We start from the raw sequence: 72,089 nt of genomic DNA on the forward strand, positions 1-72,089 counted from the left end.
GGCTATTTCACTAATGCTGCAGTGCACATTTGCCTGCCTCTGTCTTTCCGATTCTGGTGGTCTTAGGTTACAGGCCCAAAAGGTGCCCTGCCGCGTCATATGGTAGCTCAATTTTTACCTTTTAAAGCAGCTCCATTCAGTTTTCGTTAGTGCTCTTACCACTTTACATCCCACCAGCAGCTACAAGCTACACAGTTCTCTAAAATCCCTTCAGCATTTACGGTTTGTAGACTTTTTGCTGATGGTCATTTGACTGGTGTGAGCTGAAACCTTTTTGGAGGTTGGATTTGCATGTGGCTAATAATTCCTTATACTGAGCTTTAGGCATGTCCTTTTTATTCTTTTCCTTTTTTTTTAAAGAGTGAGTACAACTTCCCTCTTCATATTGACTTCTTCAAAAACTTGTCATGTGTTGAATTTTCTTGCCTATTCCCTACCCCAGGGCATTTTTTGAGGGCAGGTGTCATTTACAGCCCTGCAGTCCTTGTGACTATTAAGCAACCATTAGCACTGGGTTTAAAGCTGCTGTTGTGGGAAACAGCCACAAGGCGGCAGCATTATTACGTTCTCACCTCTTGTTACTAGGGCAACAGAGTCTTCCTGGAGGTAGTGTTCCGAGGTTTTAAATTAGAGGGGAATGTGCTGGGAAAAGCCCCCAGAAGTTTATGTCTCCTTACTTATGTTTGTTTTTTAAATTTAATTTCTCTTTCTTATCGGAGTAAATTCGATTAGAGTGTTGTGATTGTCTGGCTGTACAGAATGTGCTCAATGATTCATACATATGTCTGTTCATCTTCGGATCCTGTTACCATGTAATTTTTTACAGAATGTTGAGTAGACCTCCCTTGGAATTTGGCAGGTGTTTCGTGATTATATATTTTATATGTATTGGTGATTATATAATTCATAGAGTTTATATGTTATATGTTTATATACATTTAACATACATTAGTATATGTATGTTATCCCCATAGTCCTAATTTATCCATCCTCCCACCTTTCATTTTGGCGAACCATTCGTTTGTTTTATAAGTCTGTGAGAGTCTTTTTCTGTGGAAATATGTTCATTGGTAGAAATCTTAGGATAACATGTATAAATGATATCATCGGATATTTGTTATTCCCTTTTGAATAACTTAACCTAATATGATTATTTCTAGGCTCATCTGTAGTCCTGCAAACGGCACTGTTCATTTTTTTCCTGAGTCTAGTATTCCATTCGGTACGTATACCACTTCTTCTTTGTCCATTTATCTGATGATGGACATTTTGTTTGTATCCATGTCTTAGCTATTGTTCATACTGCTGCAATACACGATTTTCCATCCCGTGTCTTTTTGATTCTGGCTTTCACAGGTGACAGGCCCAATAGTGGGCCTTCCGGATCATATGGTGACTCAATTTTTACCTTTAAACGCACTGCCATTCTGTTCCTATTATTGGCTGTTACCAGTTTACATCCCACTTAGACCGAGAGGTTACACTATTGTCCACAACTTCTTCAACATCTATCGTTTGTTGACTTTTTGCTGATGGTCATTGTGACTGGTGTTAGGTGATACCTTTGTGTAGATTGGATTTGCATGCGTCTAATAATTCCTGATGTTTTGCATTTCTCAGTGTCTTTTTCATTTTTTTTAAGATTGAGCTAAACTTACAACTTCAAATTGCCTTCTTGAAAAATTTACCGCGTTTGGATTTTTATGGCCATTCCCAACCCCAGGACATGTTTTGAGGGCATGAGTCATTTACAGCCCTGCCGTCCTTGTGAATATTAGTGACCATTAGCAGTAGATTTAAAGCTGCTCTTTGAGGAAACGGCCTTAGGGTGGCAGCATTTCTAAGTTGCCAACTCTGCTTGCTAGGGAAACAGAACCTTGCTGCAAGTTGTGCTTTGAGGTTGCAGATTAGAGTGGAATGTGCCAGGACAAACCCCCATAAGTTTTAGCCTCCTTAATTCTTGTTTGTGTCTTTAAGTTGTAGTTTTTATCAGAGCAAATTTGATTGAAAAATGTCTTTTGTTCTAGGTGTACAGAATCTTGTTCATTTACACATATACATATATCTATTGATCTTTGGGTCCTTTTCCATGTCGGTTATTACAGAGTGTTGAGTAGACCACTCTTGGTATTCCATAGGTCTTTGGGGATTATATTTTTTATATGTATTAGTATATGTGTGTTAACCCCAATATCCTAATTTATCCATTCCTCACACCATTTCTTTGGCTTAACCATAAGTTTGTCTTCTCATTCTGAGATTGTCTTTCTCTATGGAAATATGTTCATTTTTATGAATTTTCAGATAACATAAGGGATATCATAGGACATTTGTCTTTCGCATTCTGACTTACTTCACGTTGTGTGATTATCTCTAGGCTCATCTGTGGTGCTGCATATGCCATTCTTTTATATTTTTTCGTGACTGATATTCCATTCTGTCCATATACCACTTCTTCTCTGTCCATTCATCTGTTTATGGACCTTCTTTTGGCTTCCATGTCGTGGCTATTTCAATATTGCTGCAGTGCACATTTGCCTGCCTCTGTCTTTCCGATTCTGGTGGTCTTAGGTCATAGGCCCAAAAGGTGCCCTGCCGCATCATATGGTAGCTCAATTTTTACCTTTTAAAGCAGCTCCATTCAGTTTTCGTTAGTGCTGTTACCAATTACATCCCACCAGCAGCTAGAAGGTACACAGTTCTCTAAAACCCCTTCAGCATTTATAGTGTGTAGACTCTTTGCTGATGGTCATTTGACTGGTGTGAGCTGAAACCTTTTTGGAGGTTGGATTTGTATGTGGCTAATAATTCCTTGTACTGAGCTTTAGGCATGTCCATTTTGTTCTTTTCCTTTTTTTTTTTAAGTGTGAGTACAACTTCCCTCTTCATGTTGACTTCTTGAAAGATTTGTCGTGTGTTGAATTTTCTTGCCTATTCCCTACCCCAGGGCATTTTTTGAGGGCAGATGCTATTTACAGCCCTGAGTCCTTGTGACTATTAAGCAACCATTAGCACTGGGTTTAAAGCTGCTGTTGTGGGAAACACCCACTAAGCGGCAGCATCATTACGTTCTCAACTCTTGTTATTAGGGCACCAGAGTCTTCCTGGACGTAGTGCTCCAACGTTGTAAATTAGAGGGGAATGTGCTGGGACAAGCCCCCAGAAGTTTATGTCTCCTTACTTATGTTTGTTTTATGAATTTAATTTCTCTTTCTTATCGGAGTAAATTTGATTAGAGTGTTGTGATTGTCTGGCTGTACAGAATCTGCTCAATGATTCATACATATGTCTGTTCATGTTCTGATTCTGTTACCATATGTCTTATTACAGAATTTTGAGTAGACCTCGCATGGTATTTGGTAGGTGTTTTGTCATTATATATTTTATATGTATTGGTGATTATATAATTCATAGAGTTTATATGTTATATGTTTATATACATTTAACATACATTAGTATATGTATGTTAGCCCCATAATCCTAATTTATCCATCCTCCCACCTTTCATTTTGGTTAACCATTAGTTTGTTTTATAAGTCTGTGAGTGTCTTTTTCTGTGGAAATATGTCCATTTGTAGCAATCTTAGGATAACAGGTATAAATGATATCATAGGATATTTGTCATTCCCTTTTGACTTACTTAACCCCATATGATTATTTCTAGGCTCATCTGTAGTCCTGAAAACGGCATTTTTCATTTTTTTCCCGAGGCTACTATTCCATTTAGTCCGTATACCACTTCTTCTTTGTCCATTCATCTGTTTATGGACCTTTTTTTTGCTTCCACGTCTTGGCTATTTCACTAATGCTGCAGTGCACATTTGCCTGCCTCTGTCTTTCCGATTCTGGTGGTCTTAGGTTACAGGCCCAAAAGGTGCCCTGCCGCGTCATATGGTAGCTCAATTTTTACCTTTTAAAGCAGCTCCATTCAGTTTTCGTTAGTGCTCTTACCACTTTACATCCCACCAGCAGCTACAAGCTACACAGTTCTCTAAAATCCCTTCAGCATTTACGGTTTGTAGACTTTTTGCTGATGGTCATTTGACTGGTGTGAGCTGAAACCTTTTTGGAGGTTGGATTTGCATGTGGCTAATAATTCCTTATACTGAGCTTTAGGCATGTCCTTTTTATTCTTTTCCTTTTTTTTTAAAGAGTGAGTACAACTTCCCTCTTCATATTGACTTCTTCAAAAACTTGTCATGTGTTGAATTTTCTTGCCTATTCCCTACCCCAGGGCATTTTTTGAGGGCAGGTGTCATTTACAGCCCTGCAGTCCTTGTGACTATTAAGCAACCATTAGCACTGGGTTTAAAGCTGCTGTTGTGGGAAACAGCCACAAGGCGGCAGCATTATTACGTTCTCACCTCTTGTTACTAGGGCAACAGAGTCTTCCTGGAGGTAGTGTTCCGAGGTTGTAAATTAGAGGGGAATGTGCTGGGAAAAGCCCCCAGAAGTTTATGTCTCCTTACTTATGTTTGTTTTTTAAATTTAATTTCTCTTTCTTATCGGAGTAAATTCGATTAGAGTGTTGTGATTGTCTGGCTGTACAGAATGTGCTCAATGATTCATACATATGTCTGTTCATCTTCGGATCCTGTTACCATGTAATTTTTTACAGAATGTTGAGTAGACCTCCCTTGGTATTTGGCAGGTGTTTCGTGATTATATATTTTATATGTATTGGTGATTATATAATTCATAGAGTTTATATGTTATATGTTTATATACATTTAACATACATTAGTATATGTATGTTATCCCCATAGTCCTAATTTATCCATCCTCCCACCTTTCATTTTGGCGAACCATTCGTTTGTTTTATAAGTCTGTGAGTGTCTTTTTCTGTGGAAATATGTTCATTGGTAGAAATCTTAGGATAACATGTATAAATGATATCATCGGATATTTGTTATTCCCTTTTGAATAACTTAACCTAATATGATTATTTCTAGGCTCATCTGTAGTCCTGAAAACGGCACTGTTCATTTTTTTCTGAGGCTACTATTCCATTCGGTACGTATACCACTTCTTCTTTGTCCATTTATCTGATGATGGACATTTTGTTTGTATCCATGTCTTAGCTATTGTTCATACTGCTGCAATACACGATTTTCCATCCCGTGTCTTTTTGATTCTGGCTTTCACAGGTGACAGGCCCAATAGTGGGCCTTCCGGATCATATGGTGACTCAATTTTTACCTTTAAACGCACTGCCATTCTGTTCCTATTATTGGCTGTTACCAGTTTACATCCCACTTAGACCGAGAGGTTACACTATTGTCCACAACTTCTTCAACATCTATCGTTTGTTGACTTTTTGCTGATGGTCATTGTGACTGGTGTTAGGTGATACCTTTGTGTAGATTGGATTTGCATGCGTCTAATAATTCCTGATGTTTTGCATTTCTCAGTGTCTTTTTCATTTTTTTTAAGATTGAGCTAAACTTACAACTTCAAATTGCCTTCTTGAAAAATTTACCGCGTTTGGATTTTTATGGCCATTCCCAACTCCAGGACATTTTTTGAGGGCATGAGTCATTTACAGCCCTGCCGTCCTTGTGAATATTAGTGACCATTAGCAGTAGATTTAAAGCTGCTCTTTGAGGAAACGGCCTTAGGGTGGCAGCATTTCTAAGTTGCCAACTCTGCTTGCTAGGGAAACAGAACCTTGCTGCAAGTTGTGCTTTGAGGTTGCAGATTAGAGTGGAATGTGCCAGGACAAACCCCCATAAGTTTTAGCCTTCTTAATTCTTGTTTGTGTCTTTAAGTTGTACTTTTTATCAGAGCAAATTTGATAGAAAAATGTCTTTTGTTCTAGGTGTACAGAATCTTGTTCATTTACACATATACATATATCTATTGATCTTTGGGTCCTTTTCCATGTCGGTTATTACAGAGTGTTGAGTAGACCACTCTTGGTATTCCATAGGTCTTTGGGGATTATATTTTTTATATGTATTAGTATATGTGTGTTAACCCCAATATCCTAATTTATCCATTCCTCACACCATTTCTTTGGCTTAACCATAAGTTTGTCTTCTCATTCTGAGATTGTCTTTCTCTATGGAAATATGTTCATTTTTATGAATTTTCAGATAACATAAGGGATATCATAGGACATTTGTCTTTCGCATTCTGACTTACTTCACGTTGTGTGATTATCTCTAGGCTCATCTGTGGTGCTGCATATGCCATTCTTTTATATTTTTTCGTGACTGATATTCCATTCTGTCCATATACCACTTCTTCTCTGTCCATTCATCTGTTTATGGACCTTCTTTTGGCTTCCATGTCGTGGCTATTTCAATATTGCTGCAGTGCACATTTGCCTGCCTCTGTCTTTCCGATTCTGGTGTTCTTAGGTCATAGGCCCAAAAGGTGCCCTGCCGCATCATATGGTAGCTCAATTTTTACCTTTTAAAGCAGCTCCATTCAGTTTTCGTTAGTGCTGTTACCAATTACATCCCACCAGCAGCTAGAAGGTACACAGTTCTCTAAAACCCCTTCAGCATTTATAGTGTGTAGACGCTTTGCTGATGGTCATTTGACTGGTGTGAGCTGAAACCTTTTTGGAGGTTGGATTTGTATGTGGCTAATAATTCCTTGTACTGAGCTTTAGGCATGTCCATTTTGTTCTTTTCCTTTTTTTTTTTAAGTGTGAGTACAACTTCCCTCTTCATGTTGACTTCTTGAAAGATTTGTCGTGTGTTGAATTTTCTTGCCTATTCCCTACCCCAGGGCATTTTTTGAGGGCAGATGCTATTTACAGCCCTGAGTCCTTGTGACTATTAAGCAACCATTAGCACTGGGTTTAAAGCTGCTGTTGTGGGAAACACCCACTAAGCGGCAGCATCATTACGTTCTCAACTCTTGTTATTAGGGCACCAGAGTCTTCCTGGACGTAGTGCTCCAACGTTGTAAATTAGAGGGGAATGTGCTGGGACAAGCCCCCAGAAGTTTATGTCTCCTTACTTATGTTTGTTTTATGAATTTAATTTCTCTTTCTTATCGGAGTAAATTTGATTAGAGTGTTGTGATTGTCTGGCTGTACAGAATCTGCTCAATGATTCATACATATGTCTGTTCATGTTCTGATTCTGTTACCATATGTCTTATTACAGAATTTTGAGTAGACCTCGCATGGTATTTGGTAGGTGTTTTGTCATTCTATATTTTATATGTATTGGTGATTATATAATTCATAGAGTTTATATGTTATATGTTTATATACATTTAACATACATTAGTATATGTATGTTAGCCCCATAATCCTAATTTATCCATCCTCCCACCTTTCATTTTGGTTAACCATTAGTTTGTTTTATAAGTCTGTGAGTGTCTTTTTCTGTGGAAATATGTCCATTTGTAGCAATCTTAGGATAACAGGTATAAATGATATCATAGGATATTTGTCATTCCCTTTTGACTTACTTAACCCCATATGATTATTTCTAGGCTCATCTGTAGTCCTGAAAACGGCATTTTTCATTTTTTTCCCGAGGCTACTATTCCATTTAGTCCGTATACCACTTCTTCTTTGTCCATTCATCTGTTTATGGACCTTTTTTTTGCTTCCACGTCTTGGCTATTTCACTAATGCTGCAGTGCACATTTGCCTGCCTCTGTCTTTCCGATTCTGGTGGTCTTAGGTTACAGGCCCAAAAGGTGCCCTGCCGCGTCATATGGTAGCTCAATTTTTACCTTTTAAAGCAGCTCCATTCAGTTTTCGTTAGTGCTCTTACCACTTTACATCCCACCAGCAGCTACAAGCTACACAGTTCTCTAAAATCCCTTCAGCATTTACGGTTTGTAGACTTTTTGCTGATGGTCATTTGACTGGTGTGAGCTGAAACCTTTTTGGAGGTTGGATTTGCATGTGGCTAATAATTCCTTATACTGAGCTTTAGGCATGTCCTTTTTATTCTTTTCCTTTTTTTTTAAAGAGTGAGTACAACTTCCCTCTTCATATTGACTTCTTCAAAAACTTGTCATGTGTTGAATTTTCTTGCCTATTCCCTACCCCAGGGCATTTTTTGAGGGCAGGTGTCATTTACAGCCCTGCAGTCCTTGTGACTATTAAGCAACCATTAGCACTGGGTTTAAAGCTGCTGTTGTGCGAAACAGCCACAAGGCGGCAGCATTATTACGTTCTCACCTCTTGTTACTAGGGCAACAGAGTCTTCCTGGAGGTAGTGTTCCGAGGTTGTAAATTAGAGGGGAATGTGCTGGGAAAAGCCCCCAGAAGTTTATGTCTCCTTACTTATGTTTGTTTTTTAAATTTAATTTCTCTTTCTTATCGGAGTAAATTCGATTAGAGTGTTGTGATTGTCTGGCTGTACAGAATGTGCTCAATGATTCATACATATGTCTGTTCATCTTCGGATCCTGTTACCATGTAATTTTTTACAGAATGTTGAGTAGACCTCCCTTGGTATTTGGCAGGTGTTTCGTGATTATATATTTTATATGTATTGGTGATTATATAATTCATAGAGTTTATATGTTATATGTTTATATACATTTAACATACATTAGTATATGTATGTTATCCCCATAGTCCTAATTTATCCATCCTCCCACCTTTCATTTTGGCGAACCATTCGTTTGTTTTATAAGTCTGTGAGTGTCTTTTTCTGTGGAAATATGTTCATTGGTAGAAATCTTAGGATAACATGTATAAATGATATCATCGGATATTTGTTATTCCCTTTTGAATAACTTAACCTAATATGATTATTTCTAGGCTCATCTGTAGTCCTGAAAACGGCACTGTTCATTTTTTTCTGAGGCTACTATTCCATTCGGTACGTATACCACTTCTTCTTTGTCCATTTATCTGATGATGGACATTTTGTTTGTATCCATGTCTTAGCTATTGTTCATACTGCTGCAATACACGATTTTCCATCCCGTGTCTTTTTGATTCTGGCTTTCACAGGTGACAGGCCCAATAGTGGGCCTTCCGGATCATATGGTGACTCAATTTTTACCTTTAAACGCACTGCCATTCTGTTCCTATTATTGGCTGTTACCAGTTTACATCCCACTTAGACCGAGAGGTTACACTATTGTCCACAACTTCTTCAACATCTATCGTTTGTTGACTTTTTGCTGATGGTCATTGTGACTGGTGTTAGGTGATACCTTTGTGTAGATTGGATTTGCATGCGTCTAATAATTCCTGATGTTTTGCATTTCTCAGTGTCTTTTTCATTTTTTTTAAGATTGAGCTAAACTTACAACTTCAAATTGCCTTCTTGAAAAATTTACCGCGTTTGGATTTTTATGGCCATTCCCAACTCCAGGACATTTTTTGAGGGCATGAGTCATTTACAGCCCTGCCGTCCTTGTGAATATTAGTGACCATTAGCAGTAGATTTAAAGCTGCTCTTTGAGGAAACGGCCTTAGGGTGGCAGCATTTCTAAGTTGCCAACTCTGCTTGCTAGGGAAACAGAACCTTGCTGCAAGTTGTGCTTTGAGGTTGCAGATTAGAGTGGAATGTGCCAGGACAAACCCCCATAAGTTTTAGCCTTCTTAATTCTTGTTTGTGTCTTTAAGTTGTACTTTTTATCAGAGCAAATTTGATAGAAAAATGTCTTTTGTTCTAGGTGTACAGAATCTTGTTCATTTACACATATACATATATCTATTGATCTTTGGGTCCTTTTCCATGTCGGTTATTACAGAGTGTTGAGTAGACCACTCTTGGTATTCCATAGGTCTTTGGGGATTATATTTTTTATATGTATTAGTATATGTGTGTTAACCCCAATATCCTAATTTATCCATTCCTCACACCATTTCTTTGGCTTAACCATAAGTTTGTCTTCTCCTTCTGAGATTGTCTTTCTCTATGGAAATATGTTCATTTTTATGAATTTTCAGATAACATAAGGGATATCATAGGACATTTGTCTTTCGCATTCTGACTTACTTCACGTTGTGTGATTATCTCTAGGCTCATCTGTGGTGCTGCATATGCCATTCTTTTATATTTTTTCGTGACTGATATTCCATTCTGTCCATATACCACTTCTTCTCTGTCCATTCATCTGTTTATGGACCTTCTTTTGGCTTCCATGTCGTGGCTATTTCAATATTGCTGCAGTGCACATTTGCCTGCCTCTGTCTTTCCGATTCTGGTGTTCTTAGGTCATAGGCCCAAAAGGTGCCCTGCCGCATCATATGGTAGCTCAATTTTTACCTTTTAAAGCAGCTCCATTCAGTTTTCGTTAGTGCTGTTACCAATTACATCCCACCAGCAGCTAGAAGGTACACAGTTCTCTAAAACCCCTTCAGCATTTATAGTGTGTAGACGCTTTGCTGATGGTCATTTGACTGGTGTGAGCTGAAACCTTTTTGGAGGTTGGATTTGTATGTGGCTAATAATTCCTTGTACTGAGCTTTAGGCATGTCCATTTTGTTCTTTTCCTTTTTTTTTTAAAGTGTGAGTACAACTTCCCTCTTCATGTTGACTTCTTGAAAGATTTGTCGTGTGTTGAATTTTCTTGCCTATTCCCTACCCCAGGGCATTTTTTGAGGGCAGATGCCATTTACAGCCCTGAGTCCTTGTGACTATTAAGCAACCATTAGCACTGGGTTTAAAGCTGCTGTTGTGGGAAACACCCACTAAGCGGCAGCATCATTACGTTCTCAACTCTTGTTATTAGGGCACCAGAGTCTTCCTGGACGTAGTGCTCCAACGTTGTAAATTAGAGGGGAATGTGCTGGGACAAGCCCCCAGAAGTTTATGTCTCCTTACTTATGTTTGTTTTATGAATTTAATTTCTCTTTCTTATCGGAGTAAATTTGATTAGAGTGTTGTGATTGTCTGGCTGTACAGAATCTGCTCAATGATTCATACATATGTCTGTTCATGTTCTGATTCTGTTACCATATGTCTTATTACAGAATTTTGAGTAGACCTCGCATGGTATTTGGTAGGTGTTTTGTCATTATATATTTTATATGTATTGGTGATTATATAATTCATAGAGTTTATATGTTATATGTTTATATACATTTAACATACATTAGTATATGTATGTTAGCCCCATAATCCTAATTTATCCATCCTCCCACCTTTCATTTTGGTTAACCATTAGTTTGTTTTATAAGTCTGTGAGTGTCTTTTTCTGTGGAAATATGTCCATTTGTAGCAATCTTAGGATAACAGGTATAAATGATATCATAGGATATTTGTCATTCCCTTTTGACTTACTTAACCCCATATGATTATTTCTAGGCTCATCTGTAGTCCTGAAAACGGCATTTTTCATTTTTTTCCCGAGGCTACTATTCCATTTAGTCCGTATACCACTTCTTCTTTGTCCATTCATCTGTTTATGGACCTTTTTTTTTGCTTCCACGTCTTGGCTATTTCACTAATGCTGCAGTGCACATTTGCCTGCCTCTATCTTTCCGATTCTGGTGGTCTTAGGTTACAGGGCCAAAAGGTGCCCTGCCGCGTCATATCGTAGCTCAATTTTTACCTTTTAAAGCAGCTCCATTCAGTTTTCGTTAGTGCTCTTACCACTTTACATCCCACCAGCAGCTACAAGCTACACAGTTCTCTAAAATCCCTTCAGCATTTACGGTTTGTAGACTTTTTGCTGATGGTCATTTGACTGGTGTGAGCTGAAACCTTTTTGGAGGTTGGATTTGCATGTGGCTAATAATTCCTTATACTGAGCTTTAGGCATGTCCTTTTTATTCTTTTCCTTTTTTTTTAAAGAGTGAGTACAACTTCCCTCTTCATATTGACTTCTTCAAAAACTTGTCATGTGTTGAATTTTCTTGCCTATTCCCTACCCCAGGGCATTTTTTGAGGGCAGGTGTCATTTACAGCCCTGCAGTCCTTGTGACTATTAAGCAACCATTAGCACTGGGTTTAAAGCTGCTGTTGTGGGAAACAGCCACAAGGCGGCAGCATTATTACGTTCTCACCTCTTGTTACTAGGGCAACAGAGTCTTCCTGGAGGTAGTGTTCCGAGGTTGTAAATTAGAGAGGAGTGTGCTGGGATAAGCCCCCAGAAGTTTATGTCTCCTTACTTATGTTTGTTTTTTAAATTTAATTTCTCTTTCTTATCGGAGTAAATTCGATTAGAGTGTTGTGATTGTCTGGCTGTACAGAATGTGCTCAATGATTCATACATATGTCTGTTCATCTTCGGATCCTGTTACCATGTAATTTTTTACAGAATGTTGAGTAGACCTCCCTTGGAATTTGGCAGGTGTTTCGTGATTATTTATTTTATATGTATTGGTGATTATATAATTCATAGAGTTTATATGTTATATGTTTATATACATTTAACATACATTAGTATATGTATGTTATCCCCATAGTCCTAATTTATCCATCCTCCCACCTTTCATTTTGGCGAACCATTCGTTTGTTTTATAAGTCTGTGAGTGTCTTTTTCTGTGGAAATATGTTCATTGGTAGAAATCTTAGGATAACATGTATAAATGATATCATCGGATATTTGTTATTCCCTTTTGAATAACTTAACCTAATATGATTATTTCTAGGCTCATCTGTAGTCCTGAAAACGGCACTGTTCATTTTTTTCTGAGGCTACTATTCCATTCGGTACGTATACCACTTCTTCTTTGTCCATTTATCTGATGATGGACATTTTGTTTGTATCCATGTCTTAGCTATTGTTCATACTGCTGCAATACACGATTTTCCATCCCGTGTCTTTTTGATTCTGGCTTTCACAGGTGACAGGCCCAATAGTGGGCCTTCCGGATCATATGGTGACTCAATTTTTACCTTTAAACGCACTGCCATTCTGTTCCTATTATTGGCTGTTACCAGTTTACATCCCACTTAGACCGAGAGGTTACACTATTGTCCACAACTTCTTCAACATCTATCGTTTGTTGACTTTTTGCTGATGGTCATTGTGACTGGTGTTAGGTGATACCTTTGTGTAGATTGGATTTGCATGCGTCTAATAATTCCTGATGTTTTGCATTTCTCAGTGTCTTTTTCATTTTTTTTAAGATTGAGCTAAACTTACAACTTCAAATTGCCTTCTTGAAAAATTTACCGCGTTTGGATTTTTATGGCCATTCCCAACCCCAGGACATTTTTTGAGGGCATGAGTCATTTACAGCCCTGCCGTCCTTGTGAATATTAGTGACCATTAGCAGTAGATTTAAAGCTGCTCTTTGAGGAAACGGCCTTAGGGTGGCAGCATTTCTAAGTTGCCAACTCTGCTTGCTAGGGAAACAGAACCTTGCTGCAAGTTGTGCTTTGAGGTTGCAGATTAGAGTGGAATGTGCCAGGACAAACCCCCATAAGTTTTAGCCTCCTTAATTCTTGTTTGTGTCTTTAAGTTGTACTTTTTATCAGAGCAAATTTGATTGAAAAAATGTCTTTTGTTCTAGGTGTACAGAATCTTGTTCATTTACACATATACATATATCTATTGATCTTTGGGTCCTTTTCCATGTCGGTTATTACAGAGTGTTGAGTAGACCACTCTTGGTATTCCATAGGTCTTTGGGGATTATATTTTTTATATGTATTAGTATATGTGTGTTAACCCCAATATCCTAATTTATCCATTCCTGACACCATTTCTTTGGCTTAACCATAAGTTTGTCTTCTCATTCTGAGATTGTCTTTCTCTATGGAAATATGTTCATTTTTATGAATTTTCAGATAACATAATGGATATCATAGGACATTTGTCTTTCGCATTCTGACTTACTTCACGTTGTGTGATTATCTCTAGGCTCATCTGTGGTGCTGCATATGCCATTCTTTTATATTTTTTCGTGACTGATATTCCATTCTGTCCATATACCACTTCTTCTCTGTCCATTCATCTGTTTATGGACCTTCTTTTGGCTTCCATGTCGTGGCTATTTCAATATTGCTGCAGTGCACATTTGCCTGCCTCTGTCTTTCCGATTCTGGTGGTCTTAAGTTATAGGCCCAAAAGGTGCCCTGCCGCATCATATGGTAGCTCAATTTTTACCTTTTAAAGCAGCTCCATTCAGTTTTCGTTAGTGCTGTTACCAATTACATCCCACCAGCAGCTAGAAGGTACACAGTTCTCTAAAACCCCTTCAGCATTTATAGTGTGTAGACGCTTTGCTGATGGTCATTTGACTGGTGTGAGCTGAAACCTTTTTGGAGGTTGGATTTGTATGTGGCTAATAATTCCTTGTACTGAGCTTTAGGCATGTCCATTTTGTTCTTTTCCTTTTTTTTTTTTAAGTGTGAGTACAACTTCCCTCTTCATGTTGACTTCTTGAAAGATTTGTCGTGTGTTGAATTTTCTTGCCTATTCCCTACCCCAGGGCATTTTTTGAGGGCAGATGCCATTTACAGCCCTGAGTCCTTGTGACTATTAAGCAACCATTAGCACTGGGTTTAAAGCTGCTGTTGTGGGAAACACCCACTAAGCGGCAGCATCATTACGTTCTCAACTCTTGTTATTAGGGCACCAGAGTCTTCCTGGACGTAGTGCTCCAACGTTGTAAATTAGAGGGGAATGTGCTGGGACAAGCCCCCAGAAGTTTATGTCTCCTTACTTATGTTTGTTTTATGAATTTAATTTCTCTTTCTTATCGGAGTAAATTTGATTAGAGTGTTGTGATTGTCTGGCTGTACAGAATGTGCTCAATGATTCATACATATGTCTGTTCATGTTCTGATTCTGTTACCATATGTCTTATTACAGAATTTTGAGTAGACCTCGCATGGTATTTGGTAGGTGTTTTGTCATTATATATTTTATATGTATTGGTGATTATATAATTCATAGAGTTTATATGTTATATGTTTATATACATTTAACATACATTAGTATATGTATGTTATCCCCATAGTCCTAATTTATCCATCCTCCCACCTTTCATTTTGGCGAACCATTCGTTTGTTTTATAAGTCTGTGAGTGTCTTTTTCTGTGGAAATATGTTCATTGGTAGAAATCTTAGGATAACATGTATAAATGATATCATCGGATATTTGTTATTCCCTTTTGAATAACTTAACCTAATATGATTATTTCTAGGCTCATCTGTAGTCCTGAAAACGGCACTGTTCATTTTTTTCTGAGGCTACTATTCCATTCGGTACGTATACCACTTCTTCTTTGTCCATTTATCTGATGATGGACATTTTGTTTGTATCCATGTCTTAGCTATTGTTCATACTGCTGCAATACACGATTTTCCATCCCGTGTCTTTTTGATTCTGGCTTTCACAGGTGACAGGCCCAATAGTGGGCCTTCCGGATCATATGGTGACTCAATTTTTACCTTTAAACGCACTGCCATTCTGTTCCTATTATTGGCTGTTACCAGTTTACATCCCACTTAGACCGAGAGGTTACACTATTGTCCACAACTTCTTCAACATCTATCGTTTGTTGACTTTTTGCTGATGGTCATTGTGACTGGTGTTAGGTGATACCTTTGTGTAGATTGGATTTGCATGCGTCTAATAATTCCTGATGTTTTGCATTTCTCAGTGTCTTTTTCATTTTTTTTAAGATTGAGCTAAACTTACAACTTCAAATTGCCTTCTTGAAAAATTTACCGCGTTTGGATTTTTATGGCCATTCCCAACTCCAGGACATTTTTTGAGGGCATGAGTCATTTACAGCCCTGCCGTCCCTGTGAATATTAATGACCATTAGCAGTAGATTTAAAGCTGCTCTTTGAGGAAACGGCCTTAGGGTGGCAGCATTTCTAAGTTGCCAACTCTGCTTGCTAGGGAAACAGAACCTTGCTGCAAGTTGTGCTTTGAGGTTGCAGATTAGAGTGGAATGTGCCAGGACAAACCCCCATAAGTTTTAGCCTCCTTAATTCTTGTTTGTGTCTTTAAGTTGTACTTTTTATCAGAGCAAATTTGATTGAAAAAATGTCTTTTGTTCTAGGTGTACAGAATCTTGTTCATTTACACATATACATATATCTATTGATCTTTGGGTCCTTTTCCATGTCGGTTATTACAGAGTGTTGAGTAGACCACTCTTGGTATTCCATAGGTCTTTGGGGATTATATTTTTTATATGTATTAGTATATGTGTGTTAACCCCAATATCCTAATTTATCCATTCCTCACACCATTTCTTTGGCTTAACCATAAGTTTGTCTTCTCATTCTGAGATTGTCTTTCTCTATGGAAATATGTTCATTTTTATGAATTTTCAGATAACATAATGGATATCATAGGACATTTGTCTTTCGCATTCTGACTTACTTCACGTTGTGTGATTATCTCTAGGCTCATCTGTGGTGCTGCATATGCCATTCTTTTATATTTTTTCGTGACTGATATTCCATTCTGTCCATATACCACTTCTTCTCTGTCCATTCATCTGTTTATGGACCTTCTTTTGGCTTCCATGTCGTGGCTATTTCAATATTGCTGCAGTGCACATTTGCCTGCCTCTGTCTTTCCGATTCTGGTGGTCTTAGGTTATAGGCCCAAAAGGTGCCCTGCCGCATCATATGGTAGCTCAATTTTTACCTTTTAAAGCAGCTCCATTCAGTTTTCGTTAGTGCTGTTACCAATTACATCCCACCAGCAGCTAGAAGGTACACAGTTCTCTAAAACCCCTTCAGCATTTATAGTGTGTAGACGCTTTGCTGATGGTCATTTGACTGGTGTGAGCTGAAACCTTTTTGGAGGTTGGATTTGTATGTGGCTAATAATTCCTTGTACTGAGCTTTAGGCATGTCCATTTTGTTCTTTTCCTTTTTTTTTTTAAGTGTGAGTACAACTTCCCTCTTCATGTTGACTTCTTGAAAGATTTGTCGTGTGTTGAATTTTCTTGCCTATTCCCTACCCCAGGGCATTTTTTGAGGGCAGATGCCATTTACAGCCCTGAGTCCTTGTGACTATTAAGCAACCATTAGCACTGGGTTTAAAGCTGCTGTTGTGGGAAACACCCACTAAGCGGCAGCATCATTACGTTCTCAACTCTTTTTATTAGGGCACCAGAGTCTTCCTGGACGTAGTGCTCCAACGTTGTAAATTAGAGGGGAATGTGCTGGGACAAGCCCCCAGAAGTTTATGTCTCCTTACTTATGTTTGTTTTATGAATTTAATTTCTCTTTCTTATCGGAGTAAATTTGATTAGAGTGTTGTGATTGTCTGGCTGTACAGAATGTGCTCAATGATTCATACATATGTCTGTTCATGTTCTGATTCTGTTACCATATGTCTTATTACAGAATTTTGAGTAGACCTCGCATGGTATTTGGTAGGTGTTTTGTCATTATATATTTTATATGTATTGGTGATTATATAATTCATAGAGTTTATATGTTATATGTTTATATACATTTAACATACATTAGTATATGTATGTTATCCCCATAGTCCTAATTTATCCATCCTCCCACCTTTCATTTTGGCGAACCATTCATTTGTTTTATAAGTCTGTGAGTGTCTTTTTCTGTGGAAATATGTTCATTGGTAGAAATCTTAGGATAACATGTATAAATGATATCATCGGATATTTGTTATTCCCTTTTGAATAACTTAACCTAATATGATTATTTCTAGGCTCATCTGTAGTCCTGAAAACGGCACTGTTCATTTTTTTCTGAGGCTACTATTCCATTCGGTACGTATACCACTTCTTCTTTGTCCATTTATCTGATGATGGACATTTTGTTTGTATCCATGTCTTAGCTATTGTTCATACTGCTGCAATACACGATTTTCCATCCCGTGTCTTTTTGATTCTGGCTTTCACAGGTGACAGGCCCAATAGTGGGCCTTCCGGATCATATGGTGACTCAATTTTTACCTTTAAACGCACTGCCATTCTGTTCCTATTATTGGCTGTTACCAGTTTACATCCCACTTAGACCGAGAGGTTACACTATTGTCCACAACTTCTTCAACATCTATCGTTTGTTGACTTTTTGCTGATGGTCATTGTGACTGGTGTTAGGTGATACCTTTGTGTAGATTGGATTTGCATGCGTCTAATAATTCCTGATGTTTTGCATTTCTCAGTGTCTTTTTCATTTTTTTTAAGATTGAGCTAAACTTACAACTTCAAATTGCCTTCTTGAAAAATTTACCGCGTTTGGATTTTTATGGCCATTCCCAACTCCAGGACATTTTTTGAGGGCATGAGTCATTTACAGCCCTGCCGTCCCTGTGAATATTAATGACCATTAGCAGTAGATTTAAAGCTGCTCTTTGAGGAAACGGCCTTAGGGTGGCAGCATTTCTAAGTTGCCAACTCTGCTTGCTAGGGAAACAGAACCTTGCTGCAAGTTGTGCTTTGAGGTTGCAGATTAGAGTGGAATGTGCCAGGACAAACCCCCATAAGTTTTAGCCTCCTTAATTCTTGTTTGTGTCTTTAAGTTGTACTTTTTATCAGAGCAAATTTGATTGAAAAAATGTCTTTTGTTCTAGGTGTACAGAATCTTGTTCATTTACACATATACATATATCTATTGATCTTTGGGTCCTTTTCCATGTCGGTTATTACAGAGTGTTGAGTAGACCACTCTTGGTATTCCATAGGTCTTTGGGGATTATATTTTTTATATGTATTAGTATATGTGTGTTAACCCCAATATCCTAATTTATCCATTCCTCACACCATTTCTTTGGCTTAACCATAAGTTTGTCTTCTCATTCTGAGATTGTCTTTCTCTATGGAAATATGTTCATTTTTATGAATTTTCAGATAACATAATGGATATCATAGGACATTTGTCTTTCGCATTCTGACTTACTTCACGTTGTGTGATTATCTCTAGGCTCATCTGTGGTGCTGCATATGCCATTCTTTTATATTTTTTCGTGACTGATATTCCATTCTGTCCATATACCACTTCTTCTCTGTCCATTCATCTGTTTATGGACCTTCTTTTGGCTTCCATGTCGTGGCTATTTCAATATTGCTGCAGTGCACATTTGCCTGCCTCTGTCTTTCCGATTCTGGTGGTCTTAGGTTATAGGCCCAAAAGGTGCCCTGCCGCATCATATGGTAGCTCAATTTTTACCTTTTAAAGCAGCTCCATTCAGTTTTCGTTAGTGCTGTTACCAATTACATCCCACCAGCAGCTAGAAGGTACACAGTTCTCTAAAACCCCTTCAGCATTTATAGTGTGTAGACGCTTTGCTGATGGTCATTTGACTGGTGTGAGCTGAAACCTTTTTGGAGGTTGGATTTGTATGTGGCTAATAATTCCTTGTACTGAGCTTTAGGCATGTCCATTTTGTTCTTTTCCTTTTTTTTTTTAAGTGTGAGTACAACTTCCCTCTTCATGTTGACTTCTTGAAAGATTTGTCGTGTGTTGAATTTTCTTGCCTATTCCCTACCCCAGGGCATTTTTTGAGGGCAGATGCCATTTACAGCCCTGAGTCCTTGTGACTATTAAGCAACCATTAGCACTGGGTTTAAAGCTGCTGTTGTGGGAAACACCCACTAAGCGGCAGCATCATTACGTTCTCAACTCTTGTTATTAGGGCACCAGAGTCTTCCTGGACGTAGTGCTCCAACGTTGTAAATTAGAGGGGAATGTGCTGGGACAAGCCCCCAGAAGTTTATGTCTCCTTACTTATGTTTGTTTTATGAATTTAATTTCTCTTTCTTATCGGAGTAAATTTGATTAGAGTGTTGTGATTGTCTGGCTGTACAGAATCTGCTCAATGATTCATACATATGTCTGTTCATGTTCTGATTCTGTTACCATATGTCTTATTACAGAATTTTGAGTAGACCTCGCATGGTATTTGGTAGGTGTTTTGTCATTATATATTTTATATGTATTGGTGATTATATAATTCATAGAGTTTATATGTTATATGTTTATATACATTTAACATACATTAGTATATGTATGTTATCCCCATAGTCCTAATTTATCCATCCTCCCACCTTTCATTTTGGCGAACCATTCGTTTGTTTTATAAGTCTGTGAGTGTCTTTTTCTGTGGAAATATGTTCATTGGTAGAAATCTTAGGATAACATGTATAAATGATATCATCGGATATTTGTTATTCCCTTTTGAATAACTTAACCTAATATGATTATTTCTAGGCTCATCTGTAGTCCTGAAAACGGCACTGTTCATTTTTTTCTGAGGCTACTATTCCATTCGGTACGTATACCACTTCTTCTTTGTCCATTTATCTGATGATGGACATTTTGTTTGTATCCATGTCTTAGCTATTGTTCATACTGCTGCAATACACGATTTTCCATCCCGTGTCTTTTTGATTCTGGCTTTCACAGGTGACAGGCCCAATAGTGGGCCTTCCGGATCATATGGTGACTCAATTTTTACCTTTAAACGCACTGCCATTCTGTTCCTATTATTGGCTGTTACCAGTTTACATCCCACTTAGACCGAGAGGTTACACTATTGTCCACAACTTCTTCAACATCTATCGTTTGTTGACTTTTTGCTGATGGTCATTGTGACTGGTGTTAGGTGATACCTTTGTGTAGATTGGATTTGCATGCGTCTAATAATTCCTGATGTTTTGCATTTCTCAGTGTCTTTTTCATTTTTTTTAAGATTGAGCTAAACTTACAACTTCAAATTGCCTTCTTGAAAAATTTACCGCGTTTGGATTTTTATGGCCATTCCCAACTCCAGGACATTTTTTGAGGGCATGAGTCATTTACAGCCCTGCCGTCCCTGTGAATATTAATGACCATTAGCAGTAGATTTAAAGCTGCTCTTTGAGGAAACGGCCTTAGGGTGGCAGCATTTCTAAGTTGCCAACTCTGCTTGCTAGGGAAACAGAACCTTGCTGCAAGTTGTGCTTTGAGGTTGCAGATTAGAGTGGAATGTGCCAGGACAAACCCCCATAAGTTTTAGCCTCCTTAATTCTTGTTTGTGTCTTTAAGTTGTAGTTTTTATCAGAGCAAATTTGATTGAAAAATGTCTTTTGTTCTAGGTGTACAGAATCTTGTTCATTTACACATATACATATATCTATTGATCTTTGGGTCCTTTTCCATGTCGGTTATTACAGAGTGTTGAGTAGACCACTCTTGGTATTCCATAGGTCTTTGGGGATTATATTTTTTATATGTATTAGTATATGTGTGTTAACCCCAATATCCTAATTTATCCATTCCTCACACCATTTCTTTGGCTTAACCATAAGTTTGTCTTCTCATTCTGAGATTGTCTTTCTCTATGGAAATATGTTCATTTTTATGAATTTTCAGATAACATAAGGGATATCATAGGACATTTGTCTTTTGCATTCTGACTTACTTCACGTTGTGTGATTATCTCTAGGCTCATCTGTGGTGCTGCATATGCCATTCTTTTATATTTTTTCGTGACTGATATTCCATTCTGTCCATATACCACTTCTTCTCTGTCCATTCATCTGTTTATGGACCTTCTTTTGGCTTCCATGTCGTGGCTATTTCAATATTGCTGCAGTGCACATTTGCCTGCCTCTGTCTTTCCGATTCTGGTGGTCTTAGGTCATAGGCCCAAAAGGTGCCCTGCCGCATCATATGGTAGCTCAATTTTTACCTTTTAAAGCAGCTCCATTCAGTTTTCGTTAGTGCTGTTACCAATTACATCCCACCAGCAGCTAGAAGGTACACAGTTCTCTAAAACCCCTTCAGCATTTATAGTGTGTAGACGCTTTGCTGATGGTCATTTGACTGGTGTGAGCTGAAACCTTTTTGGAGGTTGGATTTGTATGTGGCTAATAATTCCTTGTACTGAGCTTTAGGCATGTCCATTTTGTTCTTTTCCTTTTTTTTTTTAAGTGTGAGTACAACTTCCCTCTTCATGTTGACTTCTTGAAAGATTTGTCGTGTGTTGAATTTTCTTGCCTATTCCCTACCCCAGGGCATTTTTTGAGGGCAGATGCCATTTACAGCCCTGAGTCCTTGTGACTATTAAGCAACCATTAGCACTGGGTTTAAAGCTGCTGTTGTGGGAAACACCCACTAAGCGGCAGCATCATTACGTTCTCAACTCTTGTTATTAGGGCACCAGAGTCTTCCTGGACGTAGTGCTCCAACGTTGTAAATTAGAGGGGAATGTGCTGGGACAAGCCCCCAGAAGTTTATGTCTCCTTACTTATGTTTGTTTTATGAATTTAATTTCTCTTTCTTATCGGAGTAAATTTGATTAGAGTGTTGTGATTGTCTGGCTGTACAGAATCTGCTCAATGATTCATACATATGTCTGTTCATGTTCTGATTCTGTTACCATATGTCTTATTACAGAATTTTGAGTAGACCTCGCATGGTATTTGGTAGGTGTTTTGTCATTATATATTTTATATGTATTGGTGATTATATAATTCATAGAGTTTATATGTTATATGTTTATATACATTTAACATACATTAGTATATGTATGTTAGCCCCATAATCCTAATTTATCCATCCTCCCACCTTTCATTTTGGTTAACCATTAGTTTGTTTTATAAGTCTGTGAGTGTCTTTTTCTGTGGAAATATGTCCATTTGTAGCAATCTTAGGATAACAGGTATAAATGATATCATAGGATATTTGTCATTCCCTTTTGACTTACTTAACCCCATATGATTATTTCTAGGCTCATCTGTAGTCCTGAAAACGGCATTTTTCATTTTTTTCCCGAGGCTACTATTCCATTTAGTCCGTATACCACTTCTTCTTTGTCCATTCATCTGTTTATGGACCTTTTTTTTGCTTCCACGTCTTGGCTATTTCACTAATGCTGCAGTGCACATTTGCCTGCCTCTGTCTTTCCGATTCTGGTGGTCTTAGGTTACAGGCCCAAAAGGTGCCCTGCCGCGTCATATGGTAGCTCAATTTTTACCTTTTAAAGCAGCTCCATTCAGTTTTCGTTAGTGCTGTTACCAATTACATCCCACCAGCAGCTAGAAGGTACACAGTTCTCTAAAACCCCTTCAGCATTTACGGTTTGTAGACTTTTTGCTGATGGTCATTTGACTGGTGTGAGCTGAAACCTTTTTGGAGGTTGGATTTGCATGTGGCTAATAATTCCTTATACTGAGCTTTAGGCATGTCCTTTTTATTCTTTTCCTTTTTTTTTTAAAGAGTGAGTACAACTTCCCTCTTCATATTGACTTCTTCAAAAACTTGTCATGTGTTGAATTTTCTTGCCTATTCCCTACCCCACGGCATTTTTTGAGGGCAGGAGTCATTTACAGCCCTGCAGTCCTTGTGACTATTAAGCAACCATTAGCACTGGGTTTAAAGCTGCTGTTGTGGGAAACAGCCACAAGGCGGCAGCATTATTACGTTCTCACCTCTTGTTACTAGGGCAACAGAGTCTTCCTGGAGGTAGTGTTCCGAGGTTTTAAATTAGAGGGGAATGTGCTGGGAAAAGCCCCCAGAAGTTTATGTCTCCTTACTTATGTTTGTTTTTTAAATTTAATTTCTCTTTCTTATCGGAGTAAATTCGATTAGAGTGTTGTGATTGTCTGGCTGTACAGAATGTGCTCAATGATTCATACATATGTCTGTTCATCTTCGGATCCTGTTACCATGTAATTTTTTACAGAATGTTGAGTAGACCTCCCTTGGAATTTGGCAGGTGTTTCGTGATTATATATTTTATATGTATTGGTGATTATATAATTCATAGAGTTTATATGTTATATGTTTATATACATTTAACATACATTAGTATATGTATGTTATCCCCATAGTCCTAATTTATCCATCCTCCCACCTTTCATTTTGGCGAACCATTCGTTTGTGTTATAAGTCTGTGAGTGTCTTTTTCTGTGGAAATATGTTCATTGGTAGAAATCTTAGGATAACATGTATAAATGATATCATCGGATATTTGTTATTCCCTTTTGAATAACTTAACCTAATATGATTATTTCTAGGCTCATCTGTAGTCCTGAAAACGGCACTGTTCATTTTTTTCTGAGGCTACTATTCCATTCGGTACGTATACCACTTCTTCTTTGTCCATTTATCTGATGATGGACATTTTGTTTGTATCCATGTCTTAGCTATTGTTCATACTGCTGCAATACACGATTTTCCATCCCGTGTCTTTTTGATTCTGGCTTTCACAGGTGACAGGCCCAATAGTGGGCCTTCCGGATCATATGGTGACTCAATTTTTACCTTTAAACGCACTGCCATTCTGTTCCTATTATTGGCTGTTACCAGTTTACATCCCACTTAGACCGAGAGGTTACACTATTGTCCACAACTTCTTCAACATCTATCGTTTGTTGACTTTTTGCTGATGGTCATTGTGACTGGTGTTAGGTGATACCTTTGTGTAGATTGGATTTGCATGCGTCTAATAATTCCTGATGTTTTGCATTTCTCAGTGTCTTTTTCATTTTTTTTAAGATTGAGCTAAACTTACAACTTCAAATTGCCTTCTTGAAAAATTTACCGCGTTTGGATTTTTATGGCCATTCCCAACTCCAGGACATTTTTTGAGGGCATGAGTCATTTACAGCCCTGCCGTCCTTGTGAATATTAGTGACCATTAGCAGTAGATTTAAAGCTGCTCTTTGAGGAAACGGCCTTAGGGTGGCAGCATTTCTAAGTTGCCAACTCTGCTTGCTAGGGAAACAGAACCTTGCTGCAAGTTGTGCTTTGAGGTTGCAGATTAGAGTGGAATGTGCCAGGACAAACCCCCATAAGTTTTAGCCTCCTTAATTCTTGTTTGTGTCTTTAAGTTGTACTTTTTATCAGAGCAAATTTGATAGAAAAATGTCTTTTGTTCTAGGTGTACAGAATCTTGTTCATTTACACATATACATATATCTATTGATCTTTGGGTCCTTTTCCATGTCGGTTATTACAGAGTGTTGAGTAGACCACTCTTGGTATTCCATAGGTCTTTGGGGATTATATTTTTTATATGTATTAGTATATGTGTGTTAACCCCAATATCCTAATTTATCCATTCCTCACACCATTTCTTTGGCTTAACCATAAGTTTGTCTTCTCATTCTGAGATTGTCTTTCTCTATGGAAATATGTTCATTTTTATGAATTTTCAGATAACATAAGGGATATCATAGGACATTTGTCTTTCGCATTCTGACTTACTTCACGTTGTGTGATTATCTCTAGGCTCATCTGTGGTGCTGCATATGCCATTCTTTTATATTTTTTCGTGACTGATATTCCATTCTGTCCATATACCACTTCTTCTCTGTCCATTCATCTGTTTATGGACCTTCTTTTGGCTTCCATGTCGTGGCTATTTCAATATTGCTGCAGTGCACATTTGCCTGCCTCTGTCTTTCCGATTCTGGTGGTCTTAGGTCATAGGCCCAAAAGGTGCCCTGCCGCATCATATGGTAGCTCAATTTTTACCTTTTAAAGCAGCTCCATTCAGTTTTCGTTAGTGCTGTTACCAATTACATCCCACCAGCAGCTAGAAGGTACACAGTTCTCTAAAACCCCTTCAGCATTTATAGTGTGTAGACGCTTTGCTGATGGTCATTTGACTGGTGTGAGCTGAAACCTTTTTGGAGGTTGGATTTGTATGTGGCTAATAATTCCTTGTACTGAGCTTTAGGCATGTCCATTTTGTTCTTTTCCTTTTTTTTTAAAAGTGTGAGTACAACTTCCCTCTTCATGTTGACTTCTTGAAAGATTTGTCGTGTGTTGAATTTTCTTGCCTATTCCCTACCCCAGGGCATTTTTTGAGGGCAGATGCCATTTACAGCCCTGAGTCCTTGTGACTATTAAGCAACCATTAGCACTGGGTTTAAAGCTGCTGTTGTGGGAAACACCCACTAAGCGGCAGCATCATTACGTTCTCAACTCTTGTTATTAGGGCACCAGAGTCTTCCTGGACGTAGTGCTCCAACGTTGTAAATTAGAGGGGAATGTGCTGGGACAAGCCCCCAGAAGTTTATGTCTCCTTACTTATGTTTGTTTTATGAATTTAATTTCTCTTTCTTATCGGAGTAAATTTGATTAGAGTGTTGTGATTGTCTGGCTGTACAGAATCTGCTCAATGATTCATACATATGTCTGTTCATGTTCTGATTCTGTTACCATATGTCTTATTACAGAATTTTGAGTAGACCTCGCATGGTATTTGGTAGGTGTTTTGTCATTATATATTTTATATGTATTGGTGATTATATAATTCATAGAGTTTATATGTTATATGTTTATATACATTTAACATACATTAGTATATGTATGTTAGCCCCATAATCCTAATTTATCCATCCTCCCACCTTTCATTTTGGTTAACCATTAGTTTGTTTTATAAGTCTGTGAGTGTCTTTTTCTGTGGAAATATGTCCATTTGTAGCAATCTTAGGATAACAGGTATAAATGATATCATAGGATATTTGTCATTCCCTTTTGACTTACTTAACCCGATATGATTATTTCTAGGCTCATCTGTAGTCCTGAAAACGGCATTTTTCATTTTTTTCCCGAGGCTACTATTCCATTTAGTCCGTATACCACTTCTTCTTTGTCCATTCATCTGTTTATGGACCTTTTTTTTGCTTCCACGTCTTGGCTATTTCACTAATGCTGCAGTGCACATTTGCCTGCCTCTGTCTTTCCGATTCTGGTGGTCTTAGGTTACAGGCCCAAAAGGTGCCCTGCCGCGTCATATGGTAGCTCAATTTTTACCTTTTAAAGCAGCTCCATTCAGTTTTCGTTAGTGCTCTTACCACTTTACATCCCACCAGCAGCTACAAGGTACACAGTTCTCTAAAATCCCTTCAGCATTTACGGTTTGTAGACTTTTTGCTGATGGTCATTTGACTGGTGTGAGCTGAAACCTTTTTGGAGGTTGGATTTGCATGTGGCTAATAATTCCTTATACTGAGCTTTAGGCCTGTCCTTTTTATTCTTTTCCTTTTTTTTTAAAGAGTGAGTACAACTTCCCTCTTCATATTGACTTCTTCAAAAACTTGTCATGTGTTGAATTTTCTTGCCTATTCCCTACCCCAGGGCATTTTTTGAGGGCAGGTGTCATTTACAGCCCTGCAGTCCTTGTGACTATTAAGCAACCATTAGCACTGGGTTTAAAGCTGCTGTTGTGGGAAACAGCCACAAGGCGGCAGCATTATTACGTTCTCACCTCTTGTTACTAGGGCAACAGAGTCTTCCTGGAGGTAGTGTTCCGAGGTTGTAAATTAGAGGGGAATGTGCTGGGAAAAGCCCCCAGAAGTTTATGTCTCCTTACTTATGTTTGTTTTTTAAATTTAATTTCTCTTTCTTATCGGAGTAAATTCGATTAGAGTGTTGTGATTGTCTGGCTGTACAGAATGTGCTCAATGATTCATACATATGTCTGTTCATCTTCGGATCCTGTTACCATGTAATTTTTTACAGAATGTTGAGTAGACCTCCCTTGGAATTTGGCAGGTGTTTCGTGATTATATATTTTATATGTATTGGTGATTATATAATTCATAGAGTTTATATGTTATATGTTTATATACATTTAACATACATTAGTATATGTATGTTATCCCCATAGTCCTAATTTATCCATCCTCCCACCTTTCATTTTGGCGAACCATTCGTTTGTGTTATAAGTCTGTGAGTGTCTTTTTCTGTGGAAATATGTTCATTGGTAGAAATCTTAGGATAACATGTATAAATGATATCATCGGATATTTGTTATTCCCTTTTGAATAACTTAACCTAATATGATTATTTCTAGGCTCATCTGTAGTCCTGAAAACGGCACTGTTCATTTTTTTCTGAGGCTACTATTCCATTCGGTACGTATACCACTTCTTCTTTGTCCATTTATCTGATGATGGACATTTTGTTTGTATCCATGTCTTAGCTATTGTTCATACTGCTGCAATACACGATTTTCCATCCCGTGTCTTTTTGATTCTGGCTTTCACAGGTGACAGGCCCAATAGTGGGCCTTCCGGATCATATGGTGACTCAATTTTTACCTTTAAACGCACTGCCATTCTGTTCCTATTATTGGCTGTTACCAGTTTACATCCCACTTAGACCGAGAGGTTACACTATTCTCCACAACTTCTTCAACATCTATCGTTTGTTGACTTTTTGCTGATGGTCATTGTGACTGGTGTTAGGTGATACCTTTGTGTAGATTGGATTTGCATGAGTCTAATAATTCCTGATGTTTTGCATTTCTCAGTGTCTTTTTCATTTTTTTTAAGATTGAGCTAAACTTACAACTTCAAATTGCCTTCTTGAAAAATTTACCGCGTTTGGATTTTTATGGCCATTCCCAACTCCAGGACATTTTTTGAGGGCATGAGTCATTTACAGCCCTGCCGTCCTTGTGAATATTAGTGACCATTAGCAGTAGATTTAAAGCTGCTCTTTGAGGAAACGGCCTTAGGGTGGCAGCATTTCTAAGTTGCCAACTCTGCTTGCTAGGGAAACAGAACCTTGCTGCAAGTTGTGCTTTGAGGTTGCAGATTAGAGTGGAATGTGCCAGGACAAACCCCCATAAGTTTTAGCCTCCTTAATTCTTGTTTGTGTCTTTAAGTTGTACTTTTTATCAGAGCAAATTTGATAGAAAAATGTCTTTTGTTCTAGGTGTACAGAATCTTGTTCATTTACACATATACATATATCTATTGATCTTTGGGTCCTTTTCCATGTCGGTTATTACAGAGTGTTGAGTAGACCACTCTTGGTATTCCATAGGTCTTTGGGGATTATATTTTTTATATGTATTAGTATATGTGTGTTAACCCCAATATCCTAATTTATCCATTCCTCACACCATTTCTTTGGCTTAACCATAAGTTTGTCTTCTCATTCTGAGATTGTCTTTCTCTATGGAAATATGTTCATTTTTATGAATTTTCAGATAACATAAGGGATATCATAGGACATTTGTCTTTCGCATTCTGACTTACTTCACGTTGTGTGATTATCTCTAGGCTCATCTGTGGTGCTGCATATGCCATTCTTTTATATTTTTTCGTGACTGATATTCCATTCTGTCCATATACCACTTCTTCTCTGTCCATTCATCTGTTTATGGACCTTCTTTTGGCTTCCATGTCGTGGCTATTTCAATATTGCTGCAGTGCACATTTGCCTGCCTCTGTCTTTCCGATTCTGGTGGTCTTAGGTCATAGGCCCAAAAGGTGCCCTGCCGCATCATATGGTAGCTCAATTTTTACCTTTTAAAGCAGCTCCATTCAGTTTTCGTTAGTGCTGTTACCAATTACATCCCACCAGCAGCTAGAAGGTACACAGTTCTCTAAAACCCCTTCAGCATTTATAGTGTGTAGACGCTTTGCTGATGGTCATTTGACTGGTGTGAGCTGAAACCTTTTTGGAGGTTGGATTTGTATGTGGCTAATAATTCCTTGTACTGAGCTTTAGGCATGTCCATTTTGTTCTTTTCCTTTTTTTTTTTAAGTGTGAGTACAACTTCCCTCTTCATGTTGACTTCTTGAAAGATTTGTCGTGTGTTGAATTTTCTTGCCTATTCCCTACCCCAGGGCATTTTTTGAGGGCAGATGCCATTTACAGCCCTGAGTCCTTGTGACTATTAAGCAACCATTAGCACTGGGTTTAAAGCTGCTGTTGTGGGAAACACCCACTAAGCGGCAGCATCATTACGTTCTCAACTCTTGTTATTAGGGCACCAGAGTCTTCCTGGACGTAGTGCTCCAACGTTGTAAATTAGAGGGGAATGTGCTGGGACAAGCCCCCAGAAGTTTATGTCTCCTTACTTATGTTTGTTTTATGAATTTAATTTCTCTTTCTTATCGGAGTAAATTTGATTAGAGTGTTGTGATTGTCTGGCTGTACAGAATCTGCTCAATGATTCATACATATGTCTGTTCATGTTCTGATTCTGTTACCATATGTCTTATTACAGAATTTTGAGTAGACCTCGCATGGTATTTGGTAGGTGTTTTGTCATTATATATTTTATATGTATTGGTGATTATATAATTCATAGAGTTTATATGTTATATGTTTATATACATTTAACATACATTAGTATATGTATGTTAGCCCCATAATCCTAATTTATCCATCCTCCCACCTTTCATTTTGGTTAACCATTAGTTTGTTTTATAAGTCTGTGAGTGTCTTTTTCTGTGGAAATATGTCCATTTGTAGCAATCTTAGGATAACAGGTATAAATGATATCATAGGATATTTGTCATTCCCTTTTGACTTACTTAACCCCATATGATTATTTCTAGGCTCATCTGTAGTCCTGAAAACGGCATTTTTCATTTTTTTCCCGAGGCTACTATTCCATTTAGTCCGTATACCACTTCTTCTTTGTCCATTCATCTGTTTATGGACCTTTTTTTTGCTTCCACGTCTTGGCTATTTCACTAATGCTGCAGTGCACATTTGCCTGCCTCTGTCTTTCCGATTCTGGTGGTCTTAGGTTACAGGCCCAAAAGGTGCCCTGCCGCGTCATATGGTAGCTCAATTTTTACCTTTTAAAGCAGCTCCATTCAGTTTTCGTTAGTGCTCTTACCACTTTACATCCCACCAGCAGCTACAAGGTACACAGTTCTCTAAAATCCCTTCAGCATTTACGGTTTGTAGACTTTTTGCTGATGGTCATTTGACTGGTGTGAGCTGAAACCTTTTTGGAGGTTGGATTTGCATGTGGCTAATAATTCCTTATACTGAGCTTTAGGCATGTCCTTTTTATTCTTTTCCTTTTTTTTTAAAGAGTGAGTACAACTTCCCTCTTCATATTGACTTCTTCAAAAACTTGTCATGTGTTGAATTTTCTTGCCTATTCCCTACCCCAGGGCATTTTTTGAGGGCAGGTGTCATTTACAGCCCTGCAGTCCTTGTGACTATTAAGCAACCATTAGCACTGGGTTTAAAGCTGCTGTTGTGGGAAACAGCCACAAGGCGGCAGCATTATTACGTTCTCACCTCTTGTTACTAGGGCAACAGAGTCTTCCTGGAGGTAGTGTTCCGAGGTTGTAAATTAGAGGGGAATGTGCTGGGAAAAGCCCCCAGAAGTTTATGTCTCCTTACTTATGTTTGTTTTTTAAATTTAATTTCTCTTTCTTATCGGAGTAAATTCGATTAGAGTGTTGTGATTGTCTGGCTGTACAGAATGTGCTCAATGATTCATACATATGTCTGTTCATCTTCGGATCCTGTTACCATGTAATTTTTTACAGAATGTTGAGTAGACCTCCCTTGGAATTTGGCAGGTGTTTCGTGATTATATATTTTATATGTATTGGTGATTATATAATTCATAGAGTTTATATGTTATATGTTTATATACATTTAACATACATTAGTATATGTATGTTATCCCCATAGTCCTAATTTATCCATCCTCCCACCTTTCATTTTGGCGAACCATTCGTTTGTGTTATAAGTCTGTGAGTGTCTTTTTCTGTGGAAATATGTTCATTGGTAGAAATCTTAGGATAACATGTATAAATGATATCATCGGATATTTGTTATTCCCTTTTGAATAACTTAACCTAATATGATTATTTCTAGGCTCATCTGTAGTCCTGAAAACGGCACTGTTCATTTTTTTCTGAGGCTACTATTCCATTCGGTACGTATACCACTTCTTCTTTGTCCATTTATCTGATGATGGACATTTTGTTTGTATCCATGTCTTAGCTATTGTTCATACTGCTGCAATACACGATTTTCCATCCCGTGTCTTTTTGATTCTGGCTTTCACAGGTGACAGGCCCAATAGTGGGCCTTCCGGATCATATGGTGACTCAATTTTTACCTTTAAACGCACTGCCATTCTGTTCCTATTATTGGCTGTTACCAGTTTACATCCCACTTAGACCGAGAGGTTACACTATTGTCCACAACTTCTTCAACATCTATCGTTTGTTGACTTTTTGCTGATGGTCATTGTGACTGGTGTTAGGTGATACCTTTGTGTAGATTGGATTTGCATGCGTCTAATAATTCCTGATGTTTTGCATTTCTCAGTGTCTTTTTCATTTTTTTTAAGATTGAGCTAAACTTACAACTTCAAATTGCCTTCTTGAAAAATTTACCGCGTTTGGATTTTTATGGCCATTCCCAACTCCAGGACATTTTTTGAGGGCATGAGTCATTTACAGCCCTGCCGTCCTTGTGAATATTAGTGACCATTAGCAGTAGATTTAAAGCTGCTCTTTGAGGAAACGGCCTTAGGGTGGCAGCATTTCTAAGTTGCCAACTCTGCTTGCTAGGGAAACAGAACCTTGCTGCAAGTTGTGCTTTGAGGTTGCAGATTAGAGTGGAATGTGCCAGGACAAACCCCCATAAGTTTTAGCCTTCTTAATTCTTGTTTGTGTCTTTAAGTTGTACTTTTTATCAGAGCAAATTTGATAGAAAAATGTCTTTTGTTCTAGGTGTACAGAATCTTGTTCATTTACACATATACATATATCTATTGATCTTTGGGTCCTTTTCCATGTCGGTTATTACAGAGTGTTGAGTAGACCACTCTTGGTATTCCATAGGTCTTTGGGGATTATATTTTTTATATGTATTAGTATATGTGTGTTAACCCCAATATCCTAATTTATCCATTCCTGACACCATTTCTTTGGCTTAACCATAAGTTTGTCTTCTCATTCTGAGATTGTCTTTCTCTATGGAAATATGTTCATTTTTATGAATTTTCAGATAACATAATGGATATCATAGGACATTTGTCTTTCGCATTCTGACTTACTTCACGTTGTGTGATTATCTCTAGGCTCATCTGTGGTGCTGCATATGCCATTCTTTTATATTTTTTCGTGACTGATATTCCATTCTGTCCATATACCACTTCTTCTCTGTCCATTCATCTGTTTATGGACCTTCTTTTGGCTTCCATGTCGTGGCTATTTCAATATTGCTGCAGTGCACATTTGCCTGCCTCTGTCTTTCCGATTCTGGTGGTCTTAGGTCATAGGCCCAAAAGGTGCCCTGCCGCATCATATGGTAGCTCAATTTTTACCTTTTAAAGCAGCTCCATTCAGTTTTCGTTAGTGCTGTTACCAATTACATCCCACCAGCAGCTAGAAGGTACACAGTTCTCTAAAACCCCTTCAGCATTTATAGTGTGTAGACGCTTTGCTGATGGTCATTTGACTGGTGTGAGCTGAAACCTTTTTGGAGGTTGGATTTGTATGTGGCTAATAATTCCTTGTACTGAGCTTTAGGCATGTCCATTTTGTTCTTTTCCTTTTTTTTTTTAAGTGTGAGTACAACTTCCCTCTTCATGTTGACTTCTTGAAAGATTTGTCGTGTGTTGAATTTTCTTGCCTATTCCCTACCCCAGGGCATTTTTTGAGGGCAGATGCCATTTACAGCCCTGAGTCCTTGTGACTATTAAGCAACCATTAGCACTGGGTTTAAAGCTGCTGTTGTGGGAAACACCCACTAAGCGGCAGCATCATTACGTTCTCAACTCTTGTTATTAGGGCACCAGAGTCTTCCTGGACGTAGTGCTCCAACGTTGTAAATTAGAGGGGAATGTGCTGGGACAAGCCCCCAGAAGTTTATGTCTCCTTACTTATGTTTGTTTTATGAATTTAATTTCTCTTTCTTATCGGAGTAAATTTGATTAGAGTGTTGTGATTGTCTGGCTGTACAGAATCTGCTCAATGATTCATACATATGTCTGTTCATGTTCTGATTCTGTTACCATATGTCTTATTACAGAATTTTGAGTAGACCTCGCATGGTATTTGGTAGGTGTTTTGTCATTATATATTTTATATGTATTGGTGATTATATAATTCATAGAGTTTATATGTTATATGTTTATATACATTTAACATACATTAGTATATGTATGTTAGCCCCATAATCCTAATTTATCCATCCTCCCACCTTTCATTTTGGTTAACCATTAGTTTGTTTTATAAGTCTGTGAGTGTCTTTTTCTGTGGAAATATGTCCATTTGTAGCAATCTTAGGATAACAGGTATAAATGATATCATAGGATATTTGTCATTCCCTTTTGACTTACTTAACCCCATATGATTATTTCTAGGCTCATCTGTAGTCCTGAAAACGGCATTTTTCATTTTTTTCCCGAGGCTACTATTCCATTTAGTCCGTATACCACTTCTTCTTTGTCCATTCATCTGTTTATGGACCTTTTTTTTGCTTCCACGTCTTGGCTATTTCACTAATGCTGCAGTGCACATTTGCCTGCCTCTGTCTTTCCGATTCTGGTGGTCTTAGGTTACAGGCCCAAAAGGTGCCCTGCCGCGTCATATGGTAGCTCAATTTTTACCTTTTAAAGCAGCTCCATTCAGTTTTCGTTAGTGCTGTTACCAATTACATCCCACCAGCAGCTAGAAGGTACACAGTTCTCTAAAACCCCTTCAGCATTTACGGTTTGTAGACTTTTTGCTGATGGTCATTTGACTGGTGTGAGCTGAAACCTTTTTGGAGGTTGGATTTGCATGTGGCTAATAATTCCTTATACTGAGCTTTAGGCATGTCCTTTTTATTCTTTTCCTTTTTTTTTTAAAGAGTGAGTACAACTTCCCTCTTCATATTGACTTCTTCAAAAACTTGTCATGTGTTGAATTTTCTTGCCTATTCCCTACCCCAGGGCATTTTTTGAGGGCAGGTGTCATTTACAGCCCTGCAGTCCTTGTGACTATTAAGCAACCATTAGCACTGGGTTTAAAGCTGCTGTTGTGGGAAACAGCCACAAGGCGGCAGCATTATTACGTTCTCACCTCTTGTTACTAGGGCAACAGAGTCTTCCTGGTGGTAGTGTTCCGAGGTTGTAAATTAGAGGGGAATGTGCTGGGAAAAGCCCCCAGAAGTTTATGTCTCCTTACTTATGTTTGTTTTTTAAATTTAATTTCTCTTTCTTATCGGAGTAAATTCGATTAGAGTGTTGTGATTGTCTGGCTGTACAGAATGTGCTCAATGATTCATACATATGTCTGTTCATCTTCGGATCCTGTTACCATGTAATTTTTTACAGAATGTTGAGTAGACCTCCCTTGGTATTTGGCAGGTGTTTCGTGATTATATATTTTATATGTATTGGTGATTATATAATTCATAGAGTTTATATGTTATATGTTTATATACATTTAACATACATTAGTATATGTATGTTATCCCCATAGTCCTAATTTATCCATCCTCCCACCTTTCATTTTGGCGAACCATTCGTTTGTTTTATAAGTCTGTGAGTGTCTTTTTCTGTGGAAATATGTTCATTGGTAGAAATCTTAGGATAACATGTATAAATGATATCATCGGATATTTGTTATTCCCTTTTGAATAACTTAACCTAATATGATTATTTCTAGGCTCATCTGTAGTCCTGAAAACGGCACTGTTCATTTTTTTCTGAGGCTACTATTCCATTCGGTACGTATACCACTTCTTCTTTGTCCATTTATCTGATGATGGACATTTTGTTTGTATCCATGTCTTAGCTATTGTTCATACTGCTGCAATACACGATTTTCCATCCCGTGTCTTTTTGATTCTGGCTTTCACAGGTGACAGGCCCAATAGTGGGCCTTCCGGATCATATGGTGACTCAATTTTTACCTTTAAACGCACTGCCATTCTGTTCCTATTATTGGCTGTTACCAGTTTACATCCCACTTAGACCGAGAGGTTACACTATTGTCCACAACTTCTTCAACATCTATCGTTTGTTGACTTTTTGCTGATGGTCATTGTGACTGGTGTTAGGTGATACCTTTGTGTAGATTGGATTTGCATGCGTCTAATAATTCCTGATGTTTTGCATTTCTCAGTGTCTTTTTCATTTTTTTTAAGATTGAGCTAAACTTACAACTTCAAATTGCCTTCTTGAAAAATTTACCGCGTTTGGATTTTTATGGCCATTCCCAACTCCAGGACATTTTTTGAGGGCATGAGTCATTTACAGCCCTGCCGTCCTTGTGAATATTAGTGACCATTAGCAGTAGATTTAAAGCTGCTCTTTGAGGAAACGGCCTTAGGGTGGCAGCATTTCTAAGTTGCCAACTCTGCTTGCTAGGGAAACAGAACCTTGCTGCAAGTTGTGCTTTGAGGTTGCAGATTAGAGTGGAATGTGCCAGGACAAACCCCCATAAGTTTTAGCCTCCTTAATTCTTGTTTGTGTCTTTAAGTTGTACTTTTTATCAGAGCAAATTTGATAGAAAAATGTCTTTTGTTCTAGGTGTACAGAATCTTGTTCATTTACACATATACATATATCTATTGATCTTTGGGTCCTTTTCCATGTCGGTTATTACAGAGTGTTGAGTAGACCACTCTTGGTATTCCATAGGTCTTTGGGGATTATATTTTTTATATGTATTAATATATGTGTGTTAACCCCAATATCCTAATTTATCCATTCCTCACACCATTTCTTTGGCTTAACCATAAGTTTGTCTTCTCATTCTGAGATTGTCTTTCTCTATGGAAATATGTTCATTTTTATGAATTTTCAGATAACATAAGGGATATCATAGGACATTTGTCTTTCGCATTCTGACTTACTTCACGTTGTGTGATTATCTCTAGGCTCATCTGTGGTGCTGCATATGCCATTCTTTTATATTTTTTCGTGACTGATATTCCATTCTGTCCATATACCACTTCTTCTCTGTCCATTCATCTGTTTATGGACCTTCTTTTGGCTTCCATGTCGTGGCTATTTCAATATTGCTGCAGTGCACATTTGCCTGCCTCTGTCTTTCCGATTCTGGTGGTCTTAGGTCATAGGCCCAAAAGGTGCCCTGCCGCATCATATGGTAGCTCAATTTTTACCTTTTAAAGCAGCTCCATTCAGTTTTCGTTAGTGCTGTTACCAATTACATCCCACCAGCAGCTAGAAGGTACACAGTTCTCTAAAACCCCTTCAGCATTTATAGTGTGTAGACGCTTTGCTGATGGTCATTTGACTGGTGTGAGCTGAAACCTTTTTGGAGGTTGGATTTGTATGTGGCTAATAATTCCTTGTACTGAGCTTTAGGCATGTCCATTTTGTTCTTTTCCTTTTTTTTTTAAAGTGTGAGTACAACTTCCCTCTTCATGTTGACTTCTTGAAAGATTTGTCGTGTGTTGAATTTTCTTGCCTATTCCCTACCCCAGGGCATTTTTTGAGGGCAGATGCCATTTACAGCCCTGAGTCCTTGTGACTATTAAGCAACCATTAGCACTGGGTTTAAAGCTGCTGTTGTGGGAAACACCCACTAAGCGGCAGCATCATTACGTTCTCAACTCTTGTTATTAGGGCACCAGAGTCTTCCTGGACGTAGTGCTCCAACGTTGTAAATTAGAGGGGAATGTGCTGGGACAAGCCCCCAGAAGTTTATGTCTCCTTACTTATGTTTGTTTTATGAATTTAATTTCTCTTTCTTATCGGAGTAAATTTGATTAGAGTGTTGTGATTGTCTGGCTGTACAGAATCTGCTCAATGATTCATACATATGTCTGTTCATGTTCTGATTCTGTTACCATATGTCTTATTACAGAATTTTGAGTAGACCTCGCATGGTATTTGGTAGGTGTTTTGTCATTATATATTTTATATGTATTGGTGATTATATAATTCATAGAGTTTATATGTTATATGTTTATATACATTTAACATACATTAGTATATGTATGTTAGCCCCATAATCCTAATTTATCCATCCTCCCACCTTTCATTTTGGTTAACCATTAGTTTGTTTTATAAGTCTGTGAGTGTCTTTTTCTGTGGAAATATGTCCATTTGTAGCAATCTTAGGATAACAGGTATAAATGATATCATAGGATATTTGTCATTCCCTTTTGACTTACTTAACCCCATATGATTATTTCTAGGCTCATCTGTAGTCCTGAAAACGGCATTTTTCATTTTTTTCCCGAGGCTACTATTCCATTTAGTCCGTATACCACTTCTTCTTTGTCCATTCATCTGTTTATGGACCTTTTTTTTGCTTCCACGTCTTGGCTATTTCACTAATGCTGCAGTGCACATTTGCCTGCCTCTGTCTTTCCGATTCTGGTGGTCTTAGGTTACAGGCCCAAAAGGTGCCCTGCCGCGTCATATGGTAGCTCAATTTTTACCTTTTAAAGCAGCTCCATTCAGTTTTCGTTAGTGCTCTTACCACTTTACATCCCACCAGCAGCTACAAGCTACACAGTTCTCTAAAATCCCTTCAGCATTTACGGTTTGTAGACTTTTTGCTGATGGTCATTTGACTGGTGTGAGCTGAAACCTTTTTGGAGGTTGGATTTGCATGTGGCTAATAATTCCTTATACTGAGCTTTAGGCATGTCCTTTTTATTCTTTTCCTTTTTTTTTAAAGAGTGAGTACAACTTCCCTCTTCATATTGACTTCTTCAAAAACTTGTCATGTGTTGAATTTTCTTGCCTATTCCCTACCCCAGGGCATTTTTTGAGGGCAGGTGTCATTTACAGCCCTGCAGTCCTTGTGACTATTAAGCAACCATTAGCACTGGGTTTAAAGCTGCTGTTGTGGGAAACAGCCACAAGGCGGCAGCATTATTACGTTCTCACCTCTTGTTACTAGGGCAACAGAGTCTTCCTGGAGGTAGTGTTCCGAGGTTGTAAATTAGAGGGGAATGTGCTGGGAAAAGCCCCCAGAAGTTTATGTCTCCTTACTTATGTTTGTTTTTTAAATTTAATTTCTCTTTCTTATCGGAGTAAATTCGATTAGAGTGTTGTGATTGTCTGGCTGTACAGAATGTGCTCAATGATTCATACATATGTCTGTTCATCTTCGGATCCTGTTACCATGTAATTTTTTACAGAATGTTGAGTAGACCTCCCTTGGAATTTGGCAGGTGTTTCGTGATTATATATTTTATATGTATTGGTGATTATATAATTCATAGAGTTTATATGTTATATGTTTATATACATTTAACATACATTAGTATATGTATGTTATCCCCATAGTCCTAATTTATCCATCCTCCCACCTTTCATTTTGGCGAACCATTCGTTTGTGTTATAAGTCTGTGAGTGTCTTTTTCTGTGGAAATATGTTCATTGGTAGAAATCTTAGGATAACATGTATAAATGATATCATCGGATATTTGTTATTCCCTTTTGAATAACTTAACCTAATATGATTATTTCTAGGCTCATCTGTAGTCCTGAAAACGGCACTGTTCATTTTTTTCTGAGGCTACTATTCCATTCGGTACGTATACCACTTCTTCTTTGTCCATTTATCTGATGATGGACATTTTGTTTGTATCCATGTCTTAGCTATTGTTCATACTGCTGCAATACACGATTTTCCATCCCGTGTCTTTTTGATTCTGGCTTTCACAGGTGACAGGCCCAATAGTGGGCCTTCCGGATCATATGGTGACTCAATTTTTACCTTTAAACGCACTGCCATTCTGTTCCTATTATTGGCTGTTACCAGTTTACATCCCACTTAGACCGAGAGGTTACACTATTCTCCACAACTTCTTCAACATCTATCGTTTGTTGACTTTTTGCTGATGGTCATTGTGACTGGTGTTAGGTGATACCTTTGTGTAGATTGGATTTGCATGCGTCTAATAATTCCTGATGTTTTGCATTTCTCAGTGTCTTTTTCATTTTTTTTAAGATTGAGCTAAACTTACAACTTCAAATTGCCTTCTTGAAAAATTTACCGCGTTTGGATTTTTATGGCCATTCCCAACTCCAGGACATTTTTTGAGGGCATGAGTCATTTACAGCCCTGCCGTCCTTGTGAATATTAGTGACCATTAGCAGTAGATTTAAAGCTGCTCTTTGAGGAAACGGCCTTAGGGTGGCAGCATTTCTAAGTTGCCAACTCTGCTTGCTAGGGAAACAGAACCTTGCTGCAAGTTGTGCTTTGAGGTTGCAGATTAGAGTGGAATGTGCCAGGACAAACCCCCATAAGTTTTAGCCTCCTTAATTCTTGTTTGTGTCTTTAAGTTGTACTTTTTATCAGAGCAAATTTGATAGAAAAATGTCTTTTGTTCTAGGTGTACAGAATCTTGTTCATTTACACATATACATATATCTATTGATCTTTGGGTCCTTTTCCATGTCGGTTATTACAGAGTGTTGAGTAGACCACTCTTGGTATTCCATAGGTCTTTGGGGATTATATTTTTTATATGTATTAGTATATGTGTGTTAACCCCAATATCCTAATTTATCCATTCCTCACACCATTTCTTTGGCTTAACCATAAGTTTGTCTTCTCATTCTGAGATTGTCTTTCTCTATGGAAATATGTTCATTTTTATGAATTTTCAGATAACATAAGGGATATCATAGGACATTTGTCTTTCGCATTCTGACTTACTTCACGTTGTGTGATTATCTCTAGGCTCATCTGTGGTGCTGCATATGCCATTCTTTTATATTTTTTCGTGACTGATATTCCATTCTGTCCATATACCACTTCTTCTCTGTCCATTCATCTGTTTATGGACCTTCTTTTGGCTTCCATGTCGTGGCTATTTCAATATTGCTGCAGTGCACATTTGCCTGCCTCTGTCTTTCCGATTCTGGTGGTCTTAGGTCATAGGCCCAAAAGGTGCCCTGCCGCATCATATGGTAGCTCAATTTTTACCTTTTAAAGCAGCTCCATTCAGTTTTCGTTAGTGCTGTTACCAATTACATCCCACCAGCAGCTAGAAGGTACACAGTTCTCTAAAACCCCTTCAGCATTTATAGTGTGTAGACGCTTTGCTGATGGTCATTTGACTGGTGTGAGCTGAAACCTTTTTGGAGGTTGGATTTGTATGTGGCTAATAATTCCTTGTACTGAGCTTTAGGCATGTCCATTTTGTTCTTTTCCTTTTTTTTTTTAAGTGTGAGTACAACTTCCCTCTTCATGTTGACTTCTTGAAAGATTTGTCGTGTGTTGAATTTTCTTGCCTATTCCCTACCCCAGGGCATTTTTTGAGGGCAGATGCCATTTACAGCCCTGAGTCCTTGTGACTATTAAGCAACCATTAGCACTGGGTTTAAAGCTGCTGTTGTGGGAAACACCCACTAAGCGGCAGCATCATTACGTTCTCAACTCTTGTTATTAGGGCACCAGAGTCTTCCTGGACGTAGTGCTCCAACGTTGTAAATTAGAGGGGAATGTGCTGGGACAAGCCCCCAGAAGTTTATGTCTCCTTACTTATGTTTGTTTTATGAATTTAATTTCTCTTTCTTATCGGAGTAAATTTGATTAGAGTGTTGTGATTGTCTGGCTGTACAGAATCTGCTCAATGATTCATACATATGTCTGTTCATGTTCTGATTCTGTTACCATATGTCTTATTACAGAATTTTGAGTAGACCTCGCATGGTATTTGGTAGGTGTTTTGTCATTATATATTTTATATGTATTGGTGATTATATAATTCATAGAGTTTATATGTTATATGTTTATATACATTTAACATACATTAGTATATGTATGTTAGCCCCATAATCCTAATTTATCCATCCTCCCACCTTTCATTTTGGTTAACCATTAGTTTGTTTTATAAGTCTGTGAGTGTCTTTTTCTGTGGAAATATGTCCATTTGTAGCAATCTTAGGATAACAGGTATAAATGATATCATAGGATATTTGTCATTCCCTTTTGACTTACTTAACCCCATATGATTATTTCTAGGCTCATCTGTAGTCCTGAAAACGGCATTTTTCATTTTTTTCCCGAGGCTACTATTCCATTTAGTCCGTATACCACTTCTTCTTTGTCCATTCATCTGTTTATGGACCTTTTTTTTGCTTCCACGTCTTGGCTATTTCACTAATGCTGCAGTGCACATTTGCCTGCCTCTGTCTTTCCGATTCTGGTGGTCTTAGGTTACAGGCCCAAAAGGTGCCCTGCCGCGTCATATGGTAGCTCAATTTTTACCTTTTAAAGCAGCTCCATTCAGTTTTCGTTAGTGCTGTTACCAATTACATCCCACCAGCAGCTAGAAGGTACACAGTTCTCTAAAACCCCTTCAGCATTTACGGTTTGTAGACTTTTTGCTGATGGTCATTTGACTGGTGTGAGCTGAAACCTTTTTGGAGGTTGGATTTGCATGTGGCTAATAATTCCTTATACTGAGCTTTAGGCATGTCCTTTTTATTCTTTTCCTTTTTTTTTTAAAGAGTGAGTACAACTTCCCTCTTCATATTGACTTCTTCAAAAACTTGTCATGTGTTGAATTTTCTTGCCTATTCCCTACCCCAGGGCATTTTTTGAGGGCAGGTGTCATTTACAGCCCTGCAGTCCTTGTGACTATTAAGCAACCATTAGCACTGGGTTTAAAGCTGCTGTTGTGGGAAACAGCCACAAGGCGGCAGCATTATTACGTTCTCACCTCTTGTTACTAGGGCAACAGAGTCTTCCTGGAGGTAGTGTTCCGAGGTTGTAAATTAGAGGGGAATGTGCTGGGAAAAGCCCCCAGAAGTTTATGTCTCCTTACTTATGTTTGTTTTTTAAATTTAATTTCTCTTTCTTATCGGAGTAAATTCGATTAGAGTGTTGTGATTGTCTGGCTGTACAGAATGTGCTCAATGATTCATACATATGTCTGTTCATCTTCGGATCCTGTTACCATGTAATTTTTTACAGAATGTTGAGTAGACCTCCCTTGGTATTTGGCAGGTGTTACGTGATTATATATTTTATATGTATTGGTGATTATATAATTCATAGAGTTTATATGTTATATGTTTATATACATTTAACATACATTAGTATATGTATGTTATCCCCATAGTCCTAATTTATCCATCCTCCCACCTTTCATTTTGGCGAACCATTCGTTTGTTTTATAAGTCTGTGAGTGTCTTTTTCTGTGGAAATATGTTCATTGGTAGAAATCTTAGGATAACATGTATAAATGATATCATCGGATATTTGTTATTCCCTTTTGAATAACTTAACCTAATATGATTATTTCTAGGCTCATCTGTAGTCCTGAAAACGGCACTGTTCATTTTTTTCTGAGGCTACTATTCCATTCGGTACGTATACCACTTCTTCTTTGTCCATTTATCTGATGATGGACATTTTGTTTGTATCCATGTCTTAGCTATTGTTCATACTGCTGCAATACACGATTTTCCATCCCGTGTCTTTTTGATTCTGGCTTTCACAGGTGACAGGCCCAATAGTGGGCCTTCCGGATCATATGGTGACTCAATTTTTACCTTTAAACGCACTGCCATTCTGTTCCTATTATTGGCTGTTACCAGTTTACATCCCACTTAGACCGAGAGGTTACACTATTGTCCACAACTTCTTCAACATCTATCGTTTGTTGACTTTTTGCTGATGGTCATTGTGACTGGTGTTAGGTGATACCTTTGTGTAGATTGGATTTGCATGCGTCTAATAATTCCTGATGTTTTGCATTTCTCAGTGTCTTTTTCATTTTTTTTAAGATTGAGCTAAACTTACAACTTCAAATTGCCTTCTTGAAAAATTTACCGCGTTTGGATTTTTATGGCCATTCCTAACTCCAGGACATTTTTTGAGGGCATGAGTCATTTACAGCCCTGCCGTCCTTGTGAATATTAGTGACCATTAGCAGTAGATTTAAAGCTGCTCTTTGAGGAAACGGCCTTAGGGTGGCAGCATTTCTAAGTTGCCAACTCTGCTTGCTAGGGAAACAGAACCTTGCTGCAAGTTGTGCTTTGAGGTTGCAGATTAGAGTGGAATGTGCCAGGACAAAGCCCCATAAGTTTTAGCCTCCTTAATTCTTGTTTGTGTCTTTAAGTTGTACTTTTTATCAGAGCAAATTTGATAGAAAAATGTCTTTTGTTCTAGGTGTACAGAATCTTGTTCATTTACACATATACATATATCTATTGATCTTTGGGTCCTTTTCCATGTCGGTTATTACAGAGTGTTGAGTAGACCACTCTTGGTATTCCATAGGTCTTTGGGGATTATATTTTTTATATGTATTAGTATATGTGTGTTAACCCCAATATCCTAATTTATCCATTCCTCACACCATTTCTTTGGCTTAACCATAAGTTTGTCTTCTCATTCTGAGATTGTCTTTCTCTATGGAAATATGTTCATTTTTATGAATTTTCAGATAACATAAGGGATATCATAGGACATTTGTCTTTCGCATTCTGACTTACTTCACGTTGTGTGATTATCTCTAGGCTCATCTGTGGTGCTGCATATGCCATTCTTTTATATTTTTTCGTGACTGATATTCCATTCTGTCCATATACCACTTCTTCTCTGTCCATTCATCTGTTTATGGACCTTCTTTTGGCTTCCATGTCGTGGCTATTTCAATATTGCTGCAGTGCACATTTGCCTGCCTCTGTCTTTCCGATTCTGGTGGTCTTAGGTCATAGGCCCAAAAGGTGCCCTGCCGCATCATATGGTAGCTCAATTTTTACCTTTTAAAGCAGCTCCATTCAGTTTTCGTTAGTGCTGTTACCAATTACATCCCACCAGCAGCTAGAAGGTACACAGTTCTCTAAAACCCCTTCAGCATTTATAGTGTGTAGACGCTTTGCTGATGGTCATTTGACTGGTGTGAGCTGAAACCTTTTTGGAGGTTGGATTTGTATGTGGCTAATAATTCCTTGTACTGAGCTTTAGGCATGTCCATTTTGTTCTTTTCCTTTTTTTTTTAAAGTGTGAGTACAACTTCCCTCTTCATGTTGACTTCTTGAAAGATTTGTCGTGTGTTGAATTTTCTTGCCTATTCCCTACCCCAGGGCATTTTTTGAGGGCAGATGCCATTTACAGCCCTGAGTCCTTGTGACTATTAAGCAACCATTAGCACTGGGTTTAAAGCTGCTGTTGTGGGAAACACCCACTAAGCGGCAGCATCATTACGTTCTCAACTCTTGTTATTAGGGCACCAGAGTCTTCCTGGACGTAGTGCTCCAACGTTGTAAATTAGAGGGGAATGTGCTGGGACAAGCCCCCAGAAGTTTATGTCTCCTTACTTATGTTTGTTTTATGAATTTAATTTCTCTTTCTTATCGGAGTAAATTTGATTAGAGTGTTGTGATTGTCTGGCTGTACAGAATCTGCTCAATGATTCATACATATGTCTGTTCATGTTCTGATTCTGTTACCATATGTCTTATTACAGAATTTTGAGTAGACCTCGCATGGTATTTGGTAGGTGTTTTGTCATTATATATTTTATATGTATTGGTGATTATATAATTCATAGAGTTTATATGTTATATGTTTATATACATTTAACATACATTAGTATATGTATGTTAGCCCCATAATCCTAATTTATCCATCCTCCCACCTTTCATTTTGGTTAACCATTAGTTTGTTTTATAAGTCTGTGAGTGTCTTTTTCTGTGGAAATATGTCCATTTGTAGCAATCTTAGGATAACAGGTATAAATGATATCATAGGATATTTGTCATTCCCTTTTGACTTACTTAACCCCATATGATTATTTCTAGGCTCATCTGTAGTCCTGAAAACGGCATTTTTCATTTTTTTCCCGAGGCTACTATTCCATTTAGTCCGTATACCACTTCTTCTTTGTCCATTCATCTGTTTATGGACCTTTTTTTTTGCTTCCACGTCTTGGCTATTTCACTAATGCTGCAGTGCACATTTGCCTGCCTCTATCTTTCCGATTCTGGTGGTCTTAGGTTACAGGCCCAAAAGGTGCCCTGCCGCGTCATATCGTAGCTCAATTTTTACCTTTTAAAGCAGCTCCATTCAGTTTTCGTTAGTGCTCTTACCACTTTACATCCCACCAGCAGCTACAAGCTACACAGTTCTCTAAAATCCCTTCAGCATTTACGGTTTGTAGACTTTTTGCTGATGGTCATTTGACTGGTGTGAGCTGAAACCTTTTTGGAGGTTGGATTTGCATGTGGCTAATAATTCCTTATACTGAGCTTAGGCATGTCCTTTTTATTCTTTTCCTTTTTTTTTAAAGAGTGAGTACAACTTCCCTCTTCATATTGACTTCTTCAAAAACTTGTCATGTGTTGAATTTTCTTGCCTATTCCCTACCCCAGGGCATTTTTTGAGGGCAGGTGTCATTTACAGCCCTGCAGTCCTTGTGACTATTAAGCAACCATTAGCACTGGGTTTAAAGCTGCTGTTGTGGGAAACAGCCACAAGGCGGCAGCATTATTACGTTCTCACCTCTTGTTACTAGGGCAACAGAGTCTTCCTGGAGGTAGTGTTCCGAGGTTGTAAATTAGAGGGGAATGTGCTGGGAAAAGCCACCAGAAGTTTATGTCTCCTTACTTATGTTTGTTTTTTAAATTTGATTTCTCTTTCTTATTGGAGTAAATTCGATTAGAGTGTTGTGATTGTCTGGCTGTACAGAATGTGCTCAATGATTCATACATATGTCTGTTCATCTTCGGATCCTGTTACCATGTAATTTTTTACAGAATGTTGAGTAGACCTCCCTTGGTATTTGGCAGGTGTTACGTGATTATATATTTTATATGTATTGGTGATTATATAATTCATAGAGTTTATATGTTATATGTTTATATACATTTAACATACATTAGTATATGTATGTTATCCCCATAGTCCTAATTTATCCATCCTCCCACCTTTCATTTTGGCGAACCATTCGTTTGTTTTATAAGTCTGTGAGTGTCTTTTTCTGTGGAAATATGTTCATTGGTAGAAATCTTAGGATAACATGTATAAATGATATCATCGGATATTTGTTATTCCCTTTTGAATAACTTAACCTAATATGATTATTTCTAGGCTCATCTGTAGTCCTGAAAACGGCACTGTTCATTTTTTTCTGAGGCTACTATTCCATTCGGTACGTATACCACTTCTTCTTTGTCCATTTATCTGATGATGGACATTTTGTTTGTATCCATGTCTTAGCTATTGTTCATACTGCTGCAATACACGATTTTCCATCCCGTGTCTTTTTGATTCTGGCTTTCACAGGTGACAGGCCCAATAGTGGGCCTTCCGGATCATATGGTGACTCAATTTTTACCTTTAAACGCACTGCCATTCTGTTCCTATTATTGGCTGTTACCAGTTTACATCCCACTTAGACCGAGAGGTTACACTATTGTCCACAACTTCTTCAACATCTATCGTTTGTTGACTTTTTGCTGATGGTCATTGTGACTGGTGTTAGGTGATACCTTTGTGTAGATTGGATTTGCATGCGTCTAATAATTCCTGATGTTTTGCATTTCTCAGTGTCTTTTTCATTTTTTTTAAGATTGAGCTAAACTTACAACTTCAAATTGCCTTCTTGAAAAATTTACCGCGTTTGGATTTTTATGGCCATTCCTAACTCCAGGACATTTTTTGAGGGCATGAGTCATTTACAGCCCTGCCGTCCTTGTGAATATTAGTGACCATTAGCAGTAGATTTAAAGCTGCTCTTTGAGGAAACGGCCTTAGGGTGGCAGCATTTCTAAGTTGCCAACTCTGCTTGCTAGGGAAACAGAACCTTGCTGCAAGTTGTGCTTTGAGGTTGCAGATTAGAGTGGAATGTGCCAGGACAAAGCCCCATAAGTTTTAGCCTCCTTAATTCTTGTTTGTGTCTTTAAGTTGTACTTTTTATCAGAGCAAATTTGATAGAAAAATGTCTTTTGTTCTAGGTGTACAGAATCTTGTTCATTTACACATATACATATATCTATTGATCTTTGGGTCCTTTTCCATGTCGGTTATTACAGAGTGTTGAGTAGACCACTCTTGGTATTCCATAGGTCTTTGGGGATTATATTTTTTATATGTATTAGTATATGTGTGTTAACCCCAATATCCTAATTTATCCATTCCTCACACCATTTCTTTGGCTTAACCATAAGTTTGTCTTCTCATTCTGAGATTGTCTTTCTCTATGGAAATATGTTCATTTTTATGAATTTTCAGATAACATAAGGGATATCATAGGACATTTGTCTTTCGCATTCTGACTTACTTCACGTTGTGTGATTATCTCTAGGCTCATCTGTGGTGCTGCATATGCCATTCTTTTATATTTTTTCGTGACTGATATTCCATTCTGTCCATATACCACTTCTTCTCTGTCCATTCATCTGTTTATGGACCTTCTTTTGGCTTCCATGTCGTGGCTATTTCAATATTGCTGCAGTGCACATTTGCCTGCCTCTGTCTTTCCGATTCTGGTGGTCTTAGGTCATAGGCCCAAAAGGTGCCCTGCCGCATCATATGGTAGCTCAATTTTTACCTTTTAAAGCAGCTCCATTCAGTTTTCGTTAGTGCTGTTACCAATTACATCCCACCAGCAGCTAGAAGGTACACAGTTCTCTAAAACCCCTTCAGCATTTATAGTGTGTAGACGCTTTGCTGATGGTCATTTGACTGGTGTGAGCTGAAACCTTTTTGGAGGTTGGATTTGTATGTGGCTAATAATTCCTTGTACTGAGCTTTAGGCATGTCCATTTTGTTCTTTTCCTTTTTTTTTTAAAGTGTGAGTACAACTTCCCTCTTCATGTTGACTTCTTGAAAGATTTGTCGTGTGTTGAATTTTCTTGCCTATTCCCTACCCCAGGGCATTTTTTGAGGGCAGATGCCATTTACAGCCCTGAGTCCTTGTGACTATTAAGCAACCATTAGCACTGGGTTTAAAGCTGCTGTTGTGGGAAACACCCACTAAGCGGCAGCATCATTACGTTCTCAACTCTTGTTATTAGGGCACCAGAGTCTTCCTGGACGTAGTGCTCCAACGTTGTAAATTAGAGGGGAATGTGCTGGGACAAGCCCCCAGAAGTTTATGTCTCCTTACTTATGTTTGTTTTATGAATTTAATTTCTCTTTCTTATCGGAGTAAATTTGATTAGAGTGTTGTGATTGTCTGGCTGTACAGAATCTGCTCAATGATTCATACATATGTCTGTTCATGTTCTGATTCTGTTACCATATGTCTTATTACAGAATTTTGAGTAGACCTCGCATGGTATTTGGTAGGTGTTTTGTCATTATATATTTTATATGTATTGGTGATTATATAATTCATAGAGTTTATATGTTATATGTTTATATACATTTAACATACATTAGTATATGTATGTTAGCCCCATAATCCTAATTTATCCATCCTCCCACCTTTCATTTTGGTTAACCATTAGTTTGTTTTATAAGTCTGTGAGTGTCTTTTTCTGTGGAAATATGTCCATTTGTAGCAATCTTAGGATAACAGGTATAAATGATATCATAGGATATTTGTCATTCCCTTTTGACTTACTTAACCCCATATGATTATTTCTAGGCTCATCTGTAGTCCTGAAAACGGCATTTTTCATTTTTTTCCCGAGGCTACTATTCCATTTAGTCCGTATACCACTTCTTCTTTGTCCATTCATCTGTTTATGGACCTTTTTTTTTGCTTCCACGTCTTGGCTATTTCACTAATGCTGCAGTGCACATTTGCCTGCCTCTATCTTTCCGATTCTGGTGGTCTTAGGTTACAGGCCCAAAAGGTGCCCTGCCGCGTCATATCGTAGCTCAATTTTTACCTTTTAAAGCAGCTCCATTCAGTTTTCGTTAGTGCTCTTACCACTTTACATCCCACCAGCAGCTACAAGCTACACAGTTCTCTAAAATCCCTTCAGCATTTACGGTTTGTAGACTTTTTGCTGATGGTCATTTGACTGGTGTGAGCTGAAACCTTTTTGGAGGTTGGATTTGCATGTGGCTAATAATTCCTTATACTGAGCTTTAGGCATGTCCTTTTTATTCTTTTCCTTTTTTTTTAAAGAGTGAGTACAACTTCCCTCTTCATATTGACTTCTTCAAAAACTTGTCATGTGTTGAATTTTCTTGCCTATTCCCTACCCCAGGGCATTTTTTGAGGGCAGGTGTCATTTACAGCCCTGCAGTCCTTGTGACTATTAAGCAACCATTAGCACTGGGTTTAAAGCTGCTGTTGTGGGAAACAGCCACAAGGCGGCAGCATTATTACGTTCTCACCTCTTGTTACTAGGGCAACAGAGTCTTCCTGGAGGTAGTGTTCCGAGGTTGTAAATTAGAGGGGAATGTGCTGGGAAAAGCCCCCAGAAGTTTATGTCTCCTTACTTATGTTTGTTTTTTAAATTTAATTTCTCTTTCTTATTGGAGTAAATTCGATTAGAGTGTTGTGATTGTCTGGCTGTACAGAATGTGCTCAATGATTCATACATATGTCTGTTCATCTTCGGATCCTGTTACCATGTAATTTTTTACAGAATGTTGAGTAGACCTCCCTTGGTATTTGGCAGGTGTTACGTGATTATATATTTTATATGTATTGGTGATTATATAATTCATAGAGTTTATATGTTATATGTTTATATACATTTAACATACATTAGTATATGTATGTTATCCCCATAGTCCTAATTTATCCATCCTCCCACCTTTCATTTTGGCGAACCATTCGTTTGTTTTATAAGTCTGTGAGTGTCTTTTTCTGTGGAAATATGTTCATTGGTAGAAATCTTAGGATAACATGTATAAATGATATCATCGGATATTTGTTATTCCCTTTTGAATAACTTAACCTAATATGATTATTTCTAGGCTCATCTGTAGTCCTGAAAACGGCACTGTTCATTTTTTTCTGAGGCTACTATTCCATTCGGTACGTATACCACTTCTTCTTTGTCCATTTATCTGATGATGGACATTTTGTTTGTATCCATGTCTTAGCTATTGTTCATACTGCTGCAATACACGATTTTCCATCCCGTGTCTTTTTGATTCTGGCTTTCACAGGTGACAGGCCCAATAGTGGGCCTTCCGGATCATATGGTGACTCAATTTTTACCTTTAAACGCACTGCCATTCTGTTCCTATTATTGGCTGTTACCAGTTTACATCCCACTTAGACCGAGAGGTTACACTATTGTCCACAACTTCTTCAACATCTATCGTTTGTTGACTTTTTGCTGATGGTCATTGTGACTGGTGTTAGGTGATACCTTTGTGTAGATTGGATTTGCATGCGTCTAATAATTCCTGATGTTTTGCATTTCTCAGTGTCTTTTTCATTTTTTTTAAGATTGAGCTAAACTTACAACTTCAAATTGCCTTCTTGAAAAATTTACCGCGTTTGGATTTTTATGGCCATTCCTAACTCCAGGACATTTTTTGAGGGCATGAGTCATTTACAGCCCTGCCGTCCTTGTGAATATTAGTGACCATTAGCAGTAGATTTAAAGCTGCTCTTTGAGGAAACGGCCTTAGGGTGGCAGCATTTCTAAGTTGCCAACTCTGCTTGCTAGGGAAACAGAACCTTGCTGCAAGTTGTGCTTTGAGGTTGCAGATTAGAGTGGAATGTGCCAGGACAAAGCCCCATAAGTTTTAGCCTCCTTAATTCTTGTTTGTGTCTTTAAGTTGTACTTTTTATCAGAGCAAATTTGATAGAAAAATGTCTTTTGTTCTAGGTGTACAGAATCTTGTTCATTTACACATATACATATATCTATTGATCTTTGGGTCCTTTTCCATGTCGGTTATTACAGAGTGTTGAGTAGACCACTCTTGGTATTCCATAGGTCTTTGGGGATTATATTTTTTATATGTATTAGTATATGTGTGTTAACCCCAATATCCTAATTTATCCATTCCTCACACCATTTCTTTGGCTTAACCATAAGTTTGTCTTCTCATTCTGAGATTGTCTTTCTCTATGGAAATATGTTCATTTTTATGAATTTTCAGATAACATAAGGGATATCATAGGACATTTGTCTTTCGCATTCTGACTTACTTCACGTTGTGTGATTATCTCTAGGCTCATCTGTGGTGCTGCATATGCCATTCTTTTATATTTTTTCGTGACTGATATTCCATTCTGTCCATATACCACTTCTTCTCTGTCCATTCATCTGTTTATGGACCTTCTTTTGGCTTCCATGTCGTGGCTATTTCAATATTGCTGCAGTGCACATTTGCCTGCCTCTGTCTTTCCGATTCTGGTGGTCTTAGGTCATAGGCCCAAAAGGTGCCCTGCCGCATCATATGGTAGCTCAATTTTTACCTTTTAAAGCAGCTCCATTCAGTTTTCGTTAGTGCTGTTACCAATTACATCCCACCAGCAGCTAGAAGGTACACAGTTCTCTAAAACCCCTTCAGCATTTATAGTGTGTAGACGCTTTGCTGATGGTCATTTGACTGGTGTGAGCTGAAACCTTTTTGGAGGTTGGATTTGTATGTGGCTAATAATTCCTTGTACTGAGCTTTAGGCATGTCCATTTTGTTCTTTTCCTTTTTTTTTTAAAGTGTGAGTACAACTTCCCTCTTCATGTTGACTTCTTGAAAGATTTGTCGTGTGTTGAATTTTCTTGCCTATTCCCTACCCCAGGGCATTTTTTGAGGGCAGATGCCATTTACAGCCCTGAGTCCTTGTGACTATTAAGCAACCATTAGCACTGGGTTTAAAGCTGCTGTTGTGGGAAACACCCACTAAGCGGCAGCATCATTACGTTCTCAACTCTTGTTATTAGGGCACCAGAGTCTTCCTGGACGTAGTGCTCCAACGTTGTAAATTAGAGGGGAATGTGCTGGGACAAGCCCCCAGAAGTTTATGTCTCCTTACTTATGTTTGTTTTATGAATTTAATTTCTCTTTCTTATCGGAGTAAATTTGATTAGAGTGTTGTGATTGTCTGGCTGTACAGAATCTGCTCAATGATTCATACATATGTCTGTTCATGTTCTGATTCTGTTACCATATGTCTTATTACAGAATTTTGAGTAGACCTCGCATGGTATTTGGTAGGTGTTTTGTCATTATATATTTTATATGTATTGGTGATTATATAATTCATAGAGTTTATATGTTATATGTTTATATACATTTAACATACATTAGTATATGTATGTTAGCCCCATAATCCTAATTTATCCATCCTCCCACCTTTCATTTTGGTTAACCATTAGTTTGTTTTATAAGTCTGTGAGTGTCTTTTTCTGTGGAAATATGTCCATTTGTAGCAATCTTAGGATAACAGGTATAAATGATATCATAGGATATTTGTCATTCCCTTTTGACTTACTTAACCCCATATGATTATTTCTAGGCTCATCTGTAGTCCTGAAAACGGCATTTTTCATTTTTTTCCCGAGGCTACTATTCCATTTAGTCCGTATACCACTTCTTCTTTGTCCATTCATCTGTTTATGGACCTTTTTCTTGCTTCCACGTCTTGGCTATTTCACTAATGCTGCAGTGCACATTTGCCTGCCTCTGTCTTTCCGATTCTGGTGGTCTTAGGTTACAGGCCCAAAAGGTGCCCTGCCGCGTCATATGGTAGCTCAATTTTTACCTTTTAAAGCAGCTCCATTCAGTTTTCGTTAGTGCTGTTACCAATTACATCCCACCAGCAGCTAGAAGGTACACAGTTCTCTAAAACCCCTTCAGCATTTACGGTTTGTAGACTTTTTGCTGATGGTCATTTGACTGGTGTGAGCTGAAATCTTTTTGGAGGTTGGATTTGCATGTGGCTAATAATTCCTTATACTGAGCTTTAGGCATGTCCTTTTTATTCTTTTCCTTTTTTTTTTAAAGAGTGAGTACAACTTCCCTCTTCATATTGACTTCTTCAAAAACTTGTCATGTGTTGAATTTTCTTGCCTATTCCCTACCCCAGGGCATTTTTTGAGGGCAGGTGTCATTTACAGCCCTGCAGTCCTTGTGACTATTAAGCAACCATTAGCACTGGGTTTAAAGCTGCTGTTGTGGGAAACAGCCACAAGGCGGCAGCATTATTACGTTCTCACCTCTTGTTACTAGGGCAACAGAGTCTTCCTGGAGGTAGTGTTCCGAGGTTTTAAATTAGAGGGGAATGTGCTGGGAAAAGCCCCCAGAAGTTTATGTCTCCTTACTTATGTTTGTTTTTTAAATTTAATTTCTCTTTCTTATCGGAGTAAATTCGATTAGAGTGTTGTGATTGTCTGGCTGTACAGAATGTGCTCAATGATTCATACATATGTCTGTTCATCTTCGGATCCTGTTACCATGTAATTTTTTACAGAATGTTGAGTAGACCTCCCTTGGTATTTGGCAGGTGTTTCGTGATTATATATTTTATATGTATTGGTGATTATATAATTCATAGAGTTTATATGTTATATGTTTATATACATTTAACATACATTAGTATATGTATGTTATCCCCATAGTCCTAATTTATCCATCCTCCCACCTTTCATTTTGGCGAACCATTCGTTTGTTTTATAAGACTGTGAGTGTCTTTTTCTGTGGAAATATGTTCATTGGTAGAAATCTTAGGATAACATGTATAAATGATATCATCGGATATTTGTTATTCCCTTTTGAATAACTTAACCTAATATGATTATTTCTAGGCTCATCTGTAGTCCTGAAAACGGCACTGTTCATTTTTTTCTGAGGCCACTATTCCATTCGGTACGTATACCACTTCTTCTTTGTCCATTTATCTGATGATGGACATTTTGTTTGTATCCATGTCTTAGCTATTGTTCATACTGCTGCAATACACGATTTTCCATCCCGTGTCTTTTTGATTCTGGCTTTCACAGGTGACAGGCCCAATAGTGGGCCTTCCGGATCATATGGTGACTCAATTTTTACCTTTAAACGCACTGCCATTCTGTTCCTATTATTGGCTGTTACCAGTTTACATCCCACTTAGACCGAGAGGTTACACTATTGTCCACAACTTCTTCAACATCTATCGTTTGTTGACTTTTTGCTGATGGTCATTGTGACTGGTGTTAGGTGATACCTTTGTGTAGATTGGATTTGCATGCGTCTAATAATTCCTGATGTTTTGCATTTCTCAGTGTCTTTTTCATTTTTTTTAAGATTGAGCTAAACTTACAACTTCAAATTGCCTTCTTGAAAAATTTACCGCGTTTGGATTTTTATGGCCATTCCCAACTCCAGGACATTTTTTGAGGGCATGAGTCATTTACAGCCCTGCCGTCCTTGTGAATATTAGTGACCATTAGCAGTAGATTTAAAGCTGCTCTTTGAGGAAACGGCCTTAGGGTGGCAGCATTTCTAAGTTGCCAACTCTGCTTGCTAGGGAAACAGAACCTTGCTGCAAGTTGTGCTTTGAGGTTGCAGATTAGAGTGGAATGTGCCAGGACAAACCCCCATAAGTTTTAGCCTCCTTAATTCTTGTTTGTGTCTTTAAGTTGTACTTTTTATCAGAGCAAATTTGATAGAAAAATGTCTTTTGTTCTAGGTGTACAGAATCTTGTTCATTTACACATATACATATATCTATTGATCTTTGGGTCCTTTTCCATGTCGGTTATTACAGAGTGTTGAGTAGACCACTCTTGGTATTCCATAGGTCTTTGGGGATTATATTTTTTATATGTATTAGTATATGTGTGTTAACCCCAATATCCTAATTTATCCATTCCTCACACCATTTCTTTGGCTTAACCATAAGTTTGTCTTCTCATTCTGAGATTGTCTTTCTCTATGGAAATATGTTCATTTTTATGAATTTTCAGATAACATAAGGGATATCATAGGACATTTGTCTTTCGCATTCTGACTTACTTCACGTTGTGTGATTATCTCTAGGCTCATCTGTGGTGCTGCATATGCCATTCTTTTATATTTTTTCGTGACTGATATTCCATTCTGTCCATATACCACTTCTTCTCTGTCCATTCATCTGTTTATGGACCTTCTTTTGGCTTCCATGTCGTGGCTATTTCAATATTGCTGCAGTGCACATTTGCCTGCCTCTGTCTTTCCGATTCTGGTGGTCTTAGGTCATAGGCCCAAAAGGTGCCCTGCCGCATCATATGGTAGCTCAATTTTTACCTTTTAAAGCAGCTCCATTCAGTTTTCGTTAGTGCTGTTACCAATTACATCCCACCAGCAGCTAGAAGGTACACAGTTCTCTAAAACCCCTTCAGCATTTATAGTGTGTAGACGCTTTGCTGATGGTCATTTGACTGGTGTGAGCTGAAACCTTTTTGGAGGTTGGATTTGTATGTGGCTAATAATTCCTTGTACTGAGCTTTAGGCATGTCCATTTTGTTCTTTTCCTTTTTTTTTTTTAAGTGTGAGTACAACTTCCCTCTTCATGTTGACTTCTTGAAAGATTTGTCGTGTGTTGAATTTTCTTGCCTATTCCCTACCCCAGGGCATTTTTTGAGGGCAGATGCCATTTACAGCCCTGAGTCCTTGTGACTATTAAGCAACCATTAGCACTGGGTTTAAAGCTGCTGTTGTGGGAAACACCCACTAAGCGGCAGCATCATTACGTTCTCAACTCTTGTTATTAGGGCACCAGAGTCTTCCTGGACGTAGTGCTCCAACGTTGTAAATTAGAGGGGAATGTGCTGGGACAAGCCCCCAGAAGTTTATGTCTCCTTACTTATGTTTGTTTTATGAATTTAATTTCTCTTTCTTATCGGAGTAAATTTGATTAGAGTGTTGTGATTGTCTGGCTGTACAGAATCTGCTCAATGATTCATACATATGTCTGTTCATGTTCTGATTCTGTTACCATATGTCTTATTACAGAATTTTGAGTAGACCTCGCATGGTATTTGGTAGGTGTTTTGTCATTATATATTTTATATGTATTGGTGATTATATAATTCATAGAGTTTATATGTTATATGTTTATATACATTTAACATACATTAGTATATGTATGTTAGCCCCATAATCCTAATTTATCCATCCTCCCACCTTTCATTTTGGTTAACCATTAGTTTCTTTTATAAGTCTGTGAGTGTCTTTTTCTGTGGAAATATGTCCATTTGTAGCAATCTTAGGATAACAGGTATAAATGATATCATAGGATATTTGTCATTCCCTTTTGACTTACTTAACCCCATATGATTATTTCTAGGCTCATCTGTAGTCCTGAAAACGGCATTTTTCATTTTTTTCCCGAGGCTACTATTCCATTTAGTCCGTATACCACTTCTTCTTTGTCCATTCATCTGTTTATGGACCTTTTTTTTGCTTCCACGTCTTGGCTATTTCACTAATGCTGCAGTGCACATTTGCCTGCCTCTGTCTTTCCGATTCTGGTGGTCTTAGGTTACAGGCCCAAAAGGTGCCCTGCCGCGTCATATGGTAGCTCAATTTTTACCTTTTAAAGCAGCTCCATTCAGTTTTCGTTAGTGCTGTTACCAATTACATCCCACCAGCAGCTAGAAGGTACACAGTTCTCTAAAACCCCTTCAGCATTTACGGTTTGTAGACTTTTTGCTGATGGTCATTTGACTGGTGTGAGCTGAAACCTTTTTGGAGGTTGGATTTGCATGTGGCTAATAATTCCTTATACTGAGCTTTAGGCATGTCCTTTTTATTCTTTTCCTTTTTTTTTTAAAGAGTGAGTACAACTTCCCTCTTCATATTGACTTCTTCAAAAACTTGTCATGTGTTGAATTTTCTTGCCTATTCCCTACCCCAGGGCATTTTTTGAGGGCAGGTGTCATTTACAGCCCTGCAGTCCTTGTGAATATTAGTGACCATTAGCAGTAGATTTAAAGCTGCTCTTTGAGGAAACGGCCTTAGGGTGGCAGCATTTCTAAGTTGCCAACTCTGCTTGCTAGGGAAACAGAACCTTGCTGCAAGTTGTGCTTTGAGGTTGCAGATTAGAGTGGAATGTGCCAGGACAAACCCCCATAAGTTTTAGCCTCCTTAATTCTTGTTTGTGTCTTTAAGTTGTACTTTTTATCAGAGCAAATTTGATAGAAAAATGTCTTTTGTTCTAGGTGTACAGAATCTTGTTCATTTACACATATACATATATCTATTGATCTTTGGGTCCTTTTCCATGTCGGTTATTACAGAGTGTTGAGTAGACCACTCTTGGTATTCCATAGGTCTTTGGGGATTATATTTTTTATATGTATTAGTATATGTGTGTTAACCCCAATATCCTAATTTATCCATTCCTCACACCATTTCTTTGGCTTAACCATAAGTTTGTCTTCTCATTCTGAGATTGTCTTTCTCTATGGAAATATGTTCATTTTTATGAATTTTCAGATAACATAAGGGATATCATAGGACATTTGTCTTTCGCATTCTGACTTACTTCACGTTGTGTGATTATCTCTAGGCTCATCTGTGGTGCTGCATATGCCATTCTTTTATATTTTTTCGTGACTGATATTCCATTCTGTCCATATACCACTTCTTCTCTGTCCATTCATCTGTTTATGGACCTTCTTTTGGCTTCCATGTCGTGGCTATTTCAATATTGCTGCAGTGCACATTTGCCTGCCTCTGTCTTTCCGATTCTGGTGGTCTTAGGTCATAGGCCCAAAAGGTGCCCTGCCGCATCATATGGGAGCTCAATTTTTACCTTTTAAAGCAGCTCCATTCAGTTTTCGTTAGTGCTGTTACCAATTACATCCCACCAGCAGCTAGAAGGTACACAGTTCTCTAAAACCCCTTCAGCATTTATAGTGTGTAGACGCTTTGCTGATGGTCATTTGACTGGTGTGAGCTGAAACCTTTTTGGAGGTTGGATTTGTATGTGGCTAATAATTCCTTGTACTGAGCTTTAGGCATGTCCATTTTGTTCTTTTCCTTTTTTTTTTAAAGTGTGAGTACAACTTCCCTCTTCATATTGACTTCTTCAAAAACTTGTCATGTGTTGAATTTTCTTGCCTATTCCCTACCCCACGGCATTTTTTGAGGGCAGGTGTCATTTACAGCCCTGCAGTCCTTGTGACTATTAAGCAACCATTAGCACTGGGTTTAAAGCTGCTGTTGTGGGAAACAGCCACAAGGCGGCAGCATTATTACGTTCTCACCTCTTGTTACTAGGGCAACAGTGTCTTCCTGGAGGTAGTGTTCCGAGGTTGTAAATTAGAGGGGAATGTGCTGGGAAAAGCCCCCAGAAGTTTATGTCTCCTTACTTATGTTTGTTTTTTAAATTTAATTTCTCTTTCTTATCGGAGTAAATTCGATTAGAGTGTTGTGATTGTCTGGCTGTACAGAATGTGCTCAATGATTCATACATATGTCTGTTCATCTTCGGATCCTGTTACCATGTAATTTTTTACAGAATGTTGAGTAGACCTCCCTTGGTATTTGGCAGGTGTTTCGTGATTATATATTTTATATGTATTGGTGATTATATAATTCATAGAGTTTATATGTTATATGTTTATATACATTTAACATACATTAGTATATGTATGTTATCCCCATAGTCCTAATTTATCCATCCTCCCACCTTTCATTTGGCGAACCATTCGTTTGTTTTATAAGTCTGTGAGTGTCTTTTTCTGTGGAAATATGTTCATTGGTAGAAATCTTAGGATAACATGTATAAATGATATCATCGGATATTTGTTATTCCCTTTTGAATAACTTAACCTAATATGATTATTTCTAGGCTCATCTGTAGTCCTGAAAACGGCACTGTTCATTTTTTTCTGAGGCTACTATTCCATTCGGTACGTATACCACTTCTTCTTTGTCCATTTATCTGATGATGGACATTTTGTTTGTATCCATGTCTTAGCTATTGTTCATACTGCTGCAATACACGATTTTCCATCCCGTGTCTTTTTGATTCTGGCTTTCACAGGTGACAGGCCCAATAGTGGGCCTTCCGGATCATATGGTGACTCAATTTTTACCTTTAAACGCACTGCCATTCTGTTCCTATTATTGGCTGTTACCAGTTTACATCCCACTTAGACCGAGAGGTTACACTATTGTCCACAACTTCTTCAACATCTATCGTTTGTTGACTTTTTGCTGATGGTCATTGTGACTGGTGTTAGGTGATACCTTTGTGTAGATTGGATTTGCATGCGTCTAATAATTCCTGATGTTTTGCATTTCTCAGTGTCTTTTTCATTTTTTTTAAGATTGAGCTAAACTTACAACTTCAAATTGCCTTCTGGAAAAATTTACCGCGTTTGGATTTTTATGGCCATTCCCAACCCCAGGACATTTTTTGAGGGCATGAGTCATTTACAGCCCTGCCGTCCTTGTGAATATTAGTGACCATTAGCAGTAGATTTAAAGCTGCTCTTTGAGGAAACGGCCTTAGGGTGGCAGCATTTCTAAGTTGCCAACTCTGCTTGCTAGGGAAACAGAACCTTGCTGCAAGTTGTGCTTTGAGGTTGCAGATTAGAGTGGAATGTGCCAGGACAAACCCCCATAAGTTTTAGCCTCCTTACTTCTTGTTTGTGTCTTTAAGTTGTACTTTTTATCAGAGCAAATTTGATAGAAAAATGTCTTTTGTTCTAGGTGTACAGAATCTTGTTCATTTACACATATACATATATCTATTGATCTTTGGGTCCTTTTCCATGTCGGTTATTACAGAGTGTTGAGTAGACCACTCTTGGTATTCCATAGGTCTTTGGGGATTATATTTTTTATATGTATTAGTATATGTGTGTTAACCCCAATATCCTAATTTATCCATTCCTCACACCATTTCTTTGGCTTAACCATAAGTTTGTCTTCTCATTCTGAGATTGTCTTTCTCTATGGAAATATGTTCATTTTTATGAATTTTCAGATAACATAAGGGATATCATAGGACATTTGTCTTTCGCATTCTGACTTACTTCACGTTGTGTGATTATCTCTAGGCTCATCTGTGGTGCTGCATATGCCATTCTTTTATATTTTTTCGTGACTGATATTCCATTCTGTCCATATACCACTTCTTCTCTGTCCATTCATCTGTTTATGGACCTTCTTTTGGCTTCCATGTCGTGGCTATTTCAATATTGCTGCAGTGCACATTTGCCTGCCTCTGTCTTTCCGATTCTGGTGGTCTTAGGTCATAGGCCCAAAAGGTGCCCTGCCGCATCAATGGTAGCTCAATTTTTACCTTTTAAAGCAGCTCCATTCAGTTTTCGTTAGTGCTGTTACCAATTACATCCCACCAGCAGCTAGAAGGTACACAGTTCTCTAAAACCCCTTCAGCATTTATAGTGTGTAGACTCTTTGCTGATGGTCATTTGACTGGTGTGAGCTGAAACCTTTTTGGAGGTTGGATTTGTATGTGGCTAATAATTCCTTGTACTGAGCTTTAGGCATGTCCATTTTGTTCTTTTCCTTTTTTTTTTTTAAAGTGTGAGTACAACTTCCCTCTTCATGTTGACTTCTTGAAAGATTTGTCGTGTGTTGAATTTTCTTGCCTATTCCCTACCCCAGGGCATTTTTTGAGGGCAGATGCCATTTACAGCCCTGAGTCCTTGTGACTATTAAGCAACCATTAGCACTGGGTTTAAAGCTGCTGTTGTGGGAAACACCCACTAAGCGGCAGCATCATTACGTTCTCAACTCTTGTTATTAGGGCACCAGAGTCTTCCTGGACGTAGTGCTCCAACGTTGTAAATTAGAGGGGAATGTGCTGGGACAAGCCCCCAGAAGTTTATGTCTCCTTACTTATGTTTGTTTTATGAATTTAATTTCTCTTTCTTATCGGAGTAAATTTGATTAGAGTGTTGTGATTGTCTGGCTGTACAGAATCTGCTCAATGATTCATACATATGTCTGTTCATGTTCTGATTCTGTTACCATATGTCTTATTACAGAATTTTGAGTAGACCTCGCATGGTATTTGGTAGGTGTTTTGTCATTATATATTTTATATGTATTGGTGATTATATAATTCATAGAGTTTATATGTTATATGTTTATATACATTTAACATACATTAGTATATGTATGTTAGCCCCATAATCCTAATTTATCCATCCTCCCACCTTTCATTTTGGTTAACCATTAGTTTCTTTTATAAGTCTGTGAGTGTCTTTTTCTGTGGAAATATGTCCATTTGTAGCAATCTTAGGATAACAGGTATAAATGATATCATAGGATATTTGTCATTCCCTTTTGACTTACTTAACCCCATATGATTATTTCTAGGCTCATCTGTAGTCCTGAAAACGGCATTTTTCATTTTTTTCCCGAGGCTACTATTCCATTTAGTCCGTATACCACTTCTTCTTTGTCCATTCATCTGTTTATGGACCTTTTTTTTGCTTCCACGTCTTGGCTATTTCACTAATGCTGCAGTGCACATTTGCCTGCCTCTGTCTTTCCGATTCTGGTGGTCTTAGGTTACAGGCCCAAAAGGTGCCCTGCCGCGTCATATGGTAGCTCAATTTTTACCTTTTAAAGCAGCTCCATTCAGTTTTCGTTAGTGCTGTTACCAATTACATCCCACCAGCAGCTAGAAGGTACACAGTTCTCTAAAACCCCTTCAGCATTTATGGTTTGTAGACTTTTTGCTGATGGTCATTTGACTGGTGTGAGCTGAAACCTTTTTGGAGGTTGGATTTGCATGTGGCTAATAATTCCTTATACTGAGCTTTAGGCATGTCCTTTTTATTCTTTTCCTTTTTTTTTTAAAGAGTGAGTACAACTTCCCTCTTCATATTGACTTCTTCAAAAACTTGTCATGTGTTGAATTTTCTTGCCTATTCCCTACCCCAGGGCATTTTTTGAGGGCAGGTGTCATTTACAGCCCTGCAGTCCTTGTGAATATTAGTGACCATTAGCAGTAGATTTAAAGCTGCTCTTTGAGGAAACGGCCTTAGGGTGGCAGCATTTCTAAGTTGCCAACTCTGCTTGCTAGGGAAACAGAACCTTGCTGCAAGTTGTGCTTTGAGGTTGCAGATTAGAGTGGAATGTGCCAGGACAAACCCCCATAAGTTTTAGCCTCCTTAATTCTTGTTTGTGTCTTTAAGTTGTACTTTTTATCAGAGCAAATTTGATAGAAAAATGTCTTTTGTTCTAGGTGTACAGAATCTTGTTCATTTACACATATACATATATCTATTGATCTTTGGGTCCTTTTCCATGTCGGTTATTACAGAGTGTTGAGTAGACCACTCTTGGTATTCCATAGGTCTTTGGGGATTATATTTTTTATATGTATTAGTATATGTGTGTTAACCCCAATATCCTAATTTATCCATTCCTCACACCATTTCTTTGGCTTAACCATAAGTTTGTCTTCTCATTCTGAGATTGTCTTTCTCTATGGAAATATGTTCATTTTTATGAATTTTCAGATAACATAAGGGATATCATAGGACATTTGTCTTTCGCATTCTGACTTACTTCACGTTGTGTGATTATCTCTAGGCTCATCTGTGGTGCTGCATATGCCATTCTTTTATATTTTTTCGTGACTGATATTCCATTCTGTCCATATACCACTTCTTCTCTGTCCATTCATCTGTTTATGGACCTTCTTTTGGCTTCCATGTCGTGGCTATTTCAATATTGCTGCAGTGCACATTTGCCTGCCTCTGTCTTTCCGATTCTGGTGGTCTTAGGTCATAGGCCCAAAAGGTGCCCTGCCGCATCATATGGGAGCTCAATTTTTACCTTTTAAAGCAGCTCCATTCAGTTTTCGTTAGTGCTGTTACCAATTACATCCCACCAGCAGCTAGAAGGTACACAGTTCTCTAAAACCCCTTCAGCATTTATAGTGTGTAGACGCTTTGCTGATGGTCATTTGACTGGTGTGAGCTGAAACCTTTTTGGAGGTTGGATTTGTATGTGGCTAATAATTCCTTGTACTGAGCTTTAGGCATGTCCATTTTGTTCTTTTCCTTTTTTTTTTAAAGTGTGAGTACAACTTCCCTCTTCATATTGACTTCTTCAAAAACTTGTCATGTGTTGAATTTTCTTGCCTATTCCCTACCCCACGGCATTTTTTGAGGGCAGGTGTCATTTACAGCCCTGCAGTCCTTGTGACTATTAAGCAACCATTAGCACTGGGTTTAAAGCTGCTGTTGTGGGAAACAGCCACAAGGCGGCAGCATTATTACGTTCTCACCTCTTGTTACTAGGGCAACAGTGTCTTCCTGGAGGTAGTGTTCCGAGGTTGTAAATTAGAGGGGAATGTGCTGGGAAAAGCCCCCAGAAGTTTATGTCTCCTTACTTATGTTTGTTTTTTAAATTTAATTTCTCTTTCTTATCGGAGTAAATTCGATTAGAGTGTTGTGATTGTCTGGCTGTACAGAATGTGCTCAATGATTCATACATATGTCTGTTCATCTTCGGATCCTGTTACCATGTAATTTTTTACAGAATGTTGAGTAGACCTCCCTTGGTATTTGGCAGGTGTTTCGTGATTATATATTTTATATGTATTGGTGATTATATAATTCATAGAGTTTATATGTTATATGTTTATATACATTTAACATACATTAGTATATGTATGTTATCCCCATAGTCCTAATTTATCCATCCTCCCACCTTTCATTTTGGCGAACCATTCGTTTGTTTTATAAGTCTGTGAGTGTCTTTTTCTGTGGAAATATGTTCATTGGTAGAAATCTTAGGATAACATGTATAAATGATATCATCGGATATTTGTTATTCCCTTTTGAATAACTTAACCTAATATGATTATTTCTAGGCTCATCTGTAGTCCTGAAAACGGCACTGTTCATTTTTTTCTGAGGCTACTATTCCATTCGGTACGTATACCACTTCTTCTTTGTCCATTTATCTGATGATGGACATTTTGTTTGTATCCATGTCTTAGCTATTGTTCATACTGCTGCAATACACGATTTTCCATCCCGTGTCTTTTTGATTCTGGCTTTCACAGGTGACAGGCCCAATAGTGGGCCTTCCGGATCATATGGTGACTCAATTTTTACCTTTAAACGCACTGCCATTCTGTTCCTATTATTGGCTGTTACCAGTTTACATCCCACTTAGACCGAGAGGTTACACTATTGTCCACAACTTCTTCAACATCTATCGTTTGTTGACTTTTTGCTGATGGTCATTGTGACTGGTGTTAGGTGATACCTTTGTGTAGATTGGATTTGCATGCGTCTAATAATTCCTGATGTTTTGCATTTCTCAGTGTCTTTTTCATTTTTTTTAAGATTGAGCTAAACTTACAACTTCAAATTGCCTTCTTGAAAAATTTACCGCGTTTGGATTTTTATGGCCATTCCCAACTCCAGGACATTTTTTGAGGGCATGAGTCATTTACAGCCCTGCCGTCCTTGTGAATATTAATGACCATTAGCAGTAGATTTAAAGCTGCTCTTTGAGGAAACGGCCTTAGGGTGGCAGCATTTCTAAGTTGCCAACTCTGCTTGCTAGGGAAACAGAACCTTGCTGCAAGTTGTGCTTTGAGGTTGCAGATTAGAGTGGAATGTGCCAGGACAAACCCCCATAAGTTTTAGCCTCCTTAATTCTTGTTTGTGTCTTTAAGTTGTACTTTTTATCAGAGCAAATTTGATAGAAAAATGTCTTTTGTTCTAGGTGTACAGAATCTTGTTCATTTACACATATACATATATCTATTGATCTTTGGGTCCTTTTCCATGTCGGTTATTACAGAGTGTTGAGTAGACCACTCTTGGTATTCCATAGGTCTTTGGGGATTATATTTTTTATATGTATTAGTATATGTGTGTTAACCCCAATATCCTAATTTATCCATTCCTCACACCATTTCTTTGGCTTAACCATAAGTTTGTCTTCTCATTCTGAGATTGTCTTTCTCTATGGAAATATGTTCATTTTTATGAATTTTCAGATAACATAAGGGATATCATAGGACATTTGTCTTTCGCATTCTGACTTACTTCACGTTGTGTGATTATCTCTAGGCTCATCTGTGGTGCTGCATATGCCATTCTTTTATATTTTTTCGTGACTGATATTCCATTCTGTCCATATACCACTTCTTCTCTGTCCATTCATCTGTTTATGGACCTTCTTTTGGCTTCCATGTCGTGGCTATTTCAATATTGCTGCAGTGCACATTTGCCTGCCTCTGTCTTTCCGATTCTGGTGGTCTTAGGTCATAGGCCCAAAAGGTGCCCTGCCGCATCATATGGGAGCTCAATTTTTACCTTTTAAAGCAGCTCCATTCAGTTTTCGTTAGTGCTGTTACCAATTACATCCCACCAGCAGCTAGAAGGTACACAGTTCTCTAAAACCCCTTCAGCATTTATAGTGTGTAGACGCTTTGCTGATGGTCATTTGACTGGTGTGAGCTGAAACCTTTTTGGAGGTTGGATTTGTATGTGGCTAATAATTCCTTGTACTGAGCTTTAGGCATGTCCATTTTGTTCTTTTCCTTTTTTTTTTTTTAAGTGTGAGTACAACTTCCCTCTTCATGTTGACTTCTTGAAAGATTTGTCGTGTGTTGAATTTTCTTGCCTATTCCCTACCCCAGGGCATTTTTTGAGGGCAGATGCCATTTACAGCCCTGAGTCCTTGTGACTATTAAGCAACCATTAGCACTGGGTTTAAAGCTGCTGTTGTGGGAAACACCCACTAAGCGGCAGCATCATTACGTTCTCAACTCTTGTTATTAGGGCACCAGAGTCTTCCTGGACGTAGTGCTCCAACGTTGTAAATTAGAGGGGAATGTGCTGGGACAAGCCCCCAGAAGTTTATGTCTCCTTACTTATGTTTGTTTTATGAATTTAATTTCTCTTTCTTATCGGAGTAAATTTGATTAGAGTGTTGTGATTGTCTGGCTGTACAGAATCTGCTCAATGATTCATACATATGTCTGTTCATGTTCTGATTCTGTTACCATATGTCTTATTACAGAATTTTGAGTAGACCTCGCATGGTATTTGGTAGGTGTTTTGTCATTATATATTTTATATGTATTGGTGATTATATAATTCATAGAGTTTATATGTTATATGTTTATATACATTTAACATACATTAGTATATGTATGTTAGCCCCATAATCCTAATTTATCCATCCTCCCACCTTTCATTTTGGTTAACCATTAGTTTGTTTTATAAGTCTGTGAGTGTCTTTTTCTGTGGAAATATGTCCATTTGTAGCAATCTTAGGATAACAGGTATAAATGATATCATAGGATATTTGTCATTCCCTTTTGACTTACTTAACCCCATATGATTATTTCTAGGCTCATCTGTAGTCCTGAAAACGGCATTTTTCATTTTTTTCCCGAGGCTACTATTCCATTTAGTCCGTATACCACTTCTTCTTTGTCCATTCATCTGTTTATGGACCTTTTTTTTGCTTCCACGTCTTGGCTATTTCACTAATGCTGCAGTGCACATTTGCCTGCCTCTGTCTTTCCGATTCTGGTGGTCTTAGGTTACAGGCCCAAAAGGTGCCCTGCCGCGTCATATGGTAGCTCAATTTTTACCTTTTAAAGCAGCTCCATTCAGTTTTCGTTAGTGCTGTTACCAATTACATCCCACCAGCAGCTAGAAGGTACACAGTTCTCTAAAACCCCTTCAGCATTTACGGTTTGTAGACTTTTTGCTGATGGTCATTTGACTGGTGTGAGCTGAAACCTTTTTGGAGGTTGGATTTGCATGTGGCTAATAATTCCTTATACTGAGCTTTAGGCATGTCCTTTTTATTCTTTTCCTTTTTTTTTTAAAGAGTGAGTACAACTTCCCTCTTCATATTGACTTCTTCAAAAACTTGTCATGTGTTGAATTTTCTTGCCTATTCCCTACCCCAGGGCATTTTTTGAGGGCAGGTGTCATTTACAGCCCTGCAGTCCTTGTGAATATTAGTGACCATTAGCAGTAGATTTAAAGCTGCTCTTTGAGGAAACGGCCTTAGGGTGGCAGCATTTCTAAGTTGCCAACTCTGCTTGCTAGGGAAACAGAACCTTGCTGCAAGTTGTGCTTTGAGGTTGCAGATTAGAGTGGAATGTGCCAGGACAAACCCCCATAAGTTTTAGCCTCCTTAATTCTTGTTTGTGTCTTTAAGTTGTACTTTTTATCAGAGCAAATTTGATAGAAAAATGTCTTTTGTTCTAGGTGTACAGAATCTTGTTCATTTACAGATATACATATATCTATTGATCTTTGGGTCCTTTTCCATGTCGGTTATTACAGAGTGTTGAGTAGACCACTCTTGGTATTCCATAGGTCTTTGGGGATTATATTTTTTATATGTATTAGTATATGTGTGTTAACCCCAATATCCTAATTTATCCATTCCTCACACCATTTCTTTGGCTTAACCATAAGTTTGTCTTCTCATTCTGAGATTGTCTTTCTCTATGGAAATATGTTCATTTTTATGAATTTTCAGATAACATAAGGGATATCATAGGACATTTGTCTTTCGCATTCTGACTTACTTCACGTTGTGTGATTATCTCTAGGCTCATCTGTGGTGCTGCATATGCCATTCTTTTATATTTTTTCGTGACTGATATTCCATTCTGTCCATATACCACTTCTTCTCTGTCCATTCATCTGTTTATGGACCTTCTTTTGGCTTCCATGTCGTGGCTATTTCAATATTGCTGCAGTGCACATTTGCCTGCCTCTGTCTTTCCGATTCTGGTGGTCTTAGGTCATAGGCCCAAAAGGTGCCCTGCCGCATCAATGGTAGCTCAATTTTTACCTTTTAAAGCAGCTCCATTCAGTTTTCGTTAGTGCTGTTACCAATTACATCCCACCAGCAGCTAGAAGGTACACAGTTCTCTAAAACCCCTTCAGCATTTATAGTGTGTAGACTCTTTGCTGATGGTCATTTGACTGGTGTGAGCTGAAACCTTTTTGGAGGTTGGATTTGTATGTGGCTAATAATTCCTTGTACTGAGCTTTAGGCATGTCCATTTTGTTCTTTTCCTTTTTTTTTTTTAAAGTGTGAGTACAACTTCCCTCTTCATGTTGACTTCTTGAAAGATTTGTCGTGTGTTGAATTTTCTTGCCTATTCCCTACCCCAGGGCATTTTTTGAGGGCAGATGCCATTTACAGCCCTGAGTCCTTGTGACTATTAAGCAACCATTAGCACTGGGTTTAAAGCTGCTGTTGTGGGAAACACCCACTAAGCGGCAGCATCATTACGTTCTCAACTCTTGTTATTAGGGCACCAGAGTCTTCCTGGACGTAGTGCTCCAACGTTGTAAATTAGAGGGGAATGTGCTGGGACAAGCCCCCAGAAGTTTATGTCTCCTTACTTATGTTTGTTTTATGAATTTAATTTCTCTTTCTTATCGGAGTAAATTTGATTAGAGTGTTGTGATTGTCTGGCTGTACAGAATCTGCTCAATGATTCATACATATGTCTGTTCATGTTCTGATTCTGTTACCATATGTCTTATTACAGAATTTTGAGTAGACCTCGCATGGTATTTGGTAGGTGTTTTGTCATTATATATTTTATATGTATTGGTGATTATATAATTCATAGAGTTTATATGTTATATGTTTATATACATTTAACATACATTAGTATATGTATGTTAGCCCCATAATCCTAATTTATCCATCCTCCCACCTTTCATTTTGGTTAACCATTAGTTTGTTTTATAAGTCTGTGAGTGTCTTTTTCTGTGGAAATATGTCCATTTGTAGCAATCTTAGGATAACAGGTATAAATGATATCATAGGATATTTGTCATTCCCTTTTGACTTACTTAACCCCATATGATTATTTCTAGGCTCATCTGTAGTCCTGAAAACGGCATTTTTCATTTTTTTCCCGAGGCTACTATTCCATTTAGTCCGTATACCACTTCTTCTTTGTCCATTCATCTGTTTATGGACCTTTTTTTTGCTTCCACGTCTTGGCTATTTCACTAATGCTGCAGTGCACATTTGCCTGCCTCTGTCTTTCCGATTCTGGTGGTCTTAGGTTACAGGCCCAAAAGGTGCCCTGCCGCGTCATATGGTAGCTCAATTTTTACCTTTTAAAGCAGCTCCATTCAGTTTTCGTTAGTGCTGTTACCAATTACATCCCACCAGCAGCTAGAAGGTACACAGTTCTCTAAAACCCCTTCAGCATTTACGGTTTGTAGACTTTTTGCTGATGGTCATTTGACTGGTGTGAGCTGAAACCTTTTTGGAGGTTGGATTTGCATGTGGCTAATAATTCCTTATACTGAGCTTTAGGCATGTCCTTTTTATTCTTTTCCTTTTTTTTTTAAAGAGTGAGTACAACTTCCCTCTTCATATTGACTTCTTCAAAAACTTGTCATGTGTTGAATTTTCTTGCCTATTCCCTACCCCAGGGCATTTTTTGAGGGCAGGTGTCATTTACAGCCCTGCAGTCCTTGTGAATATTAGTGACCATTAGCAGTAGATTTAAAGCTGCTCTTTGAGGAAACGGCCTTAGGGTGGCAGCATTTCTAAGTTGCCAACTCTGCTTGCTAGGGAAACAGAACCTTGCTGCAAGTTGTGCTTTGAGGTTGCAGATTAGAGTGGAATGTGCCAGGACAAACCCCCATAAGTTTTAGCCTCCTTAATTCTTGTTTGTGTCTTTAAGTTGTACTTTTTATCAGAGCAAATTTGATAGAAAAATGTCTTTTGTTCTAGGTGTACAGAATCTTGTTCATTTACACATATACATATATCTATTGATCTTTGGGTCCTTTTCCATGTCGGTTATTACAGAGTGTTGAGTAGACCACTCTTGGTATTCCATAGGTCTTTGGGGATTATATTTTTTATATGTATTAGTATATGTGTGTTAACCCCAATATCCTAATTTATCCATTCCTCACACCATTTCTTTGGCTTAACCATAAGTTTGTCTTCTCATTCTGAGATTGTCTTTCTCTATGGAAATATGTTCATTTTTATGAATTTTCAGATAACATAAGGGATATCATAGGACATTTGTCTTTCGCATTCTGACTTACTTCACGTTGTGTGATTATCTCTAGGCTCATCTGTGGTGCTGCATATGCCATTCTTTTATATTTTTTCGTGACTGATATTCCATTCTGTCCATATACCACTTCTTCTCTGTCCATTCATCTGTTTATGGACCTTCTTTTGGCTTCCATGTCGTGGCTATTTCAATATTGCTGCAGTGCACATTTGCCTGCCTCTGTCTTTCCGATTCTGGTGGTCTTAGGTCATAGGCCCAAAAGGTGCCCTGCCGCATCATATGGTAGCTCAATTTTTACCTTTTAAAGCAGCTCCATTCAGTTTTCGTTAGTGCTGTTACCAATTACATCCCACCAGCAGCTAGAAGGTACACAGTTCTCTAAAACCCCTTCAGCATTTATAGTGTGTAGACGCTTTGCTGATGGTCATTTGACTGGTGTGAGCTGAAACCTTTTTGGAGGTTGGATTTGTATGTGGCTAATAATTCCTTGTACTGAGCTTTAGGCATGTCCATTTTGTTCTTTTCCTTTTTTTTTTAAAGTGTGAGTACAACTTCCCTCTTCATATTGACTTCTTCAAAAACTTGTCATGTGTTGAATTTTCTTGCCTATTCCCTACCCCACGGCATTTTTTGAGGGCAGGTGTCATTTACAGCCCTGCAGTCCTTGTGACTATTAAGCAACCATTAGCACTGGGTTTAAAGCTGCTGTTGTGGGAAACAGCCACAAGGCGGCAGCATTATTACGTTCTCACCTCTTGTTACTAGGGCAACAGTGTCTTCCTGGAGGTAGTGTTCCGAGGTTGTAAATTAGAGGGGAATGTGCTGGGAAAAGCCCCCAGAAGTTTATGTCTCCTTACTTATGTTTGTTTTTTAAATTTAATTTCTCTTTCTTATCGGAGTAAATTCGATTAGAGTGTTGTGATTGTCTGGCTGTACAGAATGTGCTCAATGATTCATACATATGTCTGTTCATCTTCGGATCCTGTTACCATGTAATTTTTTACAGAATGTTGAGTAGACCTCCCTTGGTATTTGGCAGGTGTTTCGTGATTATATATTTTATATGTATTGGTGATTATATAATTCATAGAGTTTATATGTTATATGTTTATATACATTTAACATACATTAGTATATGTATGTTATCCCCATAGTCCTAATTTATCCATCCTCCCACCTTTCATTTTGGCGAACCATTCGTTTGTTTTATAAGTCTGTGAGTGTCTTTTTCTGTGGAAATATGTTCATTGGTAGAAATCTTAGGATAACATGTATAAATGATATCATCGGATATTTGTTATTCCCTTTTGAATAACTTAACCTAATATGATTATTTCTAGGCTCATCTGTAGTCCTGAAAACGGCACTGTTCATTTTTTTCTGAGGCTACTATTCCATTCGGTACGTATACCACTTCTTCTTTGTCCATTTATCTGATGATGGACATTTTGTTTGTATCCATGTCTTAGCTATTGTTCATACTGCTGCAATACACGATTTTCCATCCCGTGTCTTTTTGATTCTGGCTTTCACAGGTGACAGGCCCAATAGTGGGCCTTCCGGATCATATGGTGACTCAATTTTTACCTTTAAACGCACTGCCATTCTGTTCCTATTATTGGCTGTTACCAGTTTACATCCCACTTAGACCGAGAGGTTACACTATTGTCCACAACTTCTTCAACATCTATCGTTTGTTGA

Source organism: Eubalaena glacialis, chromosome 2 (genome assembly GCF_028564815.1).
Source record: "Eubalaena glacialis isolate mEubGla1 chromosome 2, mEubGla1.1.hap2.+ XY, whole genome shotgun sequence".
Taxonomy (NCBI): Eukaryota; Metazoa; Chordata; class Mammalia; order Artiodactyla; family Balaenidae; genus Eubalaena; species Eubalaena glacialis.